The sequence below is a fragment of the Equus przewalskii genome, chromosome 1 (assembly GCF_037783145.1).
Source record: "Equus przewalskii isolate Varuska chromosome 1, EquPr2, whole genome shotgun sequence".
In the NCBI taxonomy this organism is placed as follows: domain Eukaryota; kingdom Metazoa; phylum Chordata; class Mammalia; order Perissodactyla; family Equidae; genus Equus; species Equus przewalskii.
The window spans coordinates 24,260,829-24,332,917 of NC_091831.1; positions in this window are offsets into that span (position 1 = coordinate 24,260,829).

Below are 72,089 nucleotides of genomic sequence, written 5' to 3' on the forward strand. Positions count from 1 at the left end.
CAGGCCTACCTGTAACGTTTCAAAGCTTGGAGAAAGAGGACAAATGGGGAGTCCTCATCGAATGCCCACCTCTTCAGTTCCTTGCCTTGGTTCCGGCCTATGGTGCGAAAACCCAGGAGCATGTCTGTGGACATCTCAGACCATAAGTCCCAGTTGTGTCAGCTGATGCCTTCTCGGAGAGAGCTACTTCTTGAATCACTCCTAGCGCTTAAAGGTATGTACCTTAGTGACATGCTCTACCTTTAGGGGGACAGACTGAGGAAAAAGGCCACATGCTGCGGTAAGCAGGCTTGGGGCCATTTGGGCAGTGAATTTTGTAGACTTAAGTATTCAGAGGGCAGCATAAAAGGGGAGGTATGTGAGCTCCAGCTGGGCTTATTTCTTTGCCCCCCAAGCCCTTTTTCTTATACGGGGGGACATTCTTATAGAAGAATGCTATAGCAGGGACCTCTACAGCATAAGGCCTAGGAGAGTGGCCAGTTGCCTAAATCTAAGGTTGTTACTGTGTGTAAATTTTATTCCTTTGTAAACACAAGGGAAATGAATTATGATAATTCATACTTGGACAAAGACAAGTGTCCAATTTGTACTGGATCGATATCATACCAGCCCCATCATTCCCTTTACATTATTTCTATTTGAGAGGGGCACACCCTAAGGTGACCTCCGATGATCCACATCCTTGTCTAATGCCCTCTCCTTCAGTATGGATGGAATGTGTAATTAATTCTAACCAGCAGAGCATTGCAAAGGTGATTGGATGTCTCTGGTTATGTTATATGGCAAAAATGATGGAGTGCTTATATAAGACTCAGTCTTGGGAGGTTGGAGAGAGACACTCTGCTGCTCGTCTTGAAAAAGCAAGCTGCTATGTTGTGAATTGCCTATGGAGAGGGCCACATGGTAAGGAACTGGGTAGGCCCTTAGGAGGGCTTCAGTCGTACAACTGCAAGAAAGTAAATTTTGTCAATAACCACATGAGCTTGGAAGATGACCTGTAGCTCCAAAAAAGATCACAGACTGGCTGACATCTTGACTGCAGCCTTGTAAGAGCCTGAGCAGAGAACCCATTTACAATGAACCCAGACTCCTGATGCTGTGAGAAAATAAATTTGTGTCGTTTGAAGCTCCTAGGTTTGTGATAACTTGTTATACCGAATAAGGAAACTAGTACACCAGTTCTTTGGAGTTTGAGTATCTGTTCTTTCTTATCTTGTCTGTCTTGTACTGCGTCTTTCCCACAGCTTTTACAGTCTGAAAATCACTCTATTTTTGTGCATAGACCCACATTTTGTTGACATTGGGTAAGATCCTTTAGGAATGCCAAATTCCTGGTATTGTTTGAATAAAGTCTTTTTTAAAACTTTACTCAGTTGATTTACTATAACTGAAAAAAGATGATTAAGTTCAAAGATATCACTGAGTTTTTGTCCTCTTTTCTTTCCTTTCTAATCTATTCTTCAAGTACAAACTTATCCCCCTGACATCTTCCTGATTTCTTACTTTGCCTCTTGACACTAGCAGAAATACTTTCTCTTCCTCCTTTGGTACATAAACCACTATCTTTGATCTGCTTTTTTTTTTTGGTTAGGAAGATTGGCCCTGAGCTAACATTTCTTGCCAGTCTTCCTCTTTTCACTTGAGGAAGATTGTCCCTAAGCTAACATCTGTGCCAGTCTGCCTCTATTTTGTATGTGGGACACCACCACAGCATGGCCTGATGAGTGGTGTGTAGGTCCATGATGGGGATCAAACCTGTGAACCCCAGGCCACCAAAACAGAGCACGCAAACCCAACCTGTATGCTACTGGGCTGGCCCCCTTTGATCTTCTTTTAAGATTTCTTTTTACTTAGTCCTTTACTTAGCGATTGTATATGAGCCGTTTCTTTCCTAGCTAAATTATATTCACCTAGGGTGGAGGGAGGAGCAGGGGCAGAAGTGAAATCATTTATGTCTTTACAGCCTGTCCTCATATCCAACAGTACCTTGCTCTAGGAGTGGGTGGTCCTTAGCTACTTGCAAGTATAAATGAAAGTGATGTTGTTGACCTGCATAGTTTTCAGCTCATATGTTCCTCAGGAAAATAATCAAGTCACTTTTTTTGGAATCCAGCAAAATGTATCAGATGATGCATGTCTCATTAAGGCTCAACTGATCCTCTCCGTCCTGAAACTGACATCACTTTCTTGATAGCCTTGGGAACTTTGATTCAGCAAATCTTCATTTTTTTGGAAATGTGAGTGCCATTAAAAATAGCAGCCTTAGAGGGCAGTTGAAGTAAACTGTGGTTTGTTTGATCTATATACGTAAGAGGAATATCTAGAGGTATTTTTAGAAGGACAGATAAAGGCTGAGATCAACAGGGAAAGGCTGTTTGGTAGCTTGTATTTCTGCTCCAGTTCTCTCCTAGGCTGGCAAGAGCCAAATGGAGTCTCCTGTGGGTTCTTGTCATTATTGGTTGAAGCCCTGAATGTTGACAGACTGTCCCCACAGGCAAGGTAAAAGGAAGTATTGAGACAATAATCAGGGTAATTCAGGTACTTTGTGTGCTAATAAAGAAAACAGGTGCTTGGGGCTTGGTTGACCCAGCTGGGATGAATGCTCTGGATAAATGGCCTTCACACTGTTTTCTGTTTCATGACTAGAGGCAGCTTAAAATCTCTGCCCTACTGATATCTCTGAAAACAAAGCCTTTGTCTCCTTATGAAAAGTGTCCAGATTGCTTTAAAGCTCAACCTACTTACAAAGAGATTATACACCTCAGCCAGAGTTCCAACAGTTCCCATTAAAAACCCAGGCATTCACTTAAAGTAAAACTGATAATCTAAGATTTGAACAATAACACAAGAAATGTTTTGAGGACTCAAATATCTTGTTGCATTAGGGAAAAATTAGCAGAGATGCTGTGTGTAGAGGAAATAATGTTGCAATCAATTTTACTTGAAGTTTTAAGAGCCTTCTGTCTTTGGTTTAAGTGTACCATTAATGCTTTGGGGGGAAAGCGCGTCTTGCTCTAGGTTTCTGTGCAGAAGAAGTAGGAGAAAGGGTGGGTGACTCCAGATGCTACCTCTGCCTCCTTTTATATAGCAGATGTGTTTCCTCTTTGTGATGTTGATTGCAACATCCACCCTGGGATTAACAGAGATAGTTGAGCCAAGTTTTCTCTGCAGAAGTTCCTTAGAAGTTAAAGGGGATATCCAAAGATATCCTCGTTTGACTTTAACACATATTTTCTTAAGACTGGTCAACAAAACAACTTGCAATGGTAGAGCCCAGGGAATTTGCCTACAGAGCCAGCGAACGGAAAAATTCTTAGCTGAAATTGTTACAGAATGTAGAGGGAGGGAGAATTCACCCAAGATCTGCTTACAATCAGCATTTATTAATTCTAACAGAATTCTAGTAGATTAACTCCATGTCAAGCCTGGTATGAAATGACAATGGAATAAATCATGCAGACCCATCTCAGAATCATCATTTTTTCTCTCTGATTTTGAATATAATTGTTGATTAAATTGGAGATCATGGTACAAGATTTTTAGTTTTCTTTTAGTTTTTCAATTTTAGGAAATTTCTCTTATTCTTTAAAGAAATATTTTGCTACTTCATTGCAATTCAAAAAATTCAAAAGAATATAAAGAATTTAACAATATCTACCCCCTGACTCCAACAATTCTCTTTTTTGCAAGCTATAGAAGATAGAAGGTTGGGCCCAATTTACCTATGATGAAATTGCTGTTAAAAGCCTTCACTTCTTCCAGAAGCTTAAGGCCATTATCTTCACTGAAAATATAGTGAAAAAAAAAAAAAAATCTGTATTTTTTTTATTTTCAAAGTTTCGATTATGTCCCCTTATCCTCCAGATAAAAAAAACACATCCTAGGGGCTGGCCCCGTGGCCGAGTGGTTAAGTTTGGCGTGCGCTCTGCTGCAGGCAGCCCAGTGTTTCGTTGGTTCGAATCCTGAGCGCGGACGTGGCACTGCTCATCAGACCACGCTGAGGCAGCGTCCCACATGCCACAACTAGAAGGACCCACAAAGAAGAATATACAACTATGTACCGGGGGGCTTTGGGGAGAAAAAGGAAAAAAAAAAAAAAATCTTAAAAAAAAACACATCCTATTTAACTCTACCTCTTGAAAATGGATTATGGTTTACTTCTGAAAGCACATAGAACAGTCAATAAGTTAAAGGGGGCAAGAAATAGAGATTGAATTGGGAGCTGATAGCAGGAGGTTCCTGTGTACAAATATTAGTAGTCATTGACCGGGAAAATGGTTGATTGGTTCATCTTTGAACATATTATTGAGCCTCTATGTCCCAAGGGTGGTGCCAAGCACTAAGGATACGCTAGTGCACTTTATTAGACTTGGCCAGTCGCCGTGTTTACCAACTTCTGGTCTAATGGATAGAAAGACATTCATCAAACAATAATGCATTTTTCAAATGAGTACATAATTATGAACTAAGATAAATTTTATGAAGAAATGGAACACCACTCTTTGATGAGGTACTTACAAAAGAATTTAGCTTTCCTGAGAAAAGGATACTTGCATTATTAGTAAGTGATAAATAAATAAGGAAGAGAGTGATGAAACAGCATTGATTGCTGCCACACCAGTAAGTACGTAGGAGCAAGGGTTGTATGAGAAGCTAACAGTGGATGAGATAAGAGTGTGGGTAGAGTGTTGAGAAGGGTGAGCAGAAAATAGATTACATTGCTTTGCAGGTCATGTTAAGGATTTTGACTTTATTTTATGTGCACTGGAAAGCTTTTGGACAATTTTAAGCAGACATTGGCAAATTAGATCTAAGCTTTGACAATTAAACTTTGAGATGAAAACTCCACTAGGTATGACAAAGTCTACTTTTGAGTTCTTGGCCCCTTATTAACTAGAGACAATGCTGACTTTCATACTCAATGAGTTGCATGTGTTATTGTATGAAATTTGTGTGCAAAAATTGAACTGTACCCTTATACTTTATACAGAGAGTTCTAACAAAAGTACAGCAAATTGTAAATTCCCCAGTTTTCTTTTAGATACTGTCTATGTGAATATATATTTAGAATTTTGTATGTTAATTTCCTTTTTTTATTTCAATTTAAATTATAATAGCATCTTACAGAGATTAAATATTTACACAACAATTTCTAACTTCGTATTGAATTGATAAACCTAATAGTTGTTATCAGTAACATAAGCACATTTTTAACCTTTTTCATAAGAAGGAAAAAATACAAAGAATTATTCATATTGTTGCATAAGTTGATAGAGATTGTGGCAAATAGACTCTTAAAGATAACCCTGATGATACCTGTTTCCTGGTGTTCATGCTATTATGTGACTCCTTACCCCTGAGTGTGGACAACACCTGTGACTTTCTTCTAACTAATAGAATATAGCAAAAGTCATAGGATGCACATGATTATTTGTATGTTATTGTATGATTAAGTTACATAAAGTTGTAGTGCTCTTCTTGCTGGGGTCTCTCCCTCCCTGGCTCACTTTGAGGAGGCAAGTGGCCATGTTGGGGACTCCCACATTGCAAGGAACTGTGGGTGATGTCGAGGAGCTGAGAGTGGCCTCCAGTTAACAGTCAGCAAGAAACTGAATCCTTCAGTTCTATCGCTGCGAGAGATTGAATTCTGCCAACAACATGAGAAAGCTTGGAAAGCAGAAACTTACCCAGCTGAACCTCTGATAAAACTGCAACCCCAGAAGAATTAGCCTTTATTGCAGCCTGGTGAGACCCTAATCAGAGGATCCAGTTTAGCCATGTTTAGATTCTTGACCCACAGACATTGCGAGAAAACGAATATGTGTTGTTTTAAGTCGTGAAGTTTGTGGTAATATTAGTATGCAACAATAGGTAACTAATACAATGATGAAGCCAAAACTCTACTGTATGTGGCACAAAGTATCACCACTCAACAGATACAATGTTACTGTCAGTAGATGCATGGAAGACTGAATTTAACCTGAGAAACTTGGTTTAGGAATATCTATGCATTCCTCTGAAAGAATTTGTTCTTAAAAAGGCAATGGTATGAAAATTGTCACCTGTTAACTTGGGCAAATTACAACTTCCCTGGTCTTAGCTTTTTCATCTCTAGAAAGATAATATTTGCCCTTCTTACATGAAGGATTATTATAAGATTAAATTCACATCATTTTAATTAAGTAATTATTAAGTTTGCACTTGTACTTTCACGTATAATGCACGTAAGCCAATGACAACTGTAAAATGCTCACTATCTAAGCGGAAATATTAATACAGTGTTAATGATTCCTCCTCCACTCTCTGTGACCTACCACTAATTATACATCCAACTTGGACAGATTCTTCACTTAGAGTTCTTGATTTTCTCTGTTTGTTTGAATTAAGAAGACATTGGTTGTTAACGTCTTTAGTAATGTTCACATGTGGCCCTTCGTTTTAGTGAGGGCAGGTGCATTATTCCAGTCTAAGTTACAGGAATTCATGTGGTGAGTTACTTGCTTATCCTTAAACTCTGTTCTTGGATGTAGTGCTACTTGAAATTCTCTTTTGTGAGAATTCAGTGCTTTCCATTTGTTCATGTCTTGCTGTTAATATTCGCCTTCACATTTGCAAGCTTGTCACAATAAATGAGTTTATTTTCAATCCTTTACCATTTGTGCAAATGCCGCTGTCACCGAAGGGTGAAGATATAGACAAAATTTAAATGCATAATATCACAAATGTTTTTTAAACTCTTTTATTAATGCAGTTCACAGCACAATTAACATAAATAATATTGTTTTTAGTCCACTGGTTCCCAAAAGCATTAAGACGCAAAAGCAGATCGTGGGGAGAAAGAATTCTCAATGTGATTAGAAAAAAAGTGTTGACAACTGAATGCAAAATGTGGTTCAGCTGCTCCTGTAAAGTTAATAATAATAATTTAAAAGAATATCTGAATTATGAGAGACTTTTTTATTGTTGTTTTGTGTTTCCCCTATTGGCTGATTTTTCAACTCATAAAGCGTTCTTGCTGTCTGGGTGAACCATCTGTGATAGCTCTGTTTTGGCTGATTTTCTTTTGTGTCAATGGCCAACCCATGGGGAAAGGACTAAACATCGTAGAAAAAAGTTCAACTTGATGTGTATCACCATTTCATTAAAGCAAAGAGAATTGAAAGCACTTTATTTATGTTAAGAAGTGTCCCTTAAAATTGCGGTACTCAGAAAATTGGTTATTTTAGATCTCACGTTCAGTGAATACAAAATGTACCCTCTGTGTAGCCCGTCAAGAGAAGGAATGAACATAATCACACAATCACTGGGTTCAGCATGTTAACTACATTTTCAAGGCTTAGCCACTCTAATAAGTGGGACTGAATCCCAAAGGAAATACATATCTATTTAATGTAAATATCTTATTTCCTTGAAGGTAAAAATCTTTAATAAAAAGTACAATTCAGATAGTTATGGAGAAGCCATACAAAGGAAAATGCAGTCTTGGCTAACATTCATTGGATACTTACTATGTGTCAATCTTGATTCTGTTGTTTCTACACAGGTTATACAGTTTATTCCTTACTACTAATCCTGTCAAGTGTGTGTTAGTATTATCTCCATTTTACACATAAGGGATGTGAGATAATGAAAGATTAAGCAATTCAGCCAAGGCCAGAAAGTTGGGATCCAAATGCAGGTAGTGAAGGAGCTGGGAATCAACTAGAGGGCAGACAAATTACAACCAGTGCTAACCATATTCTTTAATGTGGTCAAAGTAGGGTAGGCTTTGCACCTAGTGAGAAGGGAAACTGAGACCTGATTCTGCCACCCAGTAAAGGTCTCATCTTGGCTACTTAGCCCCTTCTCAGTGAGGTAATGCATTTCAAAATAAAGCAATCTAGAAACTGAGGATAATGTGAACCTGACTCAAATTCTTTCCTTGGATTTTGGAACACCATGAGGGAGAATGTGCACACTGCAACAGTAATTTCTTAAAGCCCCTCCCAGGAGTTTCCTGTCTTCTTCCCTACCCCTATTCTTGAAATGTAAGAGATGGAGGGAGGGAGAAAGATATTGAGAGAGCCAAGCCAAAATTCTTCTTAATGAGCAAGGGCAAGGATATAGCTTGTAGCACTCAGATAGTACTAGCTTTTCTTTGGTTACAACATTATTGTTATACATTTAAAGGCATTGATGACGGTATATATTTTGGACACTCTGAAGTTTGAAAATGTTAGATGTTAGAGCTTGGCCAGCTGGTATCGGAAATAAAAGCACACAGATTAATAATCGCTTTACGACTTTTTTTCATATTACACAATCCTTTCAAAATTGAACTAATGCTATCATAATTACCCATGTGGGTAGGCAGGGATAAAGGTAAGTAAGAACAAGACTTCTAACAGATTCATTAAAGCTTGTCTGCCCAACTATCAAGACAGGCTGGCTGGTTTAAATAGGAAAGCCTTTGTTGTAGTGAGGTTTGTATGTAGGTGGTTCATAAGAGGTTCTGTATGAGAAATATTGATTACTAATACCATTTTACTGGGCAATAGTGCTTCAGTGAGTCTGGAATTGAGGGACAATTTCATCTTTTAAGTGACTCAAATGAACATCTCATGAGCGGACACTTTCATTTTATCTGTAAGCTTCATGACATCATCTCTTTAAGCCATAGACATTGAGGAGGGGCAGCCAGTAGCTAAGCTGTAGGAGCCAGCTTGATTTTGTGCTTTATCCAAGAAGAATTCAACTTCCAACCAACCTCCCACTTTCACCAACAAGAAATTATGGCCAAATATGGCCAAATCCACCTCAAACTTAAACACAATTTGGGAAGCCCTACCTTCAAATGATAATTAACTATTTTTTATATTATCCACTTATCCTATTAATTAATTGGCTTCTGTAGATCTGAAATTGTATTCACAAAGACAAAAGAAAACCAATATTTATTAAGTTCCAGAATCCTCCAGGGCTTTATGTTAGAATGTAGCAGGTGGACCCTTCATATATGTTCATTTATTTAATCTTCACAACCATATTCTAGACAAGGGATCATCCCCATTTTAAAGTTAAGAAACTGAACTCGTGCCACCACATTTAAAGAAGGGCTAGAGCGAGGTTCAAACTCAGACTTAAACATCTGGTTTATTTTTTCAGTATATATTTTCTTACAATAATAGATAACAGGTTTCCCATATACCCTACACCCATATTTTCCTATTATTTTAACATCTTATATTGGTTTGTTCTATTTATCACTATTAGTGAACCAATATTGAAACATTATTAATTCCATAATTTTTTCAGATTTCCTAAGGTTTACTTTAACGTCACTGTGACAGCCCACACTTAAGGAATGAAGAGTTATGCTCCACTTCCTTAAGAATGGATACATTATCTGGATAAATTATCTGTTTATCCAGATGAATTATTTGGAAGAATTCTTCTGCATGGGACATTGTTTCTTCTCTTCCATTTGTTTCCCCCATTTATTTATTTCTATCAGTACGTACTCATGGATAGCTATTTTACACTTCGGGTTATGATTTAATACTACTTTGTTTTGTTACTACACGTCTGAAATCCAGGTGTTGACAAGACCATGTTCCCTCCAAAGCCTCTAGGGGCAGATCCTTCCTTGCCTTTCCAGCTTCAAATAATCTCAGCTATTCCTTGGTTATGGCAGCATAACTCCAATATCTGCCTTTGTCTTCCTGTGGCTGTCTTCCATCTTTTTGTTTCTATCTCTGTGTCTCTTCTCCTCTTGTAAGGACACCAGTCTTATTGGATTAGGACCCACCCTAATGGCCTCATCTTAACCTGATTACATCTGCAAAAAACGCTATTTCTGAAGAAAGTCACGTTCATAGGTAGTTAGGAGTTCAATATAACTTTTTTGGAGGGACACGATTTAACCTATAATGACACGTATAGTGGTTTCAGAATTGTTAACCCAGATGTGCATGGGAAACAGCTTGTTCAACTAGAATCCAGTTCTTATGTACAGTTTATTTTGCCCTTAGTCTCACAGACACTCCTCTTTTCCATAATTAATTAGATCAACTCCTTTCCCTCCATCCTCTTCAATGATGTTGTTCCATACATTTTTTTTTTTTAAAGATTTTATTTTTTCCTTTTTCTCCCCAAAGCCCCCGGTACATAGTTGTATATTCTTCGTTGTGGGTTCTTCTAGTTGTGGTATGTGGGACGCTGCCTCAGCGTGGTTTGATGAGCAGTGCCATGTCCGCGCCCAGGATTCGAACCAACGAAACACTGGGCCGCCTGCAGCGGAGCGCGCGAACTTAACCACTCGGCCACGGGGCCAGCCCCAAATTTTTAATAAAAGATTCTTTTTTTCATATTCATTCATAGAATGTGAACATTCTCTTCTCACCTCCCCGACCTCTTAAATATTTTTTAAAATGTGCTACATCTCTTAAATGATTTTTTAAAAATGTGCTTACATAAAGGTTTATTCTTTGTGCTATAAAGTTCAGTAGGTCTTGTCAAACTCATAATATTGTGTATCCACCGTTACAGTATCATCCAGAATAGTTTCACCATCTCGAAAAGTAACTGGTGCTTCACCTCTTCAAACTTCTCCCACCCAGCCTCTGTCAACCATTGGTCTGTTTACCATCTTTATAGTTTTGCCTTTTCCAGAATGTCATCTAAGTGGAATTAAACAGTATGTAGACTTTCTAGTATGTAGCTTTTCCTCTACTTAGCAATATGCATTTGAAATTCATCCATGTGTTTGGTGGCCTGAGAGGTTTTTCCTTTATATCATTGAATAGTATTCCATTGGATGGATGTATTACAGTTTGTTTATCCATTCACCTATTGAGGGACATCTTGGTTGTTTCCAGCTTTTGGTGATTTTGAATAAAGCTCCTGTAAAAATTCATATGCAGGTTTTTGTGTGGGCACAAGTTTCCAAGTTAGTTGGGTAAATAATTAGAAGTATAATTGCTGGATCATATGGTAAGATTATGTTTAGCTTTGTAAGCAGCTGCCAAATTGTCCTCCAAAGTGTATGCATCATTTTGCATTCCCCTCAGCAATGAGTGAGAGTTCCTGTTGCTGTGCATCCTCAACAGCAGTTGGTATTGCCATTTCTTTGGGATTCGAGCCATTATAATAGGTGTACAGTGATATCTCATTGTTTTTATTTTTATTTCCCTATGAATAAGTCATATTGAGCATCTTCTCATATACTTATTTCCCATTTGTGTGTCTTCTTTGGTGAGAGATATGTTTAGATCTCTTGCCTATTTTATAAATTGGATTGTTTCTGTTCTTATTTTGGAGTGAACATCTAGTTTTAATGTATAATTTCAAAATATTGGGTAGGAAGGATGATCTATATGGCCCAGGAACTCTGGCATCTCATGCCAGCCTAAACCTGTTCCTATCAGGCAAGTATTATGATTCCTTTTTTAAAAATGAAAAATCTAAGTGATCAAATCTAATATTTAGAGATCAGACCTAATATTTAGAAACTACACAGCCTGTAAGACTAAGATATCCCTTTTCTAGTAGAATTTTAAAGTGTCTTTCAGACCTATCAGACCTAACAGCTCCCTTTTTTATTAGAAATATGTTTATATCCTATTTACTATCACAAAATGATATTCATGAATAATATAACCTACTTAAACACATAATAAAAAATTAATATAAAACCCTGTGATATGAAAGAAAATAAGAGAGAAGTAAGAGAAAAATAAAATTTGTTTTTGTACATGTAAATGCTTGTGGAGGATTATATTAGATTATGATGCTAACAGTAGTAGCACCAACTTATAATTAATAAATTTAGGTGTAAAGGATCAAAAGCATTTCCTGAGAAAACACTCAGGAAATTAAAAGAGAATTTATATGAGTAGACACTAGAATAAAAACTGACCAGATTAAGTATTAGTCAACTAGACTTATTTGACTACAGTAAAAGAAGGAAAGATACTGCTTACGTGGAATAGGGAAAACATGCCAGGATAAATTGTAAAATCTAGGAGTGAAGAACCAAGGAAGCCAAAAGTCTTTGAAAACAAGGTGTATCCAAAAGTCACATAGGATATGGAAAAATTCTTTATTGGATGGAAGTGTCATGCATTGGAGCATGTTAACAATCCCTGGCACCCATCTCTTAGATTCCAGTCGTAACTCTCATTCACTGTGATAACCCAAGACATACTCCAAATTTCCGTAATGCCCCCTTATTTTAAACCCATACATTAATCATTCTAACTTGTAATATGTAATTCGAGGATTGTTGTGACTCAAGTTAAATTGTAAAATTTACGAACATTTCAGAATGTTTTGGAAATTTTAATTGATGGCCATAAAAGTGTTGAAGATCAGTAAAGTACCAAGCTTAAATTTGTCCACCTGATGGCCTTGAATCAAATGGACCTTATCTTGGATAGCACATGGGCTTTATGAAACTTAATAAAATATAATAGATAGAAGAGAGTTAGATACTTTAGATTTAGGCCCAAACTGGCCAAAACACCATTAACATTGTCCCCATGGTTCTGCCTCACGTGCCTCTCAGCCACGGAATATCTCTTTGACAGTAACACTGAAGAATGGGCTGTGAAAAATCATTGGTTTCATTTTAATGAGCATGCATTAAGATCTTTCTTGTTGCCAAGAATTGTGCTAGGTAAATATGGAAGATAGCTATATAATAAAAAAAAAACAGTTCTTCTTTTCGGCTTTTTAACCTTCCTGACTCTCATCTTGAAGATTAAGGGCATATGACAATCACAGTCTTAATAAACCAGTATGGCCTTGTCATCTTTGAATTTATCTGAATTTTCTTGGCATCAACTTATATTTTCAACCTGGGTCACCTCTTGCAGTAAAATATTTTATGGATTTATTCCTTTTTCTGTCAAACAAGCCTTGCTTTTATTAATTCACAATTTCATTCTTCACTTTTAAGGCGCTCTTTCTCATACCAGCCAGACAAACAGAAAAGAAGAGTAGTCAAGCTAGGGCAGGAGTGTAGGGGGTTCCTGGAATTTGGGGACTGAGGAAAGAAAAAGATATGACCACTAGGTCGCAGTAGCACACACAGGGTTGGTTTGGGTGCCTCTGACAGGTTTGCTTGTGGAGAAATCCCTCACATGATGAGACTGTCTAGAGGATACAGGATGAGGGACACCATCCAGAAGGGGAGAAGGACAAGGAAGTCCTGGGGGGAGATGGATCGGACAAGAGGCTTAATGTCTAGGTGATGTTGCCCAGTGGCATGATGGGAAATCTCTGGGTCAGAGAGCTCCTAAGGGCAGTAGCAGCTTGGGGTATGGACCATCCCAGGGCCATACTTGATCTATGAGTAGCATGAGTTGGACAAAGTTTCATGGGGTATGCACAGTAGGCAGGCTCTAAATGGCGAAAAATCTGCTTATTTGGGTTATGTTTAAAACAACTACATGTGTAAAAAATTGTGTTTCCTGCCAGCAGGCCTTTGAGCTATTGAGTCTCCGCTGTGAAGAAATAAACAACCTAGGGGCTAAAATATGGAGGCCAACGTAGGCTCATTTTTATAACAGAGATCTCTGTTGTTTTGGTAAAAAGAAGGTGGGTTTGGAGTCAGAGAGATCAGGATTTGAAGTCCCTATTTTCTCTCTTATTAGCTGTGTGACCTCTGTAAATTCCACTTTCTTTAAAAATCTCAGCTATCTTGTATGAAACAAGTGGGTCATAATAGCCAACTGATAATACTGACATGAGATTAAATGAGATAACACATGCTAAACACCAGGTACATAGTATTTGTTCAATAAATATTAAGTGCCTCTAATGATCCTTTCCCATACTTTGGGTAAGTTTTAATCTGAGTACTCTTGGATAACTGAGCTTCATCCGAGCGCCTGCATGCAGTTTATTTTGGGAAGTGATCTCAGGGAAGAGGAGTCGGGGCTAGAGAGAGGGAATTAGGGAAAGCTTATGTAGCAGATGTGTCCGAGAGTCTGTTTCACAGTGGCCTGCTATGGTCTGAGGAAGATAACGAATGTGCCTCAGGATTATTCATCAGAGGGACAAAAAAGGAGCCTTTGTCTTGGACACTTCTCTCCTTCCCACCCAAATGGGATAAGTCCTTCTCATTTCTAGTCTGCGTGCTTGTGAGCACAGCAGGCTTTCAGCGGCTGTCTAATAATACCACCCCTGCAAAGCCAGAGAGGCAAAAGGGCAGAAAGCTAGAACATTGGTACCAGTGGGGTGAGATGCTTTTATACCTATGTGGAGCTGGTTACTGCAGCAATGGTTGGAATACACCACGGGCCAAAATGATGACGAAGGGGGAGCACCTGATGTGTTCAACAGAGAATGCTAAGTGAAACAGAAGAGAGATGATTATCCAATAATGGGCAAATCCATCTTGGGAAGAAGGGATTATTTTTAATAAAACCAAGAGCTAACATTGATTTTTCAGCTTGGAAGTATAACATCTTTGTAAGCTACATGCTCTACAGTTCTCCTTGATGATTTTTGAACAGGGCTAATTTTAGATATTTTCGATTGCCTATTTCTCTGTAAGAAGATAAAATGGTAAAACACATGGTGTCTCCACTCTGTTAGATTCTTTCGGTTACAAGAGATTGAAGCTCACTGATTTTACTTAAGCATCAGTGATTATTTACAAGGAAACACATGTGCAAGAACCCATGGCACATCTTGAGATAGGCATAGTTAATTTGTGCAAATTCCGTTGTACTGGTTTTTCTGAGGGTGAAGAGGAATAGTACATTTAAAATGTGTGGGACAGTCCTGTGACTATTCCGTTAATAAACATGTGCCCAAGATTGAGCCTGAGCTGGAAGATGGGAATTTTCTGTTTCCTTGGTCATTCTGTCTTACAGCGAGAAAATCACTTGAAACCCTGGGGATTAGTGTTCAAAGAAGCATATTTTTCACGCAAAATTTCTTCCAAAAGCAAGACAGTCACTTCATCTGGTACTCAAGGAAAGAAACCGTGATTTGTTCCAAAGCTAGGTGAAAAAAAAGATGTTTTGGTCTCTTTAGTGGCATTCTCCCAAAGGATTTTCAAGGGAAATGATGACTATCTTCAATGTTTATCGTGTGCACTCACCGTGGAATCTGAATTCTGAGAAAAATGTGAGGCAACTCATAACATAGACCAACAGGAGGGAAGAAAAACTAGTAATGCCCGTGCCACTGAAATGTTTTAGTTCTTTCCTTTTTTTTTGATATCTTTCTCTACTGTTGATCTTTCTTCCCTTTATGCTTCTTTCTCATAGTTTGGGTTTATTCATACATTTGATATATCAGGGCCTGTCATGGATCAAATTCTGTTTCACGCATCTTTTGATCATCCTCCTTCTGCTAATGGCCTAATTTTCTGGCCTTGTTTTGCTTTGTTTGTCTTATTTTCTTTTTAGCTTGAATTCCTGAGACTCTATTTGACCTAGTCCATTATTTTTTAGGCTGTAACACCTCAAGTGACCAACTGGAAAGTTTGCTATTTTGCAATGTCATTGTCCTAGAATCCCATCCTCTTTGGGGATAGCACGGTCAAAGAGTCTGCATAAAGATTTGCAAAGAACAAACAGGGGCTATGGGCGAGAGTTTATACAGAAAGGGGCTGTGGCTGTGGCAGGCGTTCTGAGAAGTGGTTGACTATCAGTTATGTAGTGTAAAAAAAAGAATGTCTTTTACTTCACTGGCCAATAACCAGATAATATCCTGTATATCACTCAGATAAAATTGCAGCTGGAAGAAAAGCTTCTTTAGCAAGAATTCTGAATCCAAGGCTTCTTGCATTTGTCTTTTCTTCTTGTTTTTGAACTTTCCAGTTGTCCTCAACATAAAAGACCCATGCTTTTTATTCTTTGACATTCTCACTTAACTCTCTCTTGATTAATAAACAAACAACAACAAAAGTCTTATTCTAAGCTTCCTTGGGGACGAGTGGAGTCAGATTAACTTACAAGTTGTGGGTATCAAAATTAAAGTTCCTTCTGACATTTAAGAATATCCTAAGTTGGCCCGGTGGCGCAGTGGTTAAGTGTGCACATTCTGCTTCTGCAGCCCCTGGTTCACCGGTTTGGATCCTGGGTGCGGACATGGCACCGCTTGGCATGCCATGCTGTGGTAGGTGTCCCACATATAAAGTAGAGGAATACCGGCATGGATGTTAGCTCAGGGCTAGTCTTCCTCAGCAAAAAGAGGAGGATTGGCAGCAGTTAGCTCAGGGCTAATCTTCCTCAAAAAAAAAAAAAAAAGAAAAAGAATATCCTAAGCTGATAAGGACAAGGGCTAAGCCTCAACCAAGGGCAAAGAGGAAATATTATGTGGTGACAGAGCCACTGACATCTGCTTGAATGTCAGCCAGTTTGGACAATATTTTGTTGGCTTTAATAAAAATGCATTAGTTCTATTAAAGGTTAAAGCATTCTCTCTTTAGAACATCGTTCTCGAATAGTGAGAGAAACAGTATTCCTTATTACCGTAAATTAGCCAATTTCTTGCAGAAATTGAGTTCGTATATTTATAGTGGACAATGTATAAAAGAAAGAAGGATAAATGAGATAATATGCTGTGTGGAAAGGAGAGAAATAAAATTCATCAAAATTTAATTTCTATGTTTTTTTTTTTTTAAACTCAGTCATGACTGAGCATGTTTTTTATAGAAGATAAAATATATCCTCGGATTTAGTTAGATGGTTTTGAAATCTATATAAATTATTTCACTTTGTAAGGGCTTCAGGATATAGCTCTTTCTCTGAGAGAGGTGGTCTCATTATGTTCTCAAATGATAGAGTATGTTTGGGAATTTAAAAAGATGTATGTTAATTAAATTCCACATCTCTTTCTAAATGTATTTTGCCATATAGGCTGTTCTCAATGTCATTACAGTATTCTCAATGTCATTATGAAGTATAATGACGCGAAATTTGAATCATTGAGACAAAATTTAACATGTATTTATCCATCTATATTTTCATCCTTAAACAATTAGTAAATGTCCACAATGGGAGAAGAATCTGCTTGTGTTTGAATAAGATGCAGAGGTGAGTAAAAAACAGAAAAAAAAAACTCAAAGAGAAAGATGACCATGCATAAACAATTATAATTAAAAGCAGTATATATCAAATGTCATAACAAAGGTAGCAATAATCTCATTTCCAAGTCAAACATTGGAGGAATTAGCTGGATGCATCAAATTAACTGGATGGATCAAGAAAGGCTCCACAAAGAAATAGGCATTTGGATGATTCCCAAGGAAGGTATGAAGTTTAAGGGGTATTGGGCAAGGAGGAAGAGAACTAGAGGCAAGAAAAATAGTACACTGAAGGGTGAGGCATGAAAAACCGTTTGGGGAAAGTTTATGATAAACGTGGAGTTGATAAAGGAAAATTTGAGACAATAGGGCTGAGAAGGAAGACTGAGGTAAGCATGTTGGATACCTCAAATGTCAAGCTAAAGAGTTTTCGTCATTTTCTCTTTTCAACAGATGCGGCATAAATAGGTTAACAGAAATATCAGCAATTAATCTGATGTGTAAGCCCTCTTTGACCCCTGAGACTGCATAATACAGTTCAGCTACTTATTGTTATGTCTTAAAGACAAAAGAAATTTTCCTCATGCATCTGAAACTGCCTTTGAGAGAGGCATTATATCACCAATGATGGAAATGTTGGGCTATCTAAACTGCCACTTTCTTTTATAGATTCATTTTTCTTCACAAATTAGCTGGAAGAGAAATATTTCCTTAGTATTTGATACAGTGAATCCCTGAAGAACAAAACCACACGTCATCCCTTATATTGTCAGGTTTATCCAAGAGGAGCGTCTCAGTGAAGCTGGAAGATGGTCGTGTTTTCTGATCTTGATTGTCAAGAGAACAGACATAGTCCAGAGCAGAAAAAAAGTTGTTCAATGGGCAGTTCAAACATCTCTGCCCAATAGATGCTCAGAGATGTTTGATGCTTGGCGTCAGTGGGAATATGTTAACTTCCCTTAGCTAGGAGATATGACATCATTAATAGGTCACTGTCATTGGTTGTCTGGGTCTCCTAATAAAGGAGTATAGATGGAGAGATGCAAAGAATATTAGAATCTTCAGTAAAAGAAAAGTCAACATATTCAAACTTTCATACTGAAAGCTGATGAAACTGAGAGAGGGTGTGGTTTAAACAGCTTTGGCAAGAAGAGAGAGAAAACAGTGAATGTAACCTAGCTAAAGGGACACTTTGCAAGCCAAATGTAAGGCACAAAACTTTGCACTCAGGGATATTCAATAAATATTCATCAGTGATGATGAGAATCAGAGGATGGTTTAAAATTTAAGAAATCAAGCATATGTGATTTTATTATTGGAATTTTTTCTCAATCCAGACAGTTTCATACATTGATTTTATGTTCACATAGAAAAGTAAATTGTACATTTCTCTCTTGGCCTCAGTTTTCTTACTTATGAGATGAAAGGTTTGAATGTCAGAAAATTGCAGACCAAGGGTCAAATCTGGATTGTTGCAAGTCTTTGTAAATAAAGTTTCATTAAATACAGCCATGCCTATTCATTTGCATATTGTCTACGGCCACTTTTGGGTGATGACAGCAGAGTTATGTAGTTGCAACAGAGGCTGAATGTCCCACAGAGCTAAAATATTTACTATCTGTCCCTTATAGAACAAGTTTGCCTACCCCTAGACTGGATCTCTTAAGTCAGTTGAAACAACACACAAGTCTAGGAGTAGATTCTCATGGTAATTAGAGCTGTTGTCTACTATGCAATTCTTCAGCAAATGTCTTCCAGAATACGACACATTTGTACTGCTGAGAAACACTGGATTGAGGGGTTTCTGTGTGCTCATGCACAGTCACTGAAAAGTAACTCGAAAACCACAGTCTATTCTTCTAAAGAAAACCAAAGTCTAAACAACCGTTCTCCCTTCTCTCACTGGGACTGCACAATCATTGCTGCATTAAACTTAATTATTTCAGACTTCATTAACTTGAGATTTGTTATAATTCAGGCAGACTGGGCTGTGATATACCATTATGGCTTTTTTCTTTTCCGTTAAGGGTTTGTTGGAGATGAACATAATGAAAGGAAGTTTATAGGAACACATTTTACCTATAAACTGAACCCTCTTGAATCATAAGTTAAGTTGATTACAATTTTCTCCCCACTTTTTCAGTTTGTTTTTGAAACAGATTCCAAAGGATCTCCTCCTTGAAAACCTTAGTTTGCCGTTTGAATAAAAGACTTAGCCTGTGCTTTGGATTCAAAAGACATAGGTCTCCTTTCCAGGTCTGAAGCTTTGTCATGTTACTTAATTCCTTTGAGTCTCATAGTCCTAAAATTCTTTGAGCCTCTTCCCATCAAGTGGTGGGGACTATGCAACTTTTCCTTTGAGTTTGGGTGGCTTGTGACTCTTCAGCCAACAGAGGTGCTTCTATGTGACTCCCAGAGCTTGGTCATAAAGATGACATAGCTTCTGCCTTGGTGTTAAGAACACTTGCACTTGGAGCCCCGAGCCACCTGGTAAAAAGTCTGCCAATGCTGAGGTCAACATGCTGTTAGGAAGCCAAACCATTCAAAGCAGTCTTGGTTTTCAAGTCATTGTGGAGCCTGACTTGAGAATGAAGGAGATCCAGATCATTCCATCTTACAATTCTTGAGTCATCCCAGCCTTTGAATCTTCTCAAAAGAGACCACAGAAATCATTGAGCCAAGAAAAGCCATCGCCATAAATAGTAAAATATAAAATGAGTAATAAAATGGTTATAGTTTCAAACCACCAAACTTGGGGGTAGTTTATTTAGCAACAACAATAATAAGGCTGTTCTATCATCTGCAAAATGGAAACAATAATAATAAATGTAATACAACTGTGTTGGGAAGACTAAATGAAATAAATAAAATACTAAAGTGCCTTATCTATCACAAGCAATACGTTGTAGCTATTAATATATAGCTCCTGAAAGTGATTCTTTAATTCCAATCTTTTTGTGACTGGGTTTTGTGTTTCTTTTACCCATTCTTCACAGCACCCACATACCCACCCTCACTCCCACCCAAGTAGAAACTATGAATCTAAAAATATCAAGCTTAGGGGCCAGCTGATGGCATAGTGGTTAAGTTCACGTGCTCCGCTTCAGCCGCCCAGGGTTCCTGAGCTCAGATCCTGGGCGTGGACCTACACACCTCTCATCAAGCCATGCTGTGGTGGCATCCCACATATAAAGTGGAGGAAGATTGGCACAGACGTTAGCCCAGGGACAATCTTCCTCAAGCAAAAAGAGGAAGATTGGCAACAGATGTTAGCTCAAAGCCAATCTTTCTCACACACACAGAAAATCAAGCTCAGACGTTTAATAAAATAGATGATTAGTAATACTTATGTACTCTATTCAAGAAACAAATCCCAATGCGGTCAATATTGGTTACTTATTTATTTACCCATTTATTCAAATAAACATTTATCAACTGCCTACTATGTGCCAGAACCTCTCATATAGCCCATGATAATCAGCCATGGGAAAAATGTATGCTTTGCATTTGGGCAAGCAAAATAGTCATTGCAGTTCCTAATTTAGTAACACTATCCTTTCTAGCAAGAAGTTTGTGATCCAGCTTACATCTTTTCACATCAGACACTTGCATACATGTTGAGACAATAAAAAGTCACCAAATCTCAGGATTTCCTTACATTGAGGAGTTAAATCCAAATATTTCCTCCAAATTTATCACGCTCTTTTGTTTTGTTAGGAAACAAGGAGATGTAGAATTCATGTGGCAGAGACCATCAGTGAACAGTGTGAGATTTAAATGCATGGGGAATTGAAGTGACATTTTTTTATCCAAAGCAATTCCATTCAAAGCCACATCATTGGAGAAGGGCACCAGTACTGATGAGAACAAATGTGCATTGAGACCATTCTGTGTAGACAAATTGTCCTGCTCTTAAGCCTGCAAACAAGCACTCTGGTAAACTATTCTTTGCTTAAGGATCATAATTCAACTCGTTATTTGTTCCTTTGGAAGACATTCATACCGGCTTTGTTAAATTAGGCAGTAATTCTTCGATTGTGTGGTGTCATCCTAATGGTTATGATCTTTTGCAGAACACTTAACAGATGACAATGGGATGGGAGTGCAGAGATGTACTACAGACTCAAGGAACAGTTGAATTCAGCAATAATTTGTTGGCTGAGAGGCCTCTGTCTTCTTGCAGACGTTAGCAGAGATAAAAGAGAATATTGAATTGATGGTGGTTTGGGGTTAAGTGCTAAGCACTGTTACAGGCACACCATGTACATTTTCCCATTTCATCCTCATGATAACACTTCAAGGGAGATATTGATCTTACAGTCTCCAGAAAGGGAAGGTGAGGCACCAGTTAAATAACTTGCTTAACGTGAAACAAGTTGAGACCTTCTGAAGTGGGAGCATGTAGCTGTCTCTTGGGGGAAGCTATTTAAGCCCATAAATCAAATGGTTGAATAGTGGGTAGAAATCTCTCTAACATTTTCTTTAGAGTGCTTATATGTGGTTGTAAATATTTTAAAAATGATTTTAAAAGGATGCATGCTCCATTAGAAAATTTGGAAAACAGCTGTTAAAGAGTAAAATAAACCTTTAATCCTACCACCTACAAACAGCCATTGTTAAGACTCTGAAGGACTATGATTTCTGTCTTTTTGCTATGACTTTTATTGACTTTAAATGCCTCCCTCTTAAACTAGAAGTAATGCACGCTCATTTGTGAAAGGCAGATATTTATAAAGAAAAAAATTAAAATCATTGGTAAGTCCACAATCCAGATATGTTGACATTTGGGGAAATTTTCATCCAAACACATGCATACACATATATTCATAAGCATAAGTGTGTATATAAGTATACAATTTACATATATTATACATTTTCTAATAATTTGACATCATACCCTAGTGTAATTTTATATCTTTATAAATCCATTATTATTATCTTGTTAGAGAAATCAACCATTTAAAACAGGTTTATTAAGAGAGGGAAAAAAGAAGGGAGGGAGGTGGAAAAGAGAGGATGTGGAGGAAGGGAGGTATAGGGAGGATGGGATATGGGGGAGGGAGGGAGACAGAAAGAAACTAGTCATATTTGTCATATGACTTCTGGCTTTATCAGCCTTAATTATAACTGCAATTATTCATCTCCATCTATAATTTTTTTCTATTTAAGTCTTTGTGGAACATCATCATCAGAGATTATGTCCACCCTGGGAACAAATTTATGTTGTGCTTAATAGCACAGAAACAGACTTATAAACCTTGTAATCACAGGACATATCCCAACATCACCATCCTCATCACCATCATTATTACGATCATTATCATCATCATTTGCCGCTTGTTGAGTGCTTAATCCTACCAGTTCTTCAGAATTTATGTGAGGCATCTCATTTAATCCTTACCATACTCTAAGACTGGAAAAAAATTCTAATTTTGTTTTACAGATGTAAGAGCTGAGATCCAGAACTATTAAGAAAATTCCCCAAGTGCTCATAACTAAGAAATGGTGCTGGAATTTGAACCTAGGTTTCCTGATTCCTTAGACCATGACTACGGTCCTAGAAATCATACTATATTGATCTTCTTGATCAAAAGTTGGGACTGTAGCTTAAGTATTTGCTAAATAGATTGACAGTAGCACCACAGGTCACAGAAACATAAAAGTGTCACTTTTTAAAAATGGAAAGAGTCTTGGTTGATAGCATAGTGTCCTCATATGAAACATGAAGTAAATGGAACACAGAAAAATGAAATGACTTGTCCAAACTCACCTAGCAGGCTGCAGACTTTGCCACATGATTTCCAGGCCAGTATCCTTTAAAGTAAAAATAAGCCACAACTGAATGGCAGGAAGGATGGTGTTCTGAAATAATAGCACTGAGATGAATTTCCACGTCCAGCTCTGTCATGAGCTTGTCATACGACCTTAGTCAAGTTATTTAATCTTTCAAAACCTCAGTTTTTGGAAAAAAAGTACAACTTTTCTCTTCCATTTGTTTTTCTTGTGAAAGAATGAGGCTTAGAAGAAGCAATACTCAAAGACTTAAGCTGAAAGTGTAGGCTTTCAAGCCTAAAAATGGAGTCCAACTCCCCCAGTTACAGGTAGACCTTTCCTGTGTAAGTCACTTGACCTCTCCAAGTTCTCATTTATTTTATCCTTAAAATAGAGATAATAATAGTTCCTACTTGGGGGTTGATGTGAGGATAAAATGAAGAAATCTAAGTAAAATACCTGGCTCGTTATATGTGCTCAATAAATGATAATTATCTAAAGTCCTGTGAGGTTTTGAAATTAAGCATTAAATATCAGAAAATAGTCATTGAATATCTACCACATCTCCAAGGTCACCTACCAAAACCAGCTTGAAATATATATTGCTTACAGAAACTCTTTATTTCAACTTCCCTGAATGCTAGGTCTTTAATTTGAGGAAGTAATTTTTAGTTCATGTTATTGTAGAATCACAGAGAGAGAGTTAGGGAAGACGATTTTAGAATATGCCCTTCACAAGGTTAAATCCCTTGATTAAGTCTGTGCCAGCTTTTTTCTCTCCCTAGAATTTCGATGTGACAACTCTTCATTGTAAGTGTGTATCCAGATTTATGGATTGCTTTACTTTCCTGGGTCTCTTCTAGTTCAATTTTCACTTTTTCAAGGTAAAAAGGAAGCGGATATACTATTGTCTTCATCACTGTTATCAGAGGTAAGGATTACAATGCGGTGTTCTTATCTGATCCTGTGATGACATTCTGCCGTTTGGATACATTTTATAATACAGCACTGCCTTCAAATGGCATTGTCTTGATTTTCTCAATTACAGAAACTATTGGCATATGTTCACGTATTGACTAGAACTAATTATCATTTTTAGCTTTGTCCACAATTAGTAAGAAAAAACAGAAACAACGCAGCAGTTGTTTCTAAGTACATCCTTAAAAGACCAGTCAATTCTTAAGTCTTGAGTTTTCTATCAAACCATTCCTTGGTAATTCAGACATAGCGGAAGAGAGATGGGTATGTGAGGTTATATTTCCCCCTAAAGTAAGGTATACTTCTGAATATTAGACATTTATGAAGAAAAATCCATTTACTTCTGTTCTATCAAAGGGATTGTCATGTTCACTAAACAAGGTTAAGGGAAAAAGTTGACAGGGTAGCACTATTCCCTCTGCCCGCGAATATTAAATGTCTTCCATTTCATATGATAAAATATTCTGGGCGCCTGACTTGTAGCCACTTCTATAGACTTAGGCTCTTTCAGGTGGTGAAGGCAGAGAATGACTAAGGGGATGGGTTTAATTTTGAGGAAACAAAAGGAAGTCAGGATGTTCAGGAAGCTACCTCAGTAACTGATGAGTGATTTCTTATAGAAAAATAACATTCATCCAAAATATCCCTGTAACCCCAAAGCAGTTCTAACAATGTATCATTCTCATCATTCAGCTCGTCTTTGCCTCTGTGCTACCTATGCTGCTTCTACAGCAACTCCTAATGCTAGTTTTATTTATTAATACTCACTTTGTGCCAGTTACTGTGTGACGCACTTTTTGTGCAACTATGTAATCTTGCCTTCAAATACCCTAAAACAGAACTTCTGATGGGATTGGGTTACACGCTCAGTGTGCCATGCTGAATGCTCTTTTGGGCTGACTTCTGACCCCAGGAGATCTCATAAGCAAATGTCCTGTTTATAAATGACTTCGTTTGGCTCAGGATTTGAATCAGTAGGTAACTGCATGATGATGTGACAGAGTATACATGGTTTCATCCTTTAGGTCAAGGAACCTCTTCAGCTGTTTTGTTGCCAGGAACCATATAACAAGTAGGTCTACTGAAGCTTCTTTCTGTTTCAGGCAAAAATGGAAAAATTATAGTTACTATTACTAGTAGCATTAGTGTTATTATTACTACAATCTGTAACAGTAGGGATTATATCAATAACCTCCCTTTACATTAAAACCTTTCTCCTTTATGTAGATGAAACTTGCTGATGTACATTTATGTCACGCTACGTCTTTGCAAGAAAATAGTGTTCTTTGTTGAACATCCAACGAGGGAGTTTATGCTTGCTTTATGCATGTAAATAAAGAGGTTAGGGCTGTAGGAACTACCCTGGTGGTTTATTGGAAGCAACCTGTTCTAATTTCAGGGGAGCAGAAGGCAGGAATGGCTAAAACTGCATTAGAAGATAAAATATCAGTTGGAGCAAATAGTCCCAGGGCTTTTATTTTGCAGTTTCTTCACTCTGGTTTACCACAATAATCCTTCCTTCTGATAAGAATACATGAGTGTTCTTTAAATATGGAGAATTATTTTTCTTGTTTTTAAAAATTTCTTGAAAGCTTTTATTCCTTCGGATGTCAAATGCACCCAATTAGTATAAGCTGATGTGTGAATCTTATTCAGTTTCTTAAGACAAGAGGGGAAAAGTCTTATTTGCATGAGATTTAGAGCTGCAAATTGTAAAGCTCAGTTAAAAAATAAACCATCATACATCTTAATTAACCTAGGAAATTTATCTGTAGAATGACAGATAGAAGCAAGGTTTTTTTAAAATTTTTTTTAATTTTTTTAATGCAGCTAGATGTATAATGTGATGGAAAGTATTTTTGAATACAAGTCTGGATGCTGGTTCAGATTGTGCCACTATTTCTGTGATACTGGGCAAATTATTTGATATTTCCGATTTTGACTTAAGATTCTTTTCTGCAAAAGGTATTTTGATAGTATGATTCTGTTTCCTCCAAAAAGATTTGGGAATACATAACTATTATATATATATAAACTTTAAACTGATTTTCTTCTTCTCTTACCATCACAAAAATACCATAAGCAACCATTAAAATTATTGACTGCACATAGATTCCTAATCATGAATATTTGATTTATTATATGATTGTATATATTCAGACATTCCTAGGAATTTGGGGATACATTGAGCCCTAGATAAATGTTAGTATCTTTCTGATAATTTCATGTTTCTTTCTAATAGGCCTTCTTGAAATACTGGGCGTCTTAACTGAATTATGGAATGAAGATACTCTTCAGTCCACTAAAATCTGGAAATAACATTCTCCCCTACAAATCCTATGCCGAGTTCATCTATGACCTTTCTACCCTTGCTCCACAGCAGACACCACCCCCACAAACAACTCACAAACATATAGAAGCTTTGTAGCAGCATTGAATGCTGAAGATCAGCTCTCACAGGGCAAAGTTTCAAACATTTTGTAAATTTCCTCCAGAAGGAAAAAAAATGAAAACTTTAGCAATTGCTCTGATCCCTTAGGGATGAACATGACAGCTGTTTTAACATCTGGGAAGTCATGTCTCTCATCAGCTCAGCAAAAGAGCTGTAGACTGCTGAACCTATCAGAAAGAAAGTGTGCATGAGCAAACTGTCTTAGAACTTCCACAAGACAAATTGATCTAACAGCTTTGCTCCTCTGCATAGTTTATAACCATAAGCTGTCAGCAGGTTGATTCGAAGACCTGGGAATGTTTCCAGCTCTCCGTGATTCTGAAGTCCCTGCTAGGGTCTCAGACTAGGAATGCTTTAAGGGGAATGAAAGCTCCTACTTGATAATTAGTATTAGTGATCTGAAAGAAAAAAAAGATACCCAATCAACTGGATTTAAAAGCTGATTGAAATACTACATGGGCAGGAGGAGTGAAAAGGCTTTTAGAAGGTTTTATAGAAAAAACTGTAGATTAGGAGGCAGCACTATACATATAGTTAACCATTGATAAGAGCAATATGAATGGATTTGCCCCATCACCATCATTGGCCCACAATGTATTTTAAACAAATGTCTAAATATAGCTTCTAAGATATCATTCATTCATTTACTCAATCAATCATTCATGCCTTCCACATACTTATTGAGTACTTATTTGATCAGTCATCTACTGTACGTCAACTTTAGGTCAAGTGCTAAAATATACTTTACTTCTCCTCTCCTCATGGAACTTTGTGGGGAGACAATTGTTAACAAAGCATTCCAGGCGAAGAGAACAGGATGTGAAAATGTCCTGGAACATTTGAAAGGAGCATGATGACTTGAAAGAAAGAAGATCAGTGGTGCTGAAGTGTATAGGCAACATCAAGCCAAGACTCTGCAGGCCACATTAACTTTAGATTTTATCCTAAACATAGTAGGAAGCTTTGGAGCTTTAAATGGGTGAGAGCAACAAATATGATTAGATTTTCATTTATCACAGATCATTCTGGCAACTAGATGGAGATTTGGATGGGAACATGTGGGAAAAGGTGGAGAAATGGCTTCAGAGATGTAAGTTAGGGAGCTCTTGCTGTGGTCAAGAAAGGAGATGATCTGGTGACATGACCAGGTGTGGGGATAGAGAGAAGTGAACAGATTTGAAAGACTGAGAGAAGAAGAATATATGGGATTAAGCTGTCCATTTGGGTTATTGTGCATAAGGAATAATCTAAATTATTGAATTTCCCAAATCTGGAATAATTTTACAGCAATACTTTTGCTGAGGGTTAGTACAAATGACTATAAAGTATTGCTAATTTCTTTGATATTTGCTTTCATATACTGTATATATGAAATATTACTAGGAAATATCATTTAATAATTTCTAGCCCTTTTGGAAGTTTTAGTAAAAGCTGATGGTTTCCATAGGACGACAAAAAATTGTCTTTAAAACATATTTAATATGAACTGCCTCTTATTCCTTTATAGTAGAAGTTGGCAAACTGCAACCCACGGGCCAAATTCAGCTCATGGCCTGTTTTTGTAGGTAAAGTTTTATTAGAACACAGACACACCCCTTTGTTTTACATATTGTCTATGGATGCTTTTGAACTATAACAGCAATGTGGAAGAGTTACTATGGAGACTGTTTGCCCCACAGAAGCTAAAATATTTATTGTCTGGTCCTTTACAGGAAATGTTTGCCGATTCCTGCTCTCTTAGTACATGAACTGATCTTAGAATATTTGTTTACTTAGTTGATTCGAACACTTTTTACTGGATATTTTACAGCATAGAAAGTGAATCACATTGTAAAATTGTAAATTTTTGAAATGTCCATCAAAATCCTCATTGCATTAAAGAATTTAAACAGATATCTTTACCACTGAGAAATAGTTACTACAAAGGAGAGAAGAATTACCTTGGCCAGATCCATTTTTTAAAAATACAGTTGCCTTTAAAGATCTCAAGAGGTGGAGAATTGGTATAGATTTTATGTTACTTTTGGATGCCAAATTCTGTAAAGAGATCCATCTATCTCACATTTAAGAATTTCAAAGACTATCTTAAATGTAGCAAACTGAAATGCTGAAATACATAAATTAAGGCAAATGAATGTTTACAAGTGTTTGGCTTGTGGAACAGTGAATATGGTTAAATAAATGTACAGACTTCTTTCTGCCACACCCACCTAGCTGAGATAGAATTATATATTTTCTCTCTATATTAATAGCTGTGAAAGTCTTCCTGATGCTACCTAGATATCACATAGCAAAAAAGAGGGGCTTTTAAACTTTTCCCTAGAGGCTTCTCATCTTGATTGCTTGTTATAAAACCATTAGCCAATGTCAAATCAATTTCACTGGATTCCTGCAAAAATAAAGTTTAGATCTGAATTAACTTTTCACCAAATGGTTTTCACAAAGCATGAAATTACCTCAGTGCTGAGACTCACCAACTGAAATTATACCCTTGTCAGAATTTTCCTAATTAGTCATTACTCATGGCGACTGACTGATTCGTTTTTCCTTTGCACATCTAGAGCTATCTGCATTGAGAGAGGATGATGCTTCTGCTCACCGATTGTTACTGGAAACTAGCTCTGTGAGGACTCCTCTTGCAGCTGAGAAATTCCTTGTGGAATGTGTTAAGCATATCTTTTGCAATGGCAGCAACCAGAGCCACATTCTCATTGCTGCTAAGTACCAAGACAGCATCATTAGAAGTATACCATTACATGGTAATATGCATCTTACAGACTACACTTTATATGTCAATGACCCCATTAATAATTCAAAAACAATCACCTTGGGGCTGGCCCAGTGGCACAGTGGTTAAGTTCACACATTCAGCTTCTCGACAGCCCGGGGTTTGCCAGTTGGGATCCCGGGTGAGGACATGGCACCACTTGGCAAAAAGCCATGCTGTTGTAGGTGTCCCACGTATAAAGTAGAGGAAGATGGGCATGGATGTTAGCTCAGGGCCAGTCTTCCTCAGCAAAAAGAGGAAGTTTGGCAGTAGTTAGCTCAGGGCTAATCTTCCTCAAATACAAAACAATCATCTTCACAAGGGAGAGACGGTCTGAGTATTAACTGTAATTTTATCTTCATTGGTGTTCTCCTTCAATATTCTTGGTAACCTAATGCAAACCTGTTCATTTTTTCACCTTGTGAAACTAAAAACTATATATTTAGTGAGAGGGATGAGATAAGTCAAGACCAAAATATTGATTTTAAAATACTGAGTGCAAAACTAAAAGAATTAGACATAATAATACTTTGCATATATCCTTCAGTAGAAGCAGATGGATTCCTTCCTCAAACTTAAGGATTATGTCTCTTCTGTTCCATCAGATCTCAATATTATTTGCCATGTTATCATTGAAATTGCAAAGAGATTATTCCACAATGTACCAAAAGTCTAATTAAGCAAAAGGACAATCTCCACATTTTCATTCCTTTCTTCAGTCATGAAACAGCTAATACAGGCCAACCCTGAATGTGCACAAGTGAATTCAGACCTGGTCTTTGATATCAATGACTAACAATTAGCCAAGTGAGGGAGGTAGAGGGACAGAAGATCAGGCAGAGGTGTTACTGAGCAAGAGAACATAGAAGCCAATACTACCACACCGGCTTTTGAGAGAAGAAAGAGCTTTATTGCATGGCTGACCAACAAGGAGACAGGAGGCAAGGCTTAAATCTGTCTCCTCAAGCTGAAGCTGGGACAGAGTTTTAAGGAGCTGGGAGTGTGAGTGGTTATACAAAGTGTTAACTGGCAGAATCTGATTGGAGGGTGGGAGTGTAACAATCTTATAAGTCCAATGTGCTACAAATCAAGGGAGCCCTCATTTCTTATTAGGTTCCCCATTCTGCTTTCTCTTCACATTGAATTCCATAGTTAGGGAACTTCTGGTTCCTAGGTGGTTCGAGGTCATCTGAGGACAAGGTTTCCATCTTCTGAGCATGCTCCACCTATCTAACTTGCAGTTTTTTCCCATTGCCCCTGCAAAACAACTTTGATACGTCGTTATTGATACAATAGGGCCAGTACCAATTGGTCTATGACCACATGTGCAAAAACGTGGTGTGAGAAAGAGAGTAAGTGCATATTTATGCCTTGAATAAAATCCATGCTCTTAGTAGGGCCCCACAAAACTATATGTCATTGAGCCTCTCCCTCCTTCCTCACATATATTATTCTTTTTCTTCATATGATAAACTAATTTCCATCTCATGACCTTTGCATTAACAGTTCCCTAAGCCTGAAAAGATTTTTTCAAGCTCTTAGCAAGACAATTTCCTTCTTAAACTTCAGATCTCTGATTAAATATTGCTTCCTTGGTGAGCTCTATCTCCATCCCTGGACTGACTCCTACTTCATTATTCTATTACCTCACCTTCTTCATCTATTTTATGACACACACTGTATGTCATAATTTTATTTGCTTTTTGGTTCAACTAGTTATCTTTCTTCCCCACTAGACTTTAAATACCATGATGGCAGTGAGTATGTATGTCTCTTTGATTCATGATTGTGCTCCCAGGGCCTAACACAATGCCTTGTTATGATAGAAACATAGTAAATATTTGTTAAATACATATTCTAAAAATCTAGTGGATAAAATACAATGATGATGCTGGACAGTCCATCAGAAGTCAAATCATGTAGACCATGAAGACCTTATTAATAAAGACTTTAAAGTTTATCTCAAGAGCAGTAGACAGCCTTGGATGGTTTTAAGCTGGGGAGTTAAACTATTAAGCTTCATGGACTGTCCTTTCTTATCTCCTGCAACTTGTAAATACTTACAGTTTGTCTTTGTAATCCCACAGCAGCTTCCTGCTGTTGAGTCTTCCATGGATTTCCAACCAAAAATTGACTACTCCTGTATGTATGCCTCTATTATAACAGTTTTCTATTGGTACAATTATTTGCTTTCCTTAGAGGTGTTACCATGAAATTCTGAGCAACTAGAAAGTAACAACAATTTTATTCTGTTTCATGTAGTGTTTGCTCTATAGCAGTTGTTCAATAAATATTTACAAAATGATGATTGACTGTAGTAAAGAGAATTTAGTATATTACTCTACAGGAATGGATGGGTAGGAGGACTACAAGTTTTGGCTAAGTTGCCTTGGGCAATAGATTTTAGAACCTTTGGTACTCACATGACGTATTTTTAACCCTTTGTATACTACTGACTTGGTGAAGGTTAGCTCAAGGGACAAGTTAATTGCCAAGGAAGTCAAGGATTTGTAGTAAAGGAAAATCACCTTATTAGCTGCATACACAGGTAGATATAATAAAAAACAAAACTCTGTTTCCTTTATCATTTCTGCCTGAATAATTCTGCCCTAACTCTCATCAACGTGTACTAATATTTCCAAGATCTTTGGGTGAGGTAGGGCTGCTTCACTCTAATCCACTGGTGGCATTATACATTCTGGTTTCTCATCTCTGTATTGAAGAAGACAAAGGCTGCTTTATTTCCATGGGTCTGTAGCTTAGCCTACTCATGTGCTACAATAGCATAACCAGAAACCAGCACAATTTTGAGTGGGTCAGGGGTACTCAGACTCATGAATATGGCCTCATATGGCAGAGACTGGGAACTGGTAGGCCATCTGGCTAGCTCTGAAGAGTCTGTGGTTTCTGTCATATAGTCTGCCTGTAGCACAAAGACAAGCTTTATTGTTGATGATTTATGTTACATATATATATGCATAAATGTTAGTCAAAGGAAACTGTTTGGACATGGGTTAAATCTTAAATATCACAGAAAACACATCAGAAACTAGATATTTCAATTTGCCTTCTCTGATTAACATTTTAAAAAGCCACTGAACTAATTATTTTTTATTCTTTCACTTTATTTAAATAGGAAGCCATCAGAAGATTTCCGTATTTCTTTTTAGGAGAAGTCCTTCTAATGAGCTACTCTGTTCAGCAATCCAAAGAGGAATGTGATTTTTAAAAATAATGCTTTCCCCCCATAGTCAGAAGGCATAATCACTTAAGGAGTGAGGCTAATTTTATTACCTTTTTTGTTTTATAGACTGCATTTACAAGATTTAGCCCCAGGGTAATTACAGTCATGCAAACTTTAAAATCAATTTCAGCATGACTTTTAAGGACGACAAATTCTGCCCACTTTCATTATTGAAACTGAACAGTATTCTTCCTCTTTTAAATTGATCTTGGGGAAAAACATGTTTCAGTGGTGAGTTTGTGTCATAATTTGAAAATGTTGGCATTTTGGACTGAGGAAACAATTATTTCTTCTCCTTAATTATGTTAAAGTCATCTCTGTGTAACCCTATTCTCAGATCCATGATAATTAGAGTAGCAAAATAACTCACATTTTATCTAAAAATTTTAAATCATGAAAGCCCTTTTTCCACTAAATAGACACACTATTTCTGGTTTTAGAGATGAACAATAATCAACTAAATTTAAAAAAAGTTTATTGAATGCCTCTGGGCACAAAGCTTGAGGCTTTGATAATGTGGTTGAGGCAAAGATAAATGAAAGGTGGTTTCTGTCTTCCAGGAGATTAGCATCAGTTTGACAAACAGCAAAGACATAATTAATTCTGAAATAAGGCACACTCTGATCAGTTCTTTATTAGAGGTGCAAAAATGCATCTGTATATTGGAATATGAGTCAGAGAGGATAATGCCACCTGTATGAACTGGTGGGACTGGTTGCATGAAGAATTTTAAAAAGTGAAACCAATCTCTTCCCTTTTTCAAAAATCTCTTAAGAAAAGTAGAAGCAGGTCTCACGGAAAATAGGGCTTCATTTCCTGATTACAAAAGTTCCCAAGTGTGGTTGAAATACCTCTCTTTACATCCAGAACTCATGACATGTCCCTGGCTGCTGGAACGATAGAATGTGTCATGCATCCATCTGGTTCAGTGGCCACAGAAGCTTGACAAACTTCCTGACACCCTCTCTTTCCCTTAACAGGGTGGGTAGAATCTGATATAGAACCTGAGATAAATACCCTGGGAGATTTCGTGGGTAGAGACAATTTTCTTCTTGACCTTTACAACTTTATTACTCATGTGACTATGTAATGACATGGAAGAAAAATACTAAAAGATGCCTATTTGTGTGAATTAAGTTATTTCACAGTCTGTGGTAATTATGTGGCATATTTTCTTCTTACCCATAATTGACAGGGATTTTGAAGTTTGCAAATTGCAGCTCTAGTTAAAAAATTAAACAATGTTACCCAAAGCTAAAATGTACTATGAAATGTTTGAAATGTTTAAAGGGCCATCATCTTAACATAATGATTTGAACCAAGCTTTCTCTTCTGAAACTTTGTTCTCTTTATGGGGATACTCACTACAAAAGGAAAATGTCTGTGTTCATACCAAAAAATCAAGAATTGGTTAAAAATACAATTTCCTTAGCCAAACCCTGAAATAAATAATCCAGCAGAAGGATCAAACATCATTGATGATCTTTAGAATACCTGAGAATTTATCAGTAATATTTATGGATGATGAGAAATAGAAGACATTTTGAGCTAATTTAGAGGTCTTAATGGTGATAACCACATCATTTTGTTGTTATGAGACTCTAAAAAGCTCCTTTCTCACATTATAGCAAACCAAGTGCTGAACACCTGTCCCAAAAAACATTTCCTATCTTATCCAAATCCAATTGGGCTAATCCAGTTGTTAACTCAATCCACCTGGGATTGAGCAGGATTTTACACAGCAATAAAAAACTTGTCAAGAGCATCAAATTTCCTATCTGATATCTAAAACCCTTATAGGAGTATGGGTATGACAAGAATAAAATAACTAACATTTTACTATTTATTCTGTGCCAAGCAATTTTGTACATGCTTTACATATATTAACATCTTGTATACATATATATTTATATATAACATGTATATACGACAATCTTATGAGGTAAGTATTACACTCCTTTTTTACTGATGAATGAAGGATAGAGGTGCTCTATAATTGCCCAGTGTCCTACACCTTGTAAGCGGTAGAGCCAGGAATCAAAGTAAGATAGTTTGTCTTCAACACCCATGCTCTTCACCACTATGGTATATTTCTTATAATAGAACTAAGAAAATAGCCCCTGATTTAGTCAGGGGAAACAATAGTCAGTGAGAAACAATTATGTGGGCTATTTAAATGGTCTTTCCTGTAGTTTACTTAAAATAAGCATTCTGCATTTCTGACTTCTTCTTAGCAAGGCTGTTTGTTGAGTTTTGTGGTTAAGGAGGGCTTGCTTTTATTAAAGAAAAACTTATTCTGACACTTAAAATAGGAAGACTTTGTTCAAAACTACAGCAATAGGAGCGAGAGATCAGGCTTGACTTCGAATAGAGCAAAGACAGCTGGGGTTTTATAGCTGAGGAGCAGGGTGAGAGGGTCAGTGGAAGGAAAACTACTAAGAGGATACATCAAGGTTAGAGGAATTCTTGCTTAAAGTGGGCCAAGGCTTTAGATATCAATGGTGGAGGATGAAGAATGAAGAATGGATCAGATATTGAGGGTGATCAGATGTTAAGGGAGGGGTGGATTCTTGCTAAACTGAGTTTGCCGTATTCTTACTGGGACTGAGCCAAGCAGGCCAAGAATGAGGCCTAGTAGAAAAGAACACTTACAGGAACCTGAATAAATGAGGGAGTCTTTGTGAATCCCTCCTTTTGTTCAAGAAAGAACAGACGTTCTTTTTTCCTTTGAACGATAGAAGTCCATTTCTTGTTCTGTCACTTTTTGTTCATTAAGGACCAGCTAAAATAGTTGGTGAGACTAGTAGTGGAAGATATTTGCTGGATGATGTGAGCCGTTAGGAATTTAAGAGGAGGATTTCTATGAAAACAAAATAAAAACAAAGATAACTCAGATTCTGAGTCTGTAAGGCAGCCAAATGAGAAGATTTGAGAAGATGTTGGGCTCAAACCATCTTTAGGTGTTGGAAAGAGGACAGCAGCAGCAATCTGACTGATTTTCTGGTTTGCAGTTTGAATGGCTTTGTTGATAGCATAGACATCAGGGTCGTGGTCATGGTTTCTTTCTGGGGCAGAGCATGGAAGATGCAGGTGTTCCAGTTAACTTCCTTAGTGGTCCATACAGCACAAGCAGGAAGGTTGCCCATGCTTAATCTGTTGTGGTGATGAGTCCTTTGAAGTTTATATCAATTTGCCCAGCTTTAGCTGGCAGGGCTTATTTCAGCTCTTGACAGGAATATCAGCCACAAGATAACGAGTCCAGGAAGGATCTGGGAAGCCAGATTTTAGTTCTCAGTGATGCCAAGTCAGGAGGGTGTGAAAAAAATTGGAAACAGTAATTTGGAGAGTTGTAACTGGATATTTAAAAAACTAAAAGAATTGAGAATTTGGTAACGACTGACAAAGTGTGCAAGATGCCGTGATCAGGGGCTTGCCCGGTGCTGTAGTGGTTAAGTTCACATGTTCCGCATCTCAGTGGCCTGGGGTTTGCCGGTTCGGATCCCGGGTGTGGACGTGGCACCGCTTGGCATGCCATGCTGTGGTAGGTATCCCACATATAAAGTAGAGGAAGATGGGCACGGATGTTAGCTCAGGGCCAGGCTTCCTCAGAAAAAGAGGAGGACTGGCCGTAGTTAGCTCAGGGCTAATCTTCCTCAAAAAGAAAAAAAGTTGCCGGGTTCAGTTCAATTTACAGGTAGATAAGAAATAAAACAGAAAATGTAGTTTACCAAGAGCTAAAATATAGCTCAGAGACAATGATCAGGACTAGAAACTAATAACCCACAAAGATAAGCTATAGTTTTCTATTGAAATGCAAAATTTCTCTCTACAGACACCTTATTTTTGACTAAAGATGATCAAAGTAAGTCAGGTCTTATTTGATGTGGTCTGATTACATGGACCATATTAGATATGGACTGATACATTAGTGCAGGATGAACGGTAATTCACTATATATGCTTTTCAAAGCTTGCTTTGTTGGAACTTTTCATAAGGTATCTCAGATTAGACTTAAAAGCATCTTTAGGCTGGGAAAGGAAGCCAAAACTCACCACCAGATTTCACTTACAGTAGCTATAGATTTTGGTGAAGTCCTCTCTTCTCGAGGTCCCTGAAGTATCCTAAGGATCCTGGGCCTAACCAGGAAGTGACCTTCCTTACTCATCTGTAAAGCTGGGAACCCTGCAAGCCAAGTACCAAGCCAATTTTCCTGAGAGGGCTTTGATAAAATTGTTTCCATAAAGTCAGCCTTAATCCCTAAAACTGTGTTCGTATTTGATTCTATGTCTCACCTTTCTCAAATATGACATTCCAGTCAAAGCCTGTGCTATACAACCATTTTTTCCCCAATTATTTTCTATTACAAGGAGGACAGACTCTTATTGAACTTATGTAAATCATTTATATTGCCATGAAAATGAGAACACTTAATAAGAATTTCTGAATTCTGGAGGAATCAGACAGAAAGAAAAAAAATAAATGTTTCATTTCTCTCTGTAAAAGTATAATCTACTAATTGATGTGAGCTATAGATGGTGAGGAGAAAAAAGAAAGGGATTACTTATCCAGAAAATGGACCAATAGAGAACCAGTAATCTTCCAAACAAAAGCCATAAAAAATTATAGCCATTCTTTATCAGTGCATTCAGTCTTACGTAATTAATTTTTGTTCTGCTTGATGTTGGTTTAGCAGTTTGCTGAGCTCATCAGCTTTTCCACTAGAGTTCTGGAAATTCTTAGTCTGTTCAGTAGTATGATCTCAAAGTTATTTAAGCAATTCCATCAGAAGCCTGTAGTCAGAGTACCTGTCATAGTTTATTAAACCAACAATATTAAACTAATCTTAGTTGCCAAAGATTTACTCAAATTACATAAATTTGAAAAGCATTTGACTTAGTTTCTATGTTTCTGGGGGTTTTAAGAATATTTAATTTATATAAGTGCTTATTTATCTCTAAGCCAATCAGAATAGAACTTCTTTGCAGGATTTTATGAATTAATATAGTAATACCATACAAAAGTAGAAAAATATCACATAAACATAACATATGTACATATATATACAAACAGACAGACTTTTGGAGGAGATGATCAAGAGGATGTGACTGGTGGTTGCCCCATGGGCTGGACCTTGGCATTCAGAGGCTCCTTACCTGCTCCCTGTCCTTGGAATGTATGTTCTGCCCACTGTTCCCACAGTGGGAGCCATTTTCAAGGATGTAGCCTTGAGAGAGAAATGTGTTGTTGAGACCATCTGGATAGTATATTTGACTGAATTCAGTTAAGGCCCCTATGTAAGCTTTTACGATTCTGGTGGGCAGGTGAGAAGATCTGCTCATCTTGTGGCCACCCAAGACAGTTTTGTATGTGAGTTCCCTTGCTTATTAAGCCTGCCACCTACCAATCTGGAGTGGCCTGCCTCTTTCTTCTGTCTCTCCTTGTCCTCCGTGTACACGGGCCAGTTTCCGATTTCACCCAGGAAGCTTTCAAATCATCACAGACAGACACAAATAGGAATCTTATAGCTTTCATTGTAAAATTTTAGCCATGAGTTAGGTAAACACAATAATACAAAGCTCACTGGTAAGAAAAATAAAATATAAAAATAAAATAGTTGACTCTCATCTTTGCCCCACTTCCTATTTTTTTCCTAATTATGTTTCTGACAGATGGAACAAGTTAAGGTTATCTGCTCAAGGTTAGGGCTAAGGAATTTTACCAATATTTGTGAAGGAGGCAATATTTTCTTCTTCTCTGGTACGTAGTTGTTTTGGGGGATCCCTGAGTCCCTTGAGAGCCCCAATGGGCCTAAAGTTCAAGTGATTGTAGGGTGTTGAGGGGCTGGAGTGGGAAGGGAAAGGTCTGCCAGGGTGGACAGAAGCATATAGGAGATAGGAGTTTGAAAGGGGGAGATATCAAAGGGTTTAAGGGAGCTGAAGGGAAGACAAAAGGTAGTAAAGGAAGAAGTGAGAGAGGAAGCAGTGAAAAGGGAGAGATCTTAGAGAAATCAGTTCAAGGAAGACATTCAAGTTCCAAACTATTCTTCATAAAATCATGGCAACAAGAACGGAAGCTGTCAGAGTTAGTGCCTTAGTGGCAGAGCATAGAATCAGTAGGGGTTTGAGAAGGGGTGATTTCTGACAACTGAGAAGCTCCCATGTTCTTAACTAGTGGTACCTCACAAACAAACAAGCCTGATACTCTAACCCAGTCTTTGTTTGACAGGTACATTAACCCAGCTTCTTACAAACAGAGAAGCCTAGGACCTGTAACCCAGCCTCCAGAGAATACTCAGAATCTGTCCTTGCTGTGTTTCAACAGACTGTCATCCAGGGCACTGGCTCTGAAACCAGACTCACCAATGTATCCCCAATTAATCAGTTATGGGTGGGGATAAAGGATTCCAGGTGCATACTTGGGGTCCTGGGTGGGAGGTCTGGGGATCCATTGATGAATCTGATCCTGTCTGAGTAATGGCACCATAAATTTTGGCACTTATCAAAATGGTAAGGAAGACTTTATTCAAGACTATTGCAGTGTGGGAGAGAGATCAGGCTTAACTGTAAGTCTGATCTACAGAAAAGATAAGTGGTGGTTTACAGCCCAGGAATAGGGTGAAGGGTCAGTGGATGCAACATTACTAAGAGGAGACATCAAGGGCAGGAGGATTCTTGCTAAAGGGATATAATAGGATTCTTGCTAAACAGACATAATAGGATTGTTGCTAAAGGCAGTCCAAGGACTTAGATATCAGAGGTAGAGGATGAGGCACTTAATCAGATACTAAGGGTGATCAGATATCAAGGGTGGAAGGGGTCTCACTAAGCTGACTTAGCAGGATTCTTGCTAAGACTGGGCCTCAGTTTCTTCATCTGTAAGGGGTAAAATTTGTAAAGACTCCACGGCAATGCTGTGAGGATTAAACAAGATAATGTATACAAATAATTTAGCACAATACCTTGTATATAATAAGCATTTCATAACGCTTATCCATCATCAACATCATCCTCATGACCTGTAAGCAATATATTCATGCTACTTGGTAGGTGTCCCTCAGATGATTGTCAGTTTGCAAACTGTTACTAGGCCATGTTGGGATGAGTACCGAAATGGAGAATAAGCATTTAAATAATTTTATAGCAACCTGACACAGTAGTTTTACGCCTATTGAATCTAATGATAAAAAAGGTTTTGTGTTTTATACGCTTTTGCTTTTTTATTTCATTTTTCTAGTTTTGCATTTACTGTATTTTACAAAAATATCCATCTGTGGTAGATTTGATAGGGGAAAAAAAGGAGCAATTGTCCTTTACCATAAAAGGTTTGAGAAATGCTGGTGTAGACTAGAGAAAGAGATTAGAGACCTGTTTGCATACTAATTTTCTAAGTGGTCAAGGATTTGTTGGCCTGTGTTCAAAAACCACAATAACACAGCTAAAATCCAGCCTTTCCTTGTCTATCATGGGTTTCTCTTCTGTCTTTACAGTGTTTCTTTTATCTTTATACAGAATGTCTATCCTGTGTACAGACTATAAGTGTTCATTTATATATATATTTATTCAAACACTTAAGAAAAGCTTGCTCTATGAACATACAATCATAATGATGATAACAATAGTCACAGACTATTTGGTGAGGTAATACTGGGTCTCTCTTATTAGTGACCTGGCTCATGCTATAGAGTATTTTGCAAACTTAAACTCACTTGGTGGAGGGCATTTGTGGCAAACAAATTATAGCTTTCCGTACCTTAAGCAGAGTGAACATAATTGAGGAATGACTTAAACTCTACCTCCACGGTCACTGGAAAGGAAATTCTGAGTCAGTCCACTGTTGTTTCTTCTCTGGAGCACGAACAATGAGTTTGCCTTGTTTTCCCCTTTACTTAATCAACTGGCAGTTCTGGCATCCTGTATGTGCAGTCTTAATAACTTGTTCATGGGTATAAGTAATCAGAACTGCATATTGATTAAATTTCAATTATAATAAAACAAGATGTTAAGAAATTTAAGGGGTAGGTACTCAGAATTATGCCAGTTAAGGGTTTTATTGAATTGAGGGGATTTAAAATATTCTGCCATGCTTCTTTTCTCCTGGATGATCGATGTTACTTGTAATTTACAAGGGAAACAAAGGGAATACGCTTTTTCAATATGCAGTAAACTACAATTTTACTTGTACTAAATCATCTGCTTTTAAGAAAGTCTTTTTTTCTTCTTCCTACGATGAGCTTGTAGTTTTTCCTATGTGGCGCTTTAATGTCTTTGCAGCTTGCATTTTCTGAACGTATCTTTTCTGACACAAATTTGAAAACACCTTTTGATCTCAAATTCATAATTATCCATTGAAGTTTCTTAATCCCTTTTTCACAGCACAGCAGTTTCTTACAGGAAATGGTGAAGAGTGATATATTTAGCAGAAAGATTCAAAGTCCTTGATGAGTTTAGTGTGATCTTAGGCATTTAACACAGCTTTTGTGTTTGACTGTCCTCTTATGCCATCTGGGAACAAGGCTGGTCCTATTGATTTTGCTCGTGGCTTTGTGTGAAGAACACAGAAGATGTGGATATAAAATCAGTTTAGACATTCATTAAATGTATTCAAGATGCATAATATTAATATTATCTCAACTGAGATACTCTGGAACGGTACTTTACTTTTTCTTGTAAGGAATATATAAGTCAATGCTGAGCATGCAATGTAAGTTTTGATGACCTTGTGACCTATAAGCAATACTTTAGTAAGGAGATGCTGTTCAAAGTTTGTATCTTTGATTTCATTACACTTTTACAACCTTGAAATTTCTGCCATCCTTTGCTTCAATCCTTGCTCCCAAGGCAGTAATCGGGTACCTCTTTCAAAATCACTCCCCCCCCTCCCGACACACACACGTCTGGGAAGATAAGAGTATACTCTTATTTATCATAAAAATTCAACTTATCTAAAGAGAAAATCCACTTAGGCATGTATGATTACTGAAAATTTGCTTATATTTTCCCAGGTGGGTGCCAATTCCTACCTTCTCAGGAGTATTAGTGGTTCAATTGGGAGTGAGGATATTACTTCCAGAGCCATTTATTTGAGGGGAAATGGAGACATTTGGAGTAGGGAATAGAATCATGTGAAAGTTTCTATGAAATTCAAATTATCGTCTCTAATTCTGTCCTGAATACACTTTCATTCATTGATTCACCCAGTATGCACCGACTCATGTTCTAGGCCCTAGGGAATATAGCGGTGACAAAATTCCATGCCTTCCTGGAGCTCGTCTTCTAGTGGGAAGATATAGACATTAAATAAAATAAGATATACGCATATAAGTTGGTGATGAATGCTATGAAATTAGAGGGCACAGAATGTGGGAGTAGGCCAGTGGAAGGGGGTTACAATTTTAAATTAGGTGGTTAGAAAGAGGTAGACTTGGAACACGTAGAGTTGAAGGGTGTGAGGGAGGAGTGGTGTATCTCTGAAGTATTCCTGGTACAGATAAAAGCGGCTGCCAATGCTCTGAGGTGGGAGTGTGCCTTGTATCTCCCAGAAATGGCCAGAAGACCAATGGGCTGGAGCAAAGAGAGTGAGGGGGAGAGTAAAGGAAAAGATGTAAGTGGGTAGAAGGAAAGCAAATGGTGTTGGGATTTGTAGGCAGAGATTTGCAGGAGGGTGATTGCGGAGTGCTCTCAGGGCAGAACCTGTAAGGAAGTAATGGAATCCAGATTTAGCAAGGGGAGAAGTTGAACCATGATGTAATTGCAATGGAACCTCAGAAAATCATATGAGGAAATCTAGAGCTAAGTTGATCCTTCAGAGTTGTTCCAAATCTAGACTTTGGAACAAAAGGAGCCTAGAACTTTCTACTCCTGCATTGACCAGTCACTGGATGAAAGCTGCCTCTGGGAGGGGAGTCCAACTTTGGTGAGGCTACTTCCTCTGGCCAAAGATAATTTCTGGAAAAAGACCCAATTATAAGTTATTAGCAGCCTACACTCCAAGCAGCTGGGGAAATGAATGTCCTTTTACTGTGGAAGATTGATATGTGAGTGACACCCCATAGCATTCAGTACACGGGGCTAGTGGGGATTTTCCAGCAAAGTGTTGAAATTATCTTACTTGTTTCATAGGCATCTTTCTGGATCTCCATCCATATGTAGGCTATCAACAATAGAAATTGGGGGATATAATAATCAAGGCAAGAGAGATGGTGGTTTGGATGAACATACCAGTAATGGAAGTGGTAAGAAATGATAGAAACCTGGCTATATTTTGATGTAGAGCCAGTAGGATTTGAAATAGGACAAGTGAACGAAAATGCCATGAGTGACTCCAAGGTTTACAAAGTAACTCAAAGGGTGGAGGTACCATTATCTGAAAATGCTGAGACTACAGGAGCAGCATGCTTTAGAAGGATGTTCACGAACACTTGGGACATTTAGAGTAGAACATTCTAGTACAGATGTAAAGACAACAGCCCTATATGTGAGTTTGAAAAATAGGGCAGGGCTGATCATGTTTCTGTGCAGTAAATGAGGCATTTTTCTGCTAAGCTGAGGAAAGCGAGGCCTTTCTTTGGCTGCTCTATGGTTTGAAAACCTTCAGGAACTTCCCTTTAAGTGGCTCAAGTTCAAACACGTTAGCCTAGACATTCTTCATGATTTTGAGTCAACTATGTAAATAATTTTAGTGAATTATTTCAAGTATAAGAGAAAGTATGGAGAATATCACCAACACTTGTATCTACCACCTAATTTTAACAAATCTTATGTTTTTCCATTTTAAATTTAACATGCACTTTTGCTCTTATTCTTGCTTTCTCTTTACAGATAAAGTTGGTTCTGCTTTTGTATGTTTTCCCAATATCATTTCCTTTTTTACTCCAGAGGTAACTGCTATCTTGGATTTGTTGTTTATCATTTCCATAAATATTTTTATCCTTTATCGATAACATATATGTAATGGAAAACAAAATGTATACATAAACATTTAAATGTTTATTATAAATAATACATAGGATAGTAATATATTCTCCATGTTATTACATTTTCTATGAATAGTATCAGAATATATTCTCAATCTACAGCTTACTTTATTTACTTACCATACTTTTTGAGATTTATCTAAGCCAATAAATAGTGATATAGGTATAATTATAGATACAGGTCTAGGTTATTTGCATTGATGCTTATGGTAATCCATTGTGTGGCTTTACCACAATATACTCATCTATTCTTCTATGATGGATATTTTGACTGTTTCTATTTTTTCACTTTTGCAAACAATAATGTGAAAAATATTTTTTATATGCCTTCCTCAATATTCCTTGGAGTTTTTAGGAGTGCATACTTAAGAGAGAAGTTGCTTGGTAGAAGGAGGTTGTACATTTTCTGGTCTACCTCATATTGCCAGAATGCTATTTTTTAAAACAGAAGTAACATTGCTTTATAACATTATATAAATTTCAGATGTGCATCATTATATTTTGATTTCTGCATAGACTACATCGTGTTCACTACCCAGAGTCTAATTGCCATCTGTCACTATACACATGTTCCCTTTTACTCTTTTCACCCTCCCCCCACCTTCCCCTCTGGTAACCACCCATCAAGTCTCTGGGTCTATGTGTTTGTTGTTGTTGTTGTTGTTTTTATCTTCCACATGTGAGTGAAATCATATAGTATTTGGCTTTCCTCGTCTGATTTATTCTGCTTAGCGTAATGTCCTCAATGTCCATCCATGTTGTTGCAAATGGCAAGATTTCATGTGGTGCTAGATAGCTAGCCAAAAAGAAAGAAAGAAAGATAGATAGGTAAATATATAGATAGATGGATAAACTGATCAAGTTTTTTGAAACACCCTATTTGGATTTTAATATAATTTTCATTGGTTTAATTCATTAATTTAGTTAGGAAAGAATTGGTAACTTTAATATTTTGTGACTTTATCTATAAAGACATGTGCCCTTTTTGTTAGATTTATGCCTGGGTACCTTATTTTTATTCTTTTTGATATTAATGTGAATGTGATTTTTTTTCTTATTAGAAACCATAACCGTAACCCTGGGCAGCAGTCAATTAATAAGCACACTTCCAAAAGTCTTTCTTACATTATAATTAGATATTTACAAGTCTGTCCTCTAGTAGATTATAAGCTCTATGGGTGCCATATACGTTTGTGTCTTCAATAAATGTCAGATTGTTGGAAGAATGACTGAATGACTGTATTTCAATTACTTTTGCTGTATATCATTAAGAAGTCCTTTGTGGTTCATTGCTCTCTGCTGTTACCTCATCTATCAAATAAGATTGGTGAGAAATTGAAGCTCTCAGAATCTATGATGGGCTATAGATTGTTTTGCCTCTGCAGCATGGACTCGACTGGCTGAACTAAAAAGTAGTATATGGGTCTCTTCCACAACACGGGATTTACAGCTTAAACCTGATTCAGGTCTCCAGTTCTGCGGTATTAATAGTAACTTTTGCCTTGATGGATTCCTTACACTGACTTATCTTTTCCTGAGGTGAAAATGATTAGAGATGGCCACACTGCCAATCAAGGCAAGCTATGAAATGGAAATGATCTGAACTTGAACATGCAAACACTAAATCTTTGAATATTTCTCCAAATCTTTTCCACAAGTGGATTGTTTCCAGATTTATTCTGCACTGGCTCTGTCACAAGTAACCTCTGGGGAGGAATGTCTACCTGTCAGGTGGAGCATTTTGACTCATGAATTCTCCTTTGAGAGCAAGGATACCATTAACAAATAGGAGAAAAACCCAATAGTGAAGAAGATTTGAATTTGTAATTTAAACAAAAATTGCAGGAATAGGCATTGATTTATTCTAAATGTCCTTTCAAGGTTGGACAAGACCTTCTCAAGTTCGAGGACTTTTGATTTTTATGGCGCCTTTGTGTTATGAATAAAATATTCTTTGGAGCACTAGCAATAATGCACTAAGTTTTAAAGAGACTGCTTACCAAGATCTCAGCACTTTTGTAAAAAAGAGCCTTTAGTTTTTCCTCTCAATGCTTCCTGTCTCAAGAAGGTCAAGTTTTTGCCCACTTGTTTCTACTCTATATTACTTGGTCTGAGTGCTTTTCACTAATTCTGTCCCTAATGAATTTGATTTGTATATTCCTCCTTTTATTCTTCCATTTCAGTTTAAGAGGTAATTAAAGGTACTCTAATGCAGAGAAGGAAAGACACTCATGGTACACAAATTCCCTCCCGCAACGTGAATATTTCCCTCTCCCCAAGAGAATACTCTCTTTTTTAACCAAAATGGAAGGGGAAAGTATTAAGATAGTTACAGTGTGTGAGCCTGAAGCTAAGGATGTCTCTATTTTCTTTAAATAGTCCAATACACTTACCCCAGGGAGCAGAATCAACTTCCTGTGGGTAATGTAAATAATTTTCAATAACAATGATAAAAATCCTACTAAGAAAACCATGATAAGAATTACAAGTAACATTGTTCACACTTATTTCAGGAACTACCTACGTTATCTCACTTAATACTCACAACTATTTTTTAGATAGATATTATTATCTTCATTTTACAGGAGAAAACTAAGACATAAAAAGTCAAAGATTGCATAGCTAGAACTAGGTGATTTGGACATCAAACTGACACTCTTCTGACTTGCAAACCAATGCTTTCAATTACTGCTCTACATTTTCCTTCCTCATTAAAATAGTAGTAAGACAATGCAGAAAAGGAGCACAATGAATATTACTATATATTTGACATCATAGATGACACAAAATATAAAAAAAATACTTTTTTCTATAATTAGGACTACTTGGACTCACTTAAACTTTTACTTTTTGTAGAACCTGAGATTCAGTTACATACAGAGCCTAAGATAAAATACATTTCAGTGTTATTATGGCCAGATTGGAATTTTCCATTGAGAGTATCCTAAAGCCCACTGAAGAAGGATATCCTGTGTGTTAATCATTTGCAATTTTTTTGACCAGTGTGCCTTCTTTAGGATCCACCCACGTCCATCCTTCCTTCCTTCCTTCCCTCCCCCCCGCCCTTCTTTCTCTCTTTCTCTCTTTCTTTCTTTCATAACCAGCGGTACTGTAGATATACCTTCCTAATGATAGTTATTCTGGTTATAATGCTTGTTCCCTAAAGGGAGTGTGATTCTACTCCGGATCTACTTGAGGCAAATCTTTAATGGTGTCTGAAATTCAGAATATATTGTCTTCCTGCTTTTCTCTTTCTATGTTTACTATTTACAAAGCTTTCAATTTACTGAGCTGGATGGGTTGTGAACTGAGCTAGATGCTTGCATCATCCTGGCTTCTCCAGAGGGCTTCAAATAAAGTGCACGGCCAAAAGCAGCCATGCAAGAAGGGATCAGTGTGTCTGGAGTGCAGGAACCATACGCTAAGATCCTCCTATTTCTTTCTATCTTAGCTTTCCCTCTCCCTGGGATGATTGTTGACTGTAGCTGAGAAGGATGTTGTAGGCAGAGATACTTGATTTAATGAAAAAGTTTAACACAAATCTTCCCTTTGGTAGGATTAACTGCACTTCTAACACTGGCAGAAAAGTCATCCTAAAATAACTCCTGGTTGAAGGGCCCAGACAAGGGGAGGAGAACTCAGTTTTTCAACTCAAATAATTTTAGTAAGCGTTTCAAGGTAGGAATTGGTTGTTAACTCTAGTTACAACCTTAATCACTGGGATGTTGACATGTCAAAGCTGTTTTTCTCTATTTGGTTGGTTTCACTTGCTGTGCTAAGTGCTGTTAGAAATTAACACAATCATCACATCCAGTGTCTAATATTAAAAAGAGAGAATGAATACTAGAATATATATATCTATATGCTACTTTGTGGCTAGAATGCCTATGAGTTACTAATAGTTTAATGCAAGTTTTTAATTTCTAAAGTCAAATTACAGCGCTTTGGGGAACTGGCCTGTCTTTTTAAATGAAGCAAAAATTCACGACATTGGCTAATACTTCCAAGGTTAGACCAAATTCTCATTCTGTAACTTTGTTTACTCAAGGCCCTGTTCTTGATCTCAAATTGTCTATTTATTATAAACATTTCATACAGGATGAAGAATCCATTCTATTTTCAGAGTCCTGTTTTATTAAGTATGTGATTAAAACCAAAAGGTAAGATTTTTTAAAGCCTCAATAATTAAAGAATAGAATCATTGTCTTCTGAAAATTGCTACTCAGAATTAAAAAGAGAAAACAAAACACACCATGAGGACTGGGAAACTAATTCACACAGTGCCAGGGATGAAAACCTGTACAATTTAATGGAGCGTGACAATCCCTCCAAATGTTGCTTTCAACATCTCATTTAAAAATATCCTTGCCTGATTGAAATCGAATTCTAAAAGTGCTGTTTCTGTAACTATTATTGATTATCCTTTCCCTCCAAAAATCTTCCATTCTCTTCCAAATATCCTAATTTCTTCTGGGCTTGAGGTGATGATGATGTAGCCTCAGGACCTTGGGGCAGGAAGGTTGTGCCACTCCGAGGCCCTTTGAATTGAGGGAGTGTAACCGAAAGTTCGGTCTCTGAACCCGATGCCAATCCAAACAACGAGAACAGTCTTAAGTGGAAGAGGAAAGGATTTTACTATGCCAGGCACAGGGAGCAAAGCAAGGGCTCGTGCCTCAAAAATTGCTAGCTCCCTGATGAGGAATGGGTAGGGATTTTTATTTTGGGTTTTGGGGAGTGGAGGGGGCGCATGTAGCTTGTGCAGTTTGGCATTTTCCCACCAGCCTGCGTTTGGCCATGAGAGGCTGCTTGCAGCCAGGCCGGGGGGGAGGGTGAGATAGGAGGATGGCAGGTGGGCGTCCTTCGCTGGTGTCTCGTCCTCTTGTTTGAGGAGGGTTCCAGCGCCGGGATTCGAGGAGTTGAGGTCTGGGAAGCCTCTGCTCCTCGATATTCTTGAGACAGCGGCTTTCCTGGCAAACTTCAAGGACACATGATTAGCTAAACTTTAGTGTGCCTCCAACTCCAGGCCACCTGGGCTTTTCACAATTTGTAACTCCCATTTAGTTGTAAAGCTCAGGGAGTCCAAGTTTAAAGAGACAGGTATTGACGTATGAGTGGAGCTAGAGAAGCAGGAAAGCGGGTGGTGGGTTTTAGTTTTAACCCCATATACGCTGGGTTCAGTGTGGGGGAACTGATATCAGGGCTGATGTTAAGAGCCTGTAACAAGAGAAAGGCAGAGGGGGCCTTAGTTTGCCTCTCCTTCCCTTTCAAGTCTTTGGGTGAGAAGGAGTTTGCATGACCATTAATTACATTGCATGTTATTTTCCCCTTCATTCTGAGTCGTTGACCTTCTTGGCTAATAGATCTTTCATTCCTAATTCAATAGCGAAAGAATTTCTGTGAGCATTATTGGTACCTTTCTTTAACATCTAATATCTCTTGTTCTGCAAGAGCTTCCGGATGTTTACCCTGATAGCTTTCCCATGCATACTCACAGATCTCTCATTTTATTTTCTTATAGATTATTTAACAGGACTCATACACGCTGAAAACTCATGAACACAATACTTACTTGACAAGAACATAAGAAAGCCTTGGAGATTTAGATGATACTAGTTTTATCAAGATTCTTTTTTCACTTTCAAAAACACTATCAGTTATTTAATCTTTGCAGCATTTGCAGTGTTGAGCTGTTAAACTATCCTCTTTTATGTTCTGCAAGCAATTCTTCTTTAGAACACCAGTGAATTTTTAATTATATATGTATAATACAAACACACACATACACCACAAAACAAATATATTCATTTGCATTATGGCCCATGTTAATCTTTAATGTGCTCCTTACAACAGAAATAATAACCCAAATGAATTTTTTTATTGGCATTGGCATTGAGCATTAAAGTGTTCAATTATTTACAGTTTTGTAGACTGTTTAGGTGATCAGTAAGTGTGCATTTTTAATTATTCTGCAAAAGGTTTATTAAATTTGGAAGAAGTGGCCAGCTTGACATGCATCATACAGTCTATTTCGCCTCATTACCTGGACTATTAGATTGCAAGTAAAGAATATTTAAATACCTATTTATTATCTAATTCCTAAAGAAGCCTGATAAATTTAAGTTACTGGAACACTGAAAAAATAAGATAAATTAAGAAGTAACTGAGTGATTGATTCATCTCCTCCAGGGGAAAAAAAGAAAACATAAATGTGTCAAATCCAGTTATAGAGAATTGATGTTTTATGTAACTCCTTTTGAAGTAGAAATTAAATTTCCTTAAAAGGTTATATTAAGAAGGAGATGGGATGGAACCATGAACCAACACACCATTACTCTAATAAATCTAGGGGAAAATAAATTTTGAATACTTTTCTGAAGTGTGGTATTAAATTGATTTAGTCAGTCCTAAGCAGTAATTATAGAATGTGCTTATCTAGAAACCCTCTGCTTCTATTGATCCTCATGTCTTCTGATGAAAAGCTCATAATTCATTACATTCTTGAAGTTTAGAATTGTTGGAATTATTTATGATCCATGGTCATAGGTGCTGGTAACTAAGGCAGTCAGAGTGATAATTTTACGCGGCAACACACTGGCTTTTCCCTGAGCCCAATGAGTAGCTAACGGATCCAGGCAGCGCATGTGCAGAAAATGCAGATTTCTTGTCAGAATTTGGACAGCCATTATCATGTTTGGAAACTATGGAATCTGTAAGGGTGTTAGACTTTGATGATCTACTTTTATCAGTAAAGGAGGGTTAGCTCTCATTGTATTGGTTCACTCAAATTTGTAAAATGCCCTGAACTGAGAGTCTTCTGGAAATATAATACCATAGGTTTCTGTTCCTGTGGGCCCTAGGCAGGCGTCTATCTCTAAGCATTATAAGGAAGATGTCGTAGCTTTGTTAATAGCATTCACTTAGCCAGATTCCAATTTTCAGTGGCCATACCCTGGGCCTTTGTGGGGACCTGAGGTTGGCCACCCCAAGATATGTCTCTTTGGCATCAGGATTATTTGAGGCTGATTGCTTTTGATAAACTGGGACAGGGAAGGAGGCTCTGAGGAATGGAATTTGCCCTTTGTTAGGACACATTTACATTTGTAAGGTAAATCTCTATCTGTAAAAGTTGCCTTCCTCTCTGTAGCAGGAAGAAGAAAGGAGATGACCTTCTCTCTAAAAACTCTTAATCAATACCAAAGGCAAAGACTTAAAATCTGCATTTTATTGTGCTAGTCTGGTAACCTCCTGTAACTGACTTCCCTCCCCCTCCCAACATTGGCATTTCTTAAGGATTAAGCATCTTTCCTTAGGCTAGGAACTGATTGCTGAGCTCACCTGTGACCGCCCAGCTCCAGCCCAGCTCCAGACAATAGACTTGCCTCCTGCTAGGCCCACTGAGATAGCAGACCATTACCTGCTGTATCCATCAAGCACTGTGCCGACAGGGCAATCTTGTGACTATTGTGGGAGGGACATTTCAATCACATGTGAAACACCCTGTTTGGGGGTATATAACCACTCTGTGCACCCCACTTCTTCGGTGCCCTTTCTTCCTTCGGGAAGAAAGGCCCCGGGCCATGGTTCCTCATAAAGCTTTGTTTAATTTTCTCTTGCTATTCTGTCTCATGTGAATTTAATTCGTTCTCCAGCCAGACGAACCCCCATTTGGGGAGAGGAAATGTCCTCCTGCCCTACACCTTGAATCTAGACTAGCTGTTGTTCTTCGTTTCAGAATGAATGTTGCGTTTGCAATCACCCTCAAATGTGTTTCTTCCTTACCATTTGCTTTTTCTGATGATGGCACTCCAGTTTATCCAGTTGCCTAGCACTAGATCTTCTTTGACTCTTTCTGTTCTCTCACCTCTTCTGTGCAGTTATTCACAGGGTCCTGTCAAGGCTGTCTCCACGTGTGTCCCCCATCTGTCTTTCCTTTCTTCTCCCGTGGTCACTACCCATTTCAGGACTTCCTTCCTTCTCATTTGGACAATAGCAATCTTCTCCTAAATGATCTCCCTGCTTCCAGTCTCTTCCTCAGCCAATGCTTCCTCCTGCCAAATTAATCTTCCTGCAGCACAGCCCTAATTATGTCATTCTCGAGCTCAAAAACTTTTAATGACTCCCTTTTGACTCATAAATTAAATGTAAAGTTTTCCACTTGGCCATCATTATTCTGGGTAATTTGAACATACCAGCCCACTTTTGAACCCTTCCAACTACTTTTGTGCGACTTGGACTCTATGGGGTTGCCAACCAGACCAGTAGTTTCCAGACTTTGGGATTTTATTGATTTTTATATTATTATTAATTTTAATTTTGGGCTTTGGAAATATCCTTAATATATAAGATTAACATAAAAAATAAAAATATACAAAACTGTCATCTACTATAATTATGCCATCATTTCATAAAATAAAGACTTTTAACTCTAAAAAATTAGAATGATTACAAATTTGGAATAAATAATTGTTTCTAAATTGAACAAATTTATCTTCATAAAACACTAACAATTATGTCCTTATTGTCCTCATTTTGCCAATAACCTATTAAAAAACTCCCATAATGGTGTAGAAACCACAGAACTGTTTACTCTCCACATGTATACTGTGATTTCCCAGCTTAGGTGAGGTTCTTCTATATGTTAGAAGTTTTTTAAGGTTAGAGAGTGTGTCTCTTCTTTGGAGTGCCAAAGCCATGCACTTGAGAAAACCTGTATAACTTCCTAAGCACAGCTGCTGGCTCATAGCCAGTATAAAGTCATTGAATGAACTGACTCGCATGTCATCCTTAAGGGTGGTTTACTATGATCCTATGGTCATTCAGTGTTGAATAAACATGGGTCAAAATTTGGACTCTTCATGAGAATGTGAATGAGAAACAGGGACTCAGGGAACAACAAATTTCTGTTCCAAGTGCCTATTTATCGCCATGAACTTGATTCTTTTGAAAGTCAAGTCATTTTATACTACTGAGATGGAAATTCATAATTAACACATGTTTTATCTATTAAGATACATATACTCACAATAGAAGATAATATTAGAAATTAGTTCTGTCCCAGAAAATTAGAATTGTTGTAGATTGACGATCAACAAACTTGTTCTGTAAAGGGCAGATAGTAAATATTTTAGGCTTTGTGGGCCACACGCTCTTTGTTACAACTACCCAGCTTGGTTGTGGTAGGGTGAAAGAGCCATGGACTATACGTAAATGAACGAGAATGTCTGTAATCCAACAAAACTTTATTCAGATACACCAAAATCTGAATTTCACTAATTTTTACATATTATGAAGTATTACTCTTCTTTTGAATTTTATTCAACCATTTAAAAATATGAAAACCATCCTTAGTTCATGGTGTATACAAAAGAGTCAGCAGGCCAGATTTGGCCTGTGGGTCATAGTTGACCAACACCAATTATAGATGTAATACCAGCTCAGGTCGCTAAAGACATTGATGTCAATGGAAAGGGCTTAACTAAGCGTTATGTTAGTTTCAGCATAATCAATTTTAAATGAGAGGGTTATCCTTATTCTTAGATACCAGTGTTCTAATTGGATCTTTCTCTATCTGAAGCTATCTCTGAAATGGTTCTTAGATATAAGAACTCCATTCAGGACCCAACTATCTGTAGGTTAGAGTTGGGATGAGGGTTGATTTTCTCCTTGTGAATCGGTATTTCAATATCTGATTTGATTTTTGTGGACTAGAGAATTAGGTTAAGTTGGAGATCTGGGAAGTCTAAGTTGGGTTGTAGGGGAAGACTTTGCCTTTTAAATTATTCTTTGCATTTGTTTGATGCTGTGTTTTATATTCAAAGACTCTCAAGTGATTTGGTAGTCCAACTCCAAAAGAAATATACTGTATGTAGATTTTAAACATTCACCTCAGGCAGAAGGAACCTAAACAGGAATTTCTATTATGTTTTCTCAGGAAAAAGTTAGCAGCATTTTCCTTTCTAGTTGAAGCTTTCCATACATTTTTTTAAGGTACGTTTTCAGATAGCATCTTGTCTTTTTATATACCCTTCTCCTGACAATGTTTTCCTTGGGGTCTTCTGTTCCATGTTTGGTGAGCAGATCTAATTCAACCTTGAAATATTAATTGTAGTCTCTGGTGAAAGAATAAATTCTCTTGCCTTAAGGTTATCTGTAAAACTGCGGCATAAAATGTGAACTTCATTACTTTCCTGGAGAGTTCAGCTCTCTTTGCTTCCAAATTCTTAGAAGTCAAAGGAGCCATTCTCTTTGGGTTTCAATTACAGCTTCGGTTAACAATTCTCTATCATTAAATGTTTAAATCCTTGGGCTATTCAAAAACTTTTGTGAGCTTCTTCATGTTGTAGAACACACATATTTCATTAAACAAGCAGTAGGTTGCATAAGGAAAAGAAGCCACTTCCTTCATATTTTCTAAAGTATCATTTTTCCATGAAACTTTTCCTTCCATCACCTTCCCTTCTCTAGATCTTTCTTTTTGTCTAAATTTCTGTGCACGGAGCAGCTCTCCTTGAATTTCTGTCCCTTCAAGAATCATTTAGAGGGGCCGGCCCCATGGCCGAGTGGTTAAGTTCGCCCGCTCTGCTTTGGCAGCCCAGGGTTTCGCTGGTTCGGATCCTGGCGCAGACATGGCACCACTTGTCAGGCCATGCTGAGGCGGCATCCCACGTGCCACAACTAGCAGGACCCACAACTAAAATATACAACTATATACTGGCGGGATGGGGGAAACAAAAAAAAGATTGGCAACAGTTGTTAGCTCAGGTGTCAATCTTTAAAAAAAAAGAAAAAAGAATCATTTAGAATCTAACCTAATGTGGTACAGAAAGGAAAAGATTAAGATATAACCAGAGTCAGGAGCCATCCTTTACCTGACTATTCTAGCTTCTACCACTAATTTCTTATATTTGAGTAGAGCTTTACCTTTTGAAAGTATACTTTAAAACTTATTTTAGGAGATGCGTGGTGTGGAAAGCAAACATTTATTAAGCACATGCTATGGGCCAGTCATTTTGCAAGCTCTGAATAATACAAAAATGGGAGGAGGGCCCTGCTTTTAAGGAATATGTAATCCATTAACCAGAAAGGACAAGACAAGAGGATGTGCTCTGGACTAAAATTGTTGGAGTTTGAATTCCAAGGTCACGGTGATAATTTTGTAATCTTGGAGATGTTACTTAACTTCTCAATACCTTAGCTTCCTTATCTGTAAATAGATGAAGACAATGCAGCTTTTTTAGTGTGCTCTGAGGAATAAATAAGACGACAGATGAAATGTGCTTATTGTAGATTTCATCGTAGAGTCAGTCCAGGGACATGAAATCTTTTTATTTCTGTTACAATTTTTATTACTACTATTGTTGTTAGGAAAGAGCAGGTAACAGAAGCTTCTAGCTTAGTTTGCAGCTTGGGGGAACAAAGGATTTGGGAAAGTTTTTTGGAGGAGACGATGCCTAGGTTGGGTCCTAATTTGTAGGGCCTCAAACGAGTCACTTAATCAAGCTCTTCACCTGTTAACATGGGGTTAATGATTTGCACTCGGCCGTATACTACGCAGAGCAATGCTCATTTCCATCTCTCTCCTCCATCCTCACAACAATAGTCATAGCCCATGTCTTTACAGGTGTGTCCACCTTTCAGGCTAGATTCTAAAAGTGTTTTCCTTCAACTTCCCGTGTAGATGTTTAGAATACAGCATTGAAATGGAAATGTCAAAATAAGCTGGAAATGAAACTTCTTACAAAACCTATAGCTATTCTCAAGTTTGAATACTGTTCGGAAATTCTGAGGTCTCATGAAGATTAATAGCCTAGGGAGGCAGAGGTGTAGTTTCTGATAACAGACAGAATACAGCTATAACAGGTCTTGCTAACTATCAGTGTGTAGATTACCCAAAGGACGTTATAGAAATCAAACGTTCACAATGCATTTTTCCATCAGGACACAGCTCTGGACAACACACAAAGTTCTCAAAGTCCGTGGATGACAGATAGCCTGTGTAATTGAGCATCTTTGAGTCCTCATTCATATGGCAAATCTTATTTTTGTCTAGTGAAAATGACAGAAGGACACTTCCCACTGGAGAGGTGAGATGAGTCTAAATGAAACCTATAATTCATATGATTATAGCCATTGCAAATGAAAGAATCTGATTTGCCAGGAAACCTAATAATAGGCAAGACTATGGGGACAAAATAGCAATCAGAGATTACTCAAACATTGTCTACATTTATGGAGAAAAATCTTGTTTCTTTTATGTCTGCTCAGAGCCATGCAGAGAAGCTCATGTTTCCACTCCACCTGTGATGCCCACCATCCTGACCCAGACACGTATTTGCATAGATATGGTTTTCACTTCTAAAGGCTGATTGTGTTAATAATTCTGACAATGTTTGCTTCTATTCGTAGCTTTATCTTTGATTCAGATTTGTTTTCTTGAACCTGATTAGCAATTACTTTTCTACTCTCTCTTTTTTTCCTGAACGCTCATGCTTGAAAACAATTTTTCTCTTTGTGCCACAATGTCCTCATCTGTATAACACTGGTGGCCAAGATCCCCTTAAAAATAACATCCTATGGTTCTCTTCCATAATTCTCAAAGAAGCATTGGACACCAGTTTCATTTTTATGCTAGAAGCTGCCTGGTTTCAAAAAAAGACCAAAAATTACTTTATATCCTAAATTTAAGTATTTTTCTATAACACAACAGTCAGTACAAGTGCATATGTAGATTCTCAAAATGATAACTGTCAGTAATTTTTTTAATATGAGGCAGTAGAACCTGTTTTTGGAGAACTAATTCTAAATGATTCACTTAGAGATTAAAAAATAATAATATAGTATTTTCTTTACTAAGAGCTTATAAAAAAAAGTGTAATGAATAAAATTCCACAAGTTCTGAATTTTAGAGTAGCTTGGAAAAGCTCCCCAAAATTTAAATATTTGTTATGTTTTACCTCACAGGTCATTTTTAATATTTGATAAAAACTCTTTATTTTTAGCTATGCCATTTATTGCTGTTCTGTTACTCTTCTTCTCCTTCTATCCCTTTTTAAAAATTAAATTGTTCAGTTTCTATTTTTCTCCTTCTTCTTTTAATTTCTATTGCACTTCTCCTGGCCATTCTCCAAATGAGTTCTCTTTCTTCAAAACTTATCACAAATGGAATCTTTTCAAAACTTATTGTCTTTGGCATAAAACTCCAAGAAAGCTCTTATTTTGTTCTTTTTTCTGGAAGCTTGAAAAAGAAAAAAAAAAAAGAAAATCCCTGCAATCATTGGTTTTCTCAAGTAAAGTTCTTCCCCATATCTTCAATCATTAGTGTCTCTAGTGTCTAGTGTCTCTAGTCTAAATAGGTATTGTTAAAAAAATTGAAATATTTCTAGGCTACGAGAGTTGTTTAAGACACAAATACTAGGGAACACGATATTGAGCCACTGGAATGTGTCAGGAGATTTTCTAGGTGGACAATGTTACATGTGTTATCATATGTCTGAATAATTTCTTTTTGAGAAAGGTATTATCTTCATTTTATAGAAAAGTAATAAGATAATAGAAGTTTGAGCACTGTTCCCGGGGTGAAGTCATTAGTTATCTGGTAATGGTGAGAGCAGTGAGGGGATGTAACTATAAAACCAGCTGTAAGGGACCCCAAAGCACATGCACCATCGAATCAGCATCCTTGATTCTAACAAGCCCAAGGCTGTCAATGCAGCACAGAAGGATTTCTTAAATTCTGAAGCAAAACATCTGCAGTGACTAGAAATCGCTCTTTGGCAGTCTAAAAAGACCCTTTGGCTCTTCTTTCTTATCGGAGGTGATTCACTTATGGGGCAAAGAACTGTCAACAAATTAACGAAAGCATCAGGGAAAAATGGGGACACAGGTGATACCCTGAGTGTGGTTTTAATTCAATGGTAGGGCCCAGAGCCCATATCTTCACAAGACAAACATTTGTGCTTTCTAGAGTTTGCACACTTATCATCAGATTACTAAACTTCAAGCAAACATTCTTCTCTTGCTCTTTACCTTCTAACAGGATTATTTTAATAATCCAATTTATCTCAACCCTAGGAAGAACTCCACTTTCCTCCAGATTATGATATGATCATCCACCAACTACTGGGGAAAAATGAAAACTCTGCCTCTCTCCCAACTGCACAGATTTTGTTAAATTTTGCTTTCTGTAATTTATAAAATGAACAGCACTGTTGTCTTTTTAAGGCAGACACAAACTTATATTTTTATGTTTGATTATTTACTTTCTCTAACTCTGTCCTTTAATCCCTCCAGAAACAAGGAGAATAATTGCTACACTTGAGTCGGTGTAGACTCAACGCCTTTTAGAAAATACATAGGGTTTTTTATTGCTGAGATTATGATGAAAAGACAGTAGAGGAAGCAGTTTGAGACTGCTAAAGAAGGTACTTATAAGGTTGTTTCTAGGCAAGCCAGGATTGAAGATTTGATTGACAGATATTTTGTTGACTTTGAAGTTATGCCCTGGAATGATCTGAGGCAGCCCCCTTACATATTCTGCAACTGAACTACATCATTTGTCACCTTTATCCAAATGTGTAGGAAACTCATTTTATCTCAGAGTTATATGAAACAAGACTCAATCACTGAGCTACATTTTTACACCCTATGTTTTGTAAAGAGGTGATTTCATCATCATCTCAGGCTGATTGTGGTGTGGCTTCTCCTTCAAAGCAGTTACTGGTCCCCTGCTTATGCTGGGGAAATGGATATAAAAGTGTGTTTGTTGTATTATTGGGTCTGGCTTTGCTAAGAGCAGAGATCTGTAGCCACGTGCATTAAGTAGACCCTGAAATAATGCTTGCCTGCATGAGTATCATGAAGAGCAGGAAGGAGCCTCTTTGCAAAGTTTCTGTAATGGCTGTATGTGTTTAGTGAAGGTTCTTTACATTTTCCTGTTAGACTCACTCCAAAATTATAGACGTCTATGAAATAAAAGCCATCATAAAGATGAGACTGTTTGCCTCAGGAAATTTGTCCAATTCTCTATTTCTTCCAACCCTTGCTTTCCAACTGCCTGCTCCTTATATCCTAACATATCATCAGTTCCCTTGATTTTCTCAGCCTCACGGCTTACCTCTTGGCTTGTTCTCCCCACCCCATCCTGTTTTGGACAATTGGCTACTCAGATTCAGATTATTACAGATTAGAGACCCCCACATTGTATGAAAGGGGGAACAGACATTTGCAACTCATCTCATTTACTGACTATGGTATGTGTTGGCCCTGGGTCAGTTAAGTAATAAAAGTTTAAAATGTCCCATGGGAAGATTAGTCACATGCTCACAGCCTCAAGTGCATACAGTTAGTGAATATATATTTTTATTTTGCTGTGGAAAATGGTCCCACAAAACTACAGGCAACTTCAACTCGAGCTAAACAAAAAGAGAGAGTAGCTCAGCTGCTGATTCAGAATGGAGGATGCTGGCCAATGTAAGGTACAGGATCATCAAACATCTGTGTGATCTCCTTTTCAGGAGGAGAATAATTTTTTAACAAGAGAAAAAAATTCCCCTCAATTTTTCTTAACTGAAAAAAAAAGTGTTACTTAAATTGTAAAGGAGAGAATTTTATTAGAGTCATACTGTCAAAAAATCAGATAAAAAGTAAATCAACATTTTATTTTCTATAAACAGAAACAAGTACTTGAGTTTTAAAAAAAACTAATCTTAGAAGCAAAAACCTATATATATATATATATATATAGTTTTGAGATATATTTATATCTGCATGTATATCTATATGTGTATCTAATTAACACTCTTAAAAAACATTGTTTTATAGATAAGGAAAGTGGGACTCAGAGAAGTTAAGCAAAGCACCTCAATTCTCATAGTTAAAAAGATAAAGAGTTAGGCTCATATTTTAAAATTAAAATCAGGTTTTGAACTCAGGTCTATAAAACTCCAAAAGCTGCTTTCCACAGTGTCATGTCTTCCTAAGACAAAAGTTTGATGTAGAATCTGTAAGAGTTTTCCGGATAGTTAAGACATTTGGTGAAAACAAGAATATAGCAAGTCACTTCTAAAAATAATCAAAAATCCATTTTCATTGAGCTAACTAAAGGGCTGCCAAAAATAATGCTATACTTAATAAAGAAGGAAAGTCCAAAATGGCAAAATGGCAAAGTGTGTTTGGGATCCTCTGGACAGGTTGAATAACGTCAAATGCTTCAGATGTTTTGCCAAAATTGAAATTCAATTAGATTTGATATCCCTTGAAATTAAATGTTCTTAATTGGTATCATTTCACATGATTTAATTTCATGCTGTTAAAATTAATAATAATAATAAATACTTTGAGCCTCCATGGACTGGGGTAGAGAGAAAGATGTAAGCTAGTCAGGAATGATTTGAAGTCGTTGGAATTGGGGCACAGAAGCGGTCTCCAATACACCCCAGGAACAGATGGTAATAATAAAATCAGTCTTCTGAATTGGTTGCATATAATTTCAGATCAGGAATCATTACTGTTCTGAGGGCAATCGGAAAGATATTTTGTAAGTTTTGCCTATTAGACTTAAAAGTCAGTACTGCAATTTCTACTTCATTGTTCCACCTCACCAGCACTAATGGGTAATCTAAAGAGAACTGGCTTGTTTTGTTCTCACCATAGAAATGGCCTGGTCTCCGCACAGTGATACAAACAAATGGCCACATAACAACTTCACAAGATTTGAAAAAAATCCATGTACACCTTTACTGAAGATTTTCTTAAGGGGGCATCACAGGGAAATTACACAACACAGCAAATGCAAAATGTCCAGAAAATTCTCTCTATTCAGTAGCCTCCCCAAAGTTATGCCCGTCATGAAACAGCCACCTTGTAGGCACAGTTCTGCTAATTAAAGTCCCTGATGTGCACACCAGGCTCACTTACCACACTCTTTAGAGATGGCAAGTCCCTTAATACTTTCTGCATTGCATGAAAGTAGCACAGGTTAACCTTGGATGAATCATGGGAACATATTCTTCATTGCATTTTCTTTTAAATCTCATGGTTGTGTACCGAGTATAGTTTCTTTTTAACCAGAATGGATTACTTGACCATACAATTTTGCCCTTATTTTTTTGTGATTCTTCCCCCTCATTTCCCACCTTGCTCAACATCATAACATCTCAGACCGTTAACTTGATCCCTTGAGACAGCATATGTGACTGTGAACTCGAACACTGCAATGCAGGCAATCTATGTATAGTAATGATATCCTTGGCAAGGAGAAATTTATTTAATGAGCTCTAGCGAACAATACTTTCAATCACATGGACATACTGAGCAATAAACATTAAAGTTTGTATTTAAGTGTGTCAACAAAAGATACATTTTTAGATATCTATGTGTGGAACTGAAGCCATTGTACTCTGGAACACAAGGACAGTTACACAAAAGTAATACATGGTGAGTGGTCCCACTTCTAGATAGCATTGGCCATTTTCCTAGCCAGACACCAAATAGCATGTGATACTTTCCCATCTTTTTTTTTTTTAACTTGACCCAATAACGTCTAGAATTTCAAGAAAAGGTAGTAGAAATATTTATGAGGTTATTAACAGAAAATGTCGTTAATCTTGCTGCACTTTTTCCTAGGGTTGACTGAGGACTCTCACAGGGCACACAGTAGTAAGGAAAACTTCTCAGCTGTTCATATTCCTCCGCTCTTTTCTCCAGAATTTTGTTTGTTTGTTTGCTTTAGGGTGGGCAGAGGCTTAGCCTTCTGTTTCTCAGGTAATGGAGAGACAAGAAGCTGTAAATTCACAGGCTATAGAGCTAAAGAAGACTTTTAAGAGCCTCCCACCCCCTCCAAATAACAAGAGGGCTAAAGTTAAGAGAAGTGAAATGGCTTATCCAACATCTAACAACGGGGCAGAGGTTTTGTCTTCTCTCACTACAATATCACAGATACTTAGCATATACCTGGTACATAATATGTACTTTGTAAATGGTAACCTAGTGAATAGACTGATTAATGAATTTGTTAATAACATACCTGGTACCAGTGTTCAGAATTCCTAATTTGTTGTATTTTTCCCTGTTCGAAGTCACTGTTAACAAAGCTTCATTTGAGTTGTGGTCCTCTTTCAATCCTTCCTGCTAATGAATGGAGAAGTCAAGAGAGTAAGATAAGAGACAGTAGAAAATCAAACAGTTTACAATATTGGTCTAAATGATTGATTGTGAGGCACAAGTTAGGAAAACTGCTCAAGCAAATGACCAGAAACTATTTGAGATTCAAAGATTGCTAAACTAGAAACTGGTGTGAAGAGTTTAAAAAATGGTGAATTTATGGTACAGCAAAAAGCAATGACAGACATTTCTACTTTAGCAGTATACTCAAATCCAAAGGCCAACTTGAGATGTGTGGTCAACACATATATGAGCTTCCCTTTCGTTTACAGAGGCATGTGTCTAAGGCATTACCTTTGAAATCAGAGCATAAGTGAAATGCAAAGTATCAGATTATCTAAATTCCTAATATGTGATATGTAATCAAAATAGATTAAAAATGTATATGTAGTCATTGTTTTATTTTTATGTTTTCATTATATATGCAAAACATATTCAATTTTTATAAATCAGTACACATAAAATATATGAACATACAGTCATGTGTTACCTAACAATAGGGATACATTCTGAGAAATGCGTCATTGGGTGATTTCGTTGTTGTGTGAACATCACAGAGTGTACCGAAGGACAACCAAATTTGTCACCCGAAAGTGTGTCTGTTTAATACAAGGATTATTTCAGGCTGATATATTTTTTTCTGAGGAAGAGTCACCCTGAGCTAACATCTGTTGCCAGTCTTCCTGTATGTTTTTTTTGCTTGAGGAAGATTCACCCTCAGCTAACATCTGTGCCAATCTTCCTCTATTTTGTATGTGGGTCACCACCATAGCATGGCTGCTGACAAGTGGTGCAGGTCTGTGCTGAGGAACAGAACCCAGGCCACAGGGCCAGCCCCTCAGGCTGATTATTTTTAAGAAACAAAAGACTCAAAAAGTTTTTCTTGTTACCTCCCCCTTAACTGCCTAAAAGAACTCATTAAATAAACCTGTCTTAGGAAGCAAGCTATCACCTTAGCATAACATGAACTATGTGGTGGACAGAGAGGAACCTAGAAAAGCCTGTTCATTGGGCTCCCCTCTGTGTTCTTCTGTTTCTGTGTTGCCAAGCAAACACTTGTTTTCCAAACATTTGCTCCTTTTCACCTACCTGTGAATTGCCTTCCTTCCCTTTGAATTCCCTGACTCTCCCACCCAAACGTCTTCTTTTGTCTTTAGCTGAGGGTGGTATTTAAGTGACAGCTTGAGTATTTTGGCAAGTTAGTTGGTTTTCTTGGATTTCTCCCGTGTATGCATGTTATTAAACTTTTGTTTTTCTCTTGTTAATCTTTTTCATGTCAATTTAATTCTTAGACCAACCAGAAGAACCTAGAACAGTAGAGGGAAACTTCTTCCTTCCATATAGTACTTATATAAACCTAGATATAGGTATATAGTACTTACACAAACCTAGGTATAGCCTACTACAAACCTAGGCTATACGGTACTAATCTTATGGGACCAATGTCATATACGCAGTACATCATTGACTGAAATGTCATTATGAGGCACATGATTATATTAAAAAGCATTGGGGCTGGTCCAGTGGTGCAGCGGTTAAGTTCGCATGTTCCTCTTCTTGGCAGCCGAGGGTGTGCCGGTTCGGATCCCGGGTGCGGACGTGGTAACACTTGGCAAAAAAACATGCTGTGGTAGACGTCCCAGGTATAAGGTGGAGGAAGATGGGCCTGGATGTTGGCTCAAGTCTGGTCTTCCTCAGCAAAAGGAGGATGATTGGCAGTAGTTAGCTCAGGACTAATCTTCCTCAAAAAAAAAAAAAAAAAAAATCACTAGAAATCCTACCCTCTAGATAAAGCTGTTGTTAACATTTTATGTGTGTACATCCAAAGTTTCCCTTTGTCATTATGTACATTTGTGTTTTTACTTTCGAAAAATTAAAATGATTAAATAGTAAACTCCTTTTTACCATTTCTTGCTTTGGGCCTTTTCTCCCTGCTCTCTAATTTCACTGGTATATGAACTTGTTGTTTTGATAGTAGTCAATTGGTATGGGAATATTAATGTAGCGGTTATTTTTATCCTGACAAATGCACAGATATTCTGAACTGAGTCATGCCTTCATAAAAAAATATACTCTGTGTGTAAATGTGTGTGTATAGCTGCCCCATATCTTTATTTCCAATCCAGCATTTCTAATGAAGTAGATATTAAAACGTTTTTGCAAGTTCAAGATATAAAAAAGGGAGGTCAGGATTAAAAGTGAAAAAGAGCTTAGGACTAAACATTTCACCCCAGATTATTTTTAAAGTGAAAAATTTAGAGCTGAATGTGGTAGAATCTTTGTGACAAAGTAAGAATCCTTGTTTCTAAATAGCTCAGTAACTTGGCAGCAAAGCAGCTTTCAAGTGAGGAAGGAAATTCACTAATAAGTGATATGAGACTTTCTATCACGGCCATTGAGGCATGGGGAATAGCTGGATGAGTCTTTCCTTGTCTTTGGAGGCAAAGGAGGAAATATGAACCCTTACTGTATTCAGGAGACCACGTCAGATGTTTTAGAGCTGGGCTGTCTCATAATATAGCTCTTAGGCACATGAACGTATTTAGATTGAAGTTATTTAGAGTTAAATAAAAGCTCAGGTGCTCTAGTGATTTTTCAAGTGCTCAATAAGCCACCTGTGGCCAATGGTCACTTCATAGGACATTGAAAATTTAAAACATTTCCTCATTGCTGAAAGTTCTATTGGACAGAATGTTCTCCACTAGAGAACACAAAACTCGTATCCTCCATAGTTCAAGTAGAGAAAGAAGACACAGATATTTAAGGTTAAATAATAGTAGAAGAGCTATCACAGCTCTTTATTTGATTATCATAGCTTATGAATATTGCTGAAGGAATGAGAATGATAGTTTTTCTTCTAAGTTCAGCCAAGGTGATGTCAATTCATGGCAGTCTGTAACTAGAAGTTCAGATAATATGAATAAGATGGCACCTGAAGTGGGCATCAAAGAAAATGTAGATTTGGAATAGAGGAGAATAAGGTGGAGTTTTTTTTACCAGACTTCAAATCCAAGGATAAAAAGAAGGGACTCACACTAAACACAGTCATGCGCCACATAACGATGTTTTAGTCACCAACGGACGGCATATACGACGGTGATCCCAATAGTACCAGATAGCCTAGCTGTGTAGTAGGCCACACCATCTAGGTTTGTGTGAGTACACTCTCTGATGTTCACACAGTGACGAAAAAGCCTAAGGACACATTTTCAGAATGTATCCCCGTCATTAAGGGATGCGACTGTAACTGAAATATTGCACAATATTTGATTTACTTTTGCCCTATAAGCAAACGTTTCAATTAAACACATTTGTATTAGCATGGCTGAGATAATTTCTAACACTTTGTCTAAATTACCACAGGCTTCAGCCTGGAATCTCAAACTCAGACTTCAGAGGATGCAGTCTGGGCTCTGGGCAGCCTGTGGACCGAATGTAATGGGGATCTTTATCATTCCCATATGGGCGTACTCATTAGTGACTATGAGCCTTTTTTTTTCTTATACTTGAAACGGAAATTCTTCCACAGAGAGCTAATCAGCATCCACAGCCAGCAAACAGAATTCCAAAGCAGTTTTTCTATTTAAAGAAGTGTCTGGTTTCACACATGGTAATGGAAAATGAAAATACTCTTTCTGCTTGCATTTTGGATCTATGCAAAATATTGAAATGTTGCAGAGATGAAGTTGAAGGTCAGTTCTCCCTTTGGGATCCCATATCTATGCTTTGCTTAAAGAAATAATGAGGACTAAGTTGTGATATATTTGTCCAATTATTCTGAGATATAGAATTTTACCCATTAACAGTAATTAAAATTTAGTTACCTAGGGGGCTGGCCCGGTGGCATAGTGGGTAAGTTCACTCCACTTCGGTGGGCCAGGGTTCGTGGGTTCAGATCCTGGGCATGGACCTGGCACTAGTTGTCAAGCCAGGCTGTGGCAGCAGCCTATGTAAAATAGAGGAAGATTGTCACAGATGTTAGCTCAGGGCCAATCTTGCTCACAAAGAAAAAGAAAAAAATTTACTCACCTGTGAATATTGTGGAACACAAGAGGATCCTAAATTACATCTAAACTCTGGAAGAAGAGTCCACCTCCCACAAGCAGACCTAATTTGGGAAAGTAGTACATCCATGCCATGGAAAGACCAAAATGGAATGTGGAAGCCTGGATGTTGACTGATATTCACTGCCCTCCGGCACCATGAATCACAGACTTTCAGAATTCAAAGAATGTAAAAATGTAATCTGTGTCCCCCTATATGACTATGTGAGGCTGAGGGAGAAGTGTCTTAGCCCAAGGTCACACAGTTATTTCGGGACAGAGCCAAGACTAGAATCAAGATCTTAGCGATCTCAATCTTGTTCCCTGTTAATATATCTCAAAGCCAGTTTGCATCTGCGAATTTGGAAGTAACACCTATCATGGCTAATGACACTGCTGGCTGAGAAAAGTAATGATTTTCCCCACCTACACCCCAATTTAATGCAAATAATTTAAATATAAAGGAACTTGATCAATTTTTTGTCTTTAATATACCAGAGGTTAAAAAAAGTCTGAAATGTGTATGTGTGCCTTCTCCAAATGATTATAAGCTTTTTTTTTAAGGAAGATTAGCTCTGAGCTAACATCCACAGCCTATCCTCCTCTTTTTTTGCTGAGGAAGATTGGCCCTGAGCTAACATCCACACCCATCTTCCTCTACTTTATAAGTGGACGCCTACCACAGCATGGGTTGATAAGCAGTGCGTAGGTCCACATCCAGGATCTGAACTGGGGAACCCTGGGCCGCCAAAGCAGAGGTGCGAACTTAACCGCTGTGCCACCAGACTGGCCCCTGATTTTAAGCTTTTGAGGTCAGGGACTGAGTTGTTGATTTCATGTGGTTCTTCCCATATAGTGCTATCTTTCCTCAACGTAGGTGCTCAGACATTGCAGTTCAGTGAGGAAGAGCACCAGTTCATGCAGACTGGAGTGGCTACCACTCTCCGCTATACCCTTGCCCATAAGACAAGGTGAAAGAAATTACAGTTTTTGGCCTAGCATATCTGAGCAGTGGAGTTTAAACCTCCTTTTGAAAGGATGCTTTTGAAATTGTTCCTCTCTCTTTTTCTTCTTTTCGTCTCTCCGGCCCTGCTGTGAAATGTCAGAGAGGATTTCGGAGCTTTTACACATTTAGGTCTCGGGGTAGGGAGAGGGTTTGAGGACCTAACCCTTATCTCCAGTGATGCAAAACCAAACAAGCAAAGATCAATCTTGTCTTTGAGGGTTTATAAGGACTTTGAGCCAGAACCTTTTGTCTTTAATAACAGTCCTGCGGGACAGCGATCCTTAGATGTTTAGAGCTGGTTACCTAGGTGGAAATAATCTCAGGAAAATGTTGTTGTCTTTTTTAAGATTGCACAGGATCTTCACCTGGCCTCTGTCCTAGTAAATAATAATTTTGCTTTACTGTGGGTTGCTAACCACTTCTTCCTCAATTCCAGAGGGTGTTTGGTAATTACCATCGCCACATAGGAGTGGTCATTAGAAAGAAGAGAAACAGGGGTAGAAGATTGTTGGGGCATCATTTTCAGCTGGCCAAACAAGATAAAAAGGTGGTTGGTTCCAAAATGTGAAGAGAGGCCAAAATCTAAGCAAATAGGCAAAGCTATTATAGACAGAAACAAAATAACGTCACACCATAAAAGGCATACTATTAGAGCAATGAGAGGGAATACCAAGAGCGTGGGTGTGGTTGTAGGTACATTGGTAGATTCAAAGGTGGAAGATAATGATTCTCCTTCTCCAGGATTTTTTACTGAGGGGATTTGAGTAAAGTGAGGGGATTTGGTGGAGGATATGAGGTTTGAAGAAAGCAGACAAGTAAAACATTCCAGAGAGAGGGAAAGTGACTTGACTGGCGAAATGTAGAGGGTGTTTGGGCATTTCTGAGCAGTTCTGAGTCCTCATTTGAAATTTGCTGTTACAAATCTAGCTTGAATCCTAGCTGTAAGGTTGTATAATTTCTCTAGACACTGCACTATGGGAGCAGGAACAGAGCAGGGAAAGAATTGGGTTTAAACAATATTGGATTTTTGTGAGATTGGTGGTGGTGGTGGTGGTGGTGGTGAGGGGTTCAAGGGAATTGAAAGTACGTTGAAAAAGTGACTACAGTGATGGACCATAGAACCTAAGCTGGGTAAGAGGGAAAATGAGTACATAAGCTAGAGGAAAGTGGAAAAGGGGTAGGATAAATGGATTAGAAGTTCAAATGGAGCCAAGCTGTTGTCATGGATGGAATGGAATAAATGAGCATAAAATGTAGGTGACGGTGTTCAGAGAGATTTGAAATTGAGATCTTGGAGAGATGGTACAGTTATTCCTGGTAATGTCTAAGCAATGAATATAGGAGTGGATGGCCAAGTGGGGAAAGCCTAGAGCTTTTGATGGATCATCCCCATGACTGTTGATGCCACCAAGAATTATTCCAAATTAGTCGAGGTCAAAAGAAAAACAGTGAGCCTGGTGTTAAAATTGGAAGGTTGAGAGATGACAGCAATAGGAAGGGGTAGCAAGTAGTTAAGTGTGATGTCATGCCCTTCAAAGGAACAGAGGCTTTTGAGGGAGAAAGATCTGGAAATGACAACTAGAATCGAGATACAATCTTATTTCTGGGAATTGTTGTGTAAGGAGTATGGCAGTAACAAAAAAGTGACAACTTCATAGAGCTACAAGGGAAGCAGTGTGTCCAGGAAAGGGGTGTCATCCTATTCACAGCAAGAAGAAAGAGACCGATGACTGTAGAAGTTAAAGAAATGGGGAATTTTCATGATGACAGATTATGAAATCTTGAGGGCTTTGAGAGTTTTGGGAGACTGAGGAAAAGTGTGGAATTGCATCATAGTGAGGGATATACATATTCATATGAGCAAAAAATCCATGTAGGTGTAGAAATGGAATTTTAGACTTCTAATGGTGGCTGAGGTAAACAAGGATATAAGGAATGGTTGCTGATTTCCAAGCAATTTACCAAAGGAAGATGGGAAATTTCTAATATCCTCCCCTTGAGACTGGTTGAAGTAATCAATTATGATCCCTATGGAATGGCATGTATTAGTGGTTCACCAAGGAGAGGAGCTATAGGAACACCTTATTTCTTACTACATGGTATATTATAGCCAAGAAGACTATGTGGTGTTTTCAAGGCTCTGTTTAAGTTCAGAATCTATTCGTTTGTTTCTTCCTTTTTTGCTGAGGAAGATTGGCCCTGACCTAATACCTGCTGCAAGTCTTCCTCTTTTTGCTTGAGGAAGATTGCTGCTGAGCTAACATCTGTGCCAATCTTCTTCTACTTTGTATGTGGGACGCCACTGCAGCATGGGTTGATGAGTGGTGCATGGGTCCACACCTTGGATACGAACTTGTGAACCCAGGGTGGCCAAAGCAAAGCGTGTGAACTTAACCACTGTACCACAGGGCTGGACCCTGGAATCTACTCATTTTTAACAACGCTCCCTATGTTGGCCCCTCAGAAATGAGTCTGTGGTCCTTGTTGTTACAAAACTGCCTTGGATTTTGCAGAAGAGCTCTGAGTCTTGATGATCTAGAATAGCACTTCCTTAATTGGGAAAGCCTGGGCTTTCTTTTTCTCCATTTTTTTGAAGTGTCTATTCCCTTGCATCTGGGTAATACAAAAAGATCAAATGGGACATTAGCAGGGCTTTTCAGCAAAATATCTCTCATGTGCTCAGTGCAATCTATGAAATTTAAAAAGCATCTAGGTAATTGGGCTGCAGAGTTCTAACATCTCCTCCGCCTCGCCTACCTAACACCTTCATTTTCTAATGTCAATGTTAATACTTTTCCACCTGAACTTGCTAAAATGGTGCAGAAGGATTATAACCTTATCAATAAAGTGAGAATGAAAAAAAAAATGTGCTGCAAGATTTAATTTTCAGATCCCATGAATTTCTATTGATTTGGGAGTACACAGCCAGGAGTAGTGAGAAAGTAATCTGCAATTTGTATCAAGGACACCTATTTCAAATGCCTTTGTGTTCTAAAACTGTTACACTGGATAAAAACAGGTAACCCTGCTGATGGGAAAACTCATGAGGATCTTCCTATATTATATTTTCCTAAAATCCATTTTAAATGTGAGAATAAGAGGTAGTGATAACTTAGTCAACCTGTGAATGTATACACTCCAAAAAAGAAATTTTTAAGTGAAGCTGCAAAGACAAAAAAGATCATACTCAAAACGACTTTATAAGAAAGAATGATTTTCTTATAATTTTGTCTTAGAATTTACCCTTTGGGCTTTAAAATGGGCAATTATTAGAATTAAATAGCAACAACTGAAAAAAAAGAACTACTGGAAAAAGAATTTTGCCTTCAGATATGGCATTGACTATTTCCATGTGTGTCTGATTTTTCAAGTTAACTAGAATAAAAGCAGTTGAGTAAACTTAGATAACTAAACAAGTAAGGGTTATACTAATAGTTGCCTCAAACATGGTTTTACTCAGTTTCCTCTGCAGTATCTACTTCGGGCACTTTTGCATCTAGATCAAGCGTACGTTGAATGAAGAGTGGAAGCAAATGAATAGTGTTGCTTTCTTGCCTACCAGATTCACACAACTGGAAGGATACACAGGCAGCCAAAACGGAGTACCTGCCAGTAGAGAACTTATCCTGTGCTTGCAGAGAGAGCATATATAAAATGGTACACACGGAAATCTAAACGGTGCTCCTAAGAGCTCTTAGAGTTCAACATGGTCCAAGGTGGATTGGAGGAGGCTATGGTCCAGAAAGGAGGTTGCCTTAAATGAGTGAAGGGACGTGGTCTAGCGAGGAGGTGGTTTTAAGTGTAAGAATTTGGACAAAGCAGAACCAGACAATGAAAACCTCAAGTACACAGGATCTATCACTGTTTTTGCTCCAACAGCAGGTTTGCCTCAAATTATACATTGAAATGCCTGGATTTGACAAAATGGAAACATTTTCTCATTGATTTAGTAAGTTATTTTGAAAATGCATTTATTATTTCACTTTAGTTGACCATTCATACTAAGAAAATCAAAATTTCTCTGTATTCTCTCTTTAAAAAGTAATAAAGTCTATGAATTGTTTGTTTTTACAGTCTTTTGGTTTATAACGTCATTTGACCTCCAAAATGCAAAAACACACACATTCAAAGTTAATTTTGGATATAGTCCTGGGTAGTTCTGGATTTCCTGAATCCCCCTTGGACCCATGCACCAGGTTAAAAGTCCCTATACTGCATCTCTGGAATGCATATTTTCTATAAAAAACAAAAACAAAAACATATTCACGATGAAATGAACAAATTTCTCTCTCTGGGAATTAATGCATTAGGTTTTATGAAAGAAGGTCGAAATTAATTAATATATTGTCTTTCCCTCTAGTATTTTTCAAATTTTTGTTTTGTGAAGAATGTGAAACAGATACAAAAATAGACAATAGTGGTATATATATGAACTCCCATACACCCGTCATCTAGCTTCAACAATTATGAACTAATGGTAAATCACATTGCATTTATGCCCTATCTATCTGCTCTCCCATATTACATTGAAGTAAATGTCATTCACCATATAATTTCATTCATAAATATTTCAGTATGAATCTCTAAAAGATAAAGTCTTTTTTAGATGTAAGAACAATAGCATTGTCACACCAAAAATAATTATTTCTTTTCAGATTTACAACTAGTGTTCAAATTTCCTGTTGTTTTACAGAAGTCTTAGTGTTACTTATTTTTACCATTTATTAGAATCAGGATTAAAATAATGTCCACACATTGGGATTGTTTGATATGTGGTTTGTCTCTTTTACTCTATGCATTCTTTCTCTCTTTCTCTTTCCTCTGTCCCTCTCTTGCAATTTATTAGTCAAATAAACTGGCTCATTTTTCTCATGAGGTATTATAAAATCAAGATTTTGTTGACTGCACTCCCATGGTATAGTTTAATATGCTCCTTTGCTCTCTGTATTTCCTATAAATTGGAAATTGGATCTAGAAGCTTGATCAGATTCAGATCAGATTTTAGATCATTTTTAAGACTATTTTCTAAGTGATGTGTTTTTCCATCAGGAGGCATAAAGTATCTGGTTGTTTTTCTTTTTTTTTTGATGTAGACAGTCTTTGATGTTGAAGGCCTAAACTCATTTCTTGATTAGAGATTGAAAATGGTAGTATTTTAACATTAGCATTCCTTTTCATTCATTACTTCTCCTCATTTACTTGGTTACTCAATGACACAATTGGTATAGAAAAGGCAAAATAAATACTTGACTCTTCCCTTTATTTAGTAGTTTCAAATAATGAACTGGCTCCAATGATCTTTAACTATAATCAATTTTTTTCTTATGAAGATCTCATATTTATACATATTTGATGTGTTTTAATCAATTCCTGTTGTTGTCTTTATACATTTCCATATCATCAGCCAGTGGGACTCTCTTTAAGTTGACTCCTGGGTGATTGTGACTTGACTTTTGCTGTTTAACATGACAAGATCCCTCACAGTATTTTTCACATGAGAGTAACCTAAGGAATAAACAAAGAAAGGAAAGCTAGTCATCAATCAATAGTCCCTAATTGAGCACCTACTACTTGTAAGCTTGAGTGGATGGATCTTGTGGGAGAATACAAAGACATATCCTTTGCTACTTTAAGTGGAAAATAATTGTGGAAACAAGACATACATGCATGGAT